Source organism: Pagrus pagrus, assembly GCF_965226575.1.
Source record: "Pagrus pagrus genome assembly, chromosome: 16".
Classification (NCBI taxonomy): domain Eukaryota; kingdom Metazoa; phylum Chordata; class Actinopteri; order Spariformes; family Sparidae; genus Pagrus; species Pagrus pagrus.
This window is the reverse complement of record NC_140200.1, coordinates 8078945-8139892: the sequence shown is the minus strand read 5'-3', so window position 1 is coordinate 8139892 and position 60948 is coordinate 8078945. Positions and strand designations below refer to the sequence as shown.

At 42.5% G+C, this 60948-nt stretch overlaps 1 protein-coding gene and 1 long non-coding RNA gene across 2 annotated transcripts; one reads left to right on the top strand and one right to left on the bottom strand.

The window, feature by feature from the left end:
- Positions 1 to 625: 625 nt before the first annotated feature.
- On the bottom strand, positions 626 to 20483 carry LOC311272157. The gene is made up of 3 exons (XR_014624532.1): positions 20379 to 20483; positions 17907 to 17953; positions 626 to 802 (listed from the first exon to the last, which is right to left on the bottom strand). It is a non-coding gene; the product is annotated as an uncharacterized lncRNA (long non-coding RNA).
- Positions 20484 to 31239: 10756 nt separating this feature from the next.
- lratd1 (LRAT domain containing 1) lies at positions 31240 to 33748 on the top strand. The gene is made up of 2 exons (XM_084377172.1): positions 31240 to 31382; positions 31875 to 33748. The coding sequence occupies exon 2, from the start codon at positions 31912 to 31914 to the stop codon at positions 32698 to 32700; it is 789 nt and encodes a 262-aa protein (XP_084233298.1). The 5' UTR covers positions 31240 to 31382; positions 31875 to 31911; the 3' UTR covers positions 32701 to 33748.
- Positions 33749 to 60948: the final 27200 nt, after the last annotated feature.

The window sequence follows — 60948 nt, the reverse complement described above, 5'->3', positions numbered from 1 at the left end:
CGACAGTGAAAACTAGCTGCGTATAATGGCTGATAGGTATTGGATTTCCCATAGATCATTGTTTGATACGGCACATTTCAAAGATCCTGTCTGTGTACCTCTGCCTTCTGTCTGCCCCACAGCACCGGGCCCAGTCAGTCAGTCAGCAATTTGTTGAGAGAGTTTCATTTGTTTTCATCACCAACTACCTCGAGTGGGCAATGTGTTAATGACTGCACTTGTCCAGTGGAGGATAAAAACAGGTCATTACAAAATTTCACGCCCAAAAAGTCCATATGGAGCACTCCGATGAGTAGGTTAACAGCTCTTTGTGTGCGTTTGCTCTTCACTGCAAACCCTGTGTCTGATGTTTAAAGATATACATCTTGCATGAGAGATCGGTGTTTTCATGTTGTCTCATTCCTCAAAACTAAATCAGCCCAAGTGCTTTGGACAGAGATTGCACTTTTGATGGATAGGTGAGATCAAGTTGAGGTTTTGGATATATAGAGGTGGAAGGGCGGGATAGCCAGGAGGGTATATATTGATCTGCATTTAATTATTCAACCCTGGGCCTATAAGCACAACCAGTAGAATTATAACCAGAAAACACACTCACCTTCTGAAAGTCTTCTACGCTCCAGTCGATGGGGCTGATGTGACTATACGAAACCAATACTGTCTGGATGGCTGATGGGCTTGCATGAGTGCCTTTGTGTAAGAAAAAGCGAGGCAGAATGTTCTGTTCACCAGGGTAGTCTGTAATTTGCCTGTTTTAAATGACAGACTCTTAAAAAAGTCCTCCTCCTCACGCATGGGCGACCTGAGAATTAAAAGAAAAGGCGAAACAGATACTTGTAATTGGGCGTAATTACTGCCAACCCATCTCATGAAGCAGGGCTTCGCTGCTGGGGAGGTCAAACATATTTAAATGCAAATGGACGCCGTTGCCAACAAGTATAACTTTCAAGTTTAATTTCGCCTTTAGCCTCGGCTGTCTGTCGAGTGACGACCTGCCTGTGTATGCAGAGATTAGGACCGTCCCTCAGTGAGTGCCACTTTGTTCAATGTGCCTGATCTCTTTCAGCCTCTCCGTCATGGTCTGCTCAAATGGACACACAAAATTCATGAGCCGTGATATCCCGAGCACACATGATTTCAAAAACTGAATGTGTAGTCTCTTTTCTACAAAGTACCCCAACCCATTTGTTTCCATCGATCATTAGGGCGAAAAAAGACTCAAGAGTCTGTAGCCAGGCCGTACTCGTACAGCTGATCTACTGAATGCTAATGTTAGCATGGCAACATGCCATACAATGGCAATGCTGGTGTCCAGCAGGTATAATGTTTACCATGTTCACCATCTGACATTTGGGTATTAACATGTTAATATTTGCAAAAAGGCACTGACCACAAAGTACAACTGAGGAAAACTTTATAATTTTACTGAACCACTAGGAATAATCAGGCCAGAAAAACCTCAACTTTAAAAAGGAAATTGAAAATGCAGATTTAAAATGATCATTTGAAGATGTCAGAAAAAGTGAGTGAATGGTGTGAAAATAACATTTAAAATGCAAAAGCCTAAATGGAAATGCTCAAACTGAAAGCTAAATTTGCAAGTATGACATTTTTTTAAATCATTTTTTGGTCTTGACTCCAAAAGGTTGAGAACCACTAGATTAATGGTCCAGAGTGTAGGATTAATTTATGATTATTCATAAATATGTTTTCATTATTATTATCTTTAATTATTTCACTGAAAATGAGAATCATTGTGTTTTTGTTGCCTTAGAAGGAGCTTTTATATCTACAGAGGGAGCAGGTCAACCTCCATGGAGTCTGCCATGTTGCACGAGCATGTATGTACAGTAGCCCAGAATGGACAAACCAAACACTGGCTGTAGAGAAGCTGTTTTGCATTTTTATTTTTTTTGGCTTTATCCACGTTTGTTTTTTTGCTTTTTATTTATTTTTTTATTTCTTTCGCAACTGCCCGTGAAAGAGGAGGGTGAGGTGAGGGGTATTCAGTTGGTTACAGTTTGCGTTTGTTTGTTTGTTTTTACATTTTTCACATTCTTTTGCTATTTTTTGGGGGTGCGTTTTTAGCAGCCACCATTCCTCCTACAGGTTTTGCAGTAGGAGGTTGAAGGGAGGGGTATTTAGTTGGTTGCATTTCGCAACCTCACTGACAGATCCCACTAAATCCCACACACTGTGCTCTATATACCATCTATAGGTCTGACATGTACTGTATGTAGTTTTGACAAGGCCATGATGACAACCATGACAATAAACTGTATACATTCAAACACAGATATATGCACAGCAAAACCAACCTGTCCTGAGAACACAATCTGTACTGCTGCACACACACACACGCGCACGCACACACACACACACACACACACACACACACATTCAAGCATTCTGCACCACACAAGACAATATCTCCTGGGATATTAGAAGGAGGCAGAGATCCGTACCGAGCTGAACCTGCTGTCAGTGGGGAGCATCAGTAATTAAATTGCATATGCATACAGTAGCATAGGCCACAGACCGGCTGAACTGACAGTGCAGCGGCGAAATGCATGACAGCCACCACACGGCAAGGTAATATCACAGAGAGAAGAAAACAGGAGGCTGACAGAGAGGGGAAGGAGGGATGGAGGGCAGGAAAAAGACATATGTGGGGACGTCTAACATGTCCCTGCACAGCAATTCAAACAATTCAAACTAATCTCACGCAGGTAAAGCAAAAAAACTAAGCAAACAGCCACAAAGCGAGGTAATACACATGCCAGATGCAGCCAAGCTCATACAATCCCTTACCATACACACATACTCACCTGTAAACATATTCATAATGTAAGAAGAGCAAAACACTGTCAAGAATCCATCTTGGAGTTAGATAAAAAAAAATGTCTACAAGCCAGCCACTCTGGACTGTGAATAAAAAACAGTGCCACCGAATTCATCACGAGCTTTCATTGCACATGGCAGCCGGCGTGTGAAGTGGAGCCTACTGGCAAGGACCACAGTATGACTGAGTGTTATTGGGGTCTACAGACAAAAGAACACAAGTGGGAATTTTTAAGTAGGCCCTTTTGTGACTGTGTTTGTTCTTTACCTTTGAGCCAAGTCTTCAGAGATAGGACGGCATAAGAGGGTGAAAAAACAAATGGTAGAAGGAAAAAAGGGGAAAGAGGCTGCCTAAAAAACTGTTTAAAAAGTAAGCTGAGGCAGTTAGAGAAAATATATTGATTCTTGACTCAACAAAAGTAAACAACAGAGTGGTTGACGGCTATTTTAGAAGGAATGTGAACAAAAAATCTGTCATAAAGTGTTTGTAACTGCTGACAGTGGTTTGGTACAGCGGCGTTTACGTGGGTGTGCTCACTCAAACATGACATGGCGAAGTTGACATTTAGTCGTTTCACTGGCCGGTTTCTTACACCTCTCATGTGATGTTGAGCACTTTGTACAAATACAAATATCTTTCATATACATTACAAACAGTTCATACTAATGCAAGTCTTAAATAGTGATGGCAAATTGTTCCTTTCAGACCGCTTATTAGCCTTAATTGCAAGCTATTAGTCATTTTGAACCTTGTTGTGTGTGGGTCCGTCCCTAATGACCAGGAGAACGCGCACTTAACTCTTATTTTTAATAAATAAGTGTATTCTGTGTATTTGTTATAAGTCTGTGTCATTCCCTCTCTCTTAGTCTTTTTTTCTCCTCGCGTCAGTCCTGCTTTCTCCTCACATTTTTCCTGTGTTATCCTACTTAAGTTTTGTTTTTTGGTGCTCTGGGATTCCTGCTTTCGTTGCCTGACTTTGATTTTTTGAAACTTCAGCTTTTATGTTAATAAAATTCACTCTTTGTTACGTCTTCTTGCCTTAGCGTCTCGCGTTTGGGTCCCTTTGTCCTAACAGTAACAAATGTACGTGAGACGGGAGGTAGAGCTGAAGACTCCTACCTGACTTTATTGTCTCTGTTTTGCCTTGAACATATATAGACAGTTTCTTTTGAGATGGACTTATGAAATGACTCCGCTCTCTCTCCTGTTAAGTCATTCTAGCTCACCCTGTAGTCAATTATTCACTCCCTGCAGTCAACTTAAACAAATGTCTATCCAGTTATATCATTCAAACAAGATGGTAGTTAAAATGTATGTGTTCTCACCGAATAGAGGTATTGATCCATACAGGCCAAAAAATAGCCTTGATGACATGACAAGACGGATAAATTACTCAGTTTTCATACAATTTGAGCAACACACCCACGTGTTTCTTGTTGTTATAAACTGCCGTCTGTAGACGATAAGCAATGCAATTTCAGCAATGAAAATATTTTAGCCAAAGAAGCTGCCACTATCGGCCAGATGAGCCCTCCACAGCATGATGACAGTCATTTCTGTTTGAGACTGGAAACCATCAAACGAAGGCAAATAGAATTAACTTCTGTAATGAAAAAGGACCGACCAGAATTATTTTGGCTCATCCAGAATTGAAATCCTGGCACCATGCCTGGGTCAAACGAATGCATTTACTTTACAGCTCAAGCTTAGTTTTTCTGTCTCAATCTTCAGTGTTGGTTGTTTTTCAGTCACAGGAACCGTTGAGGCTACCAATGTCCAACATTTGAATTTATTTTGATTAGTTAGAACTTTTTTTTCCATTTAAAAACCCTGTAAACAAGTATTTAGGTAACCAAACTACATGTGCCAACCATATCTCTGCATAGACGGCAGCGTGCATACTTGTGGACGAGAGGCCAGATACGTCACCTAACTTTAGCTTCAACTAATGTGACAGCTCAGCCGAGGAGGACGTCATTAATTTCTACATCCCTCCCTATTACAAGCACGAGCCTCTTGTCCAGGATCGATGCTCACTTCCTCCTGCACGGGGATTTAGTTGAAAGAACATAATTCCGACGTTAAACTGCTCACAACACCACCTGTGGATTGTCTTGAGTAACTGGTACGTGATTTCTGAAAAGAAACGTCCCTGTTCAGTTTTGTTTTGTTTGTCTTGGCTCTTTGAGCATCACGAGCCAAGTGTCATCCAGTTCCATTATATCCAAGAGAAGGCAGACATCTCTGCGACAACATCTCTCAAACTGGGAGAAAAACAACCTGGATGGATTAATAGCACCACAGGTAAGAGGAAAAATAACAATTTTTGAATTTGGGGTGAACTATCCCTTTAGGGAAACTGACCTCCCATCCCCATTTCTCTTCCTTCCTTTTCTGTCTAATAACGGCAGACATTCCCCAAATACCTGAACTATTTCTATTACCCCTTTAAACTCTTCTTTTCTTTGCAAACAAACATCCCAGCCGATGACAAAAATAAAAAAAGCTGCAGAAGCGAATGAGGAACGACAACAATAAATCGCGTGTTAATATTTTGTTTGCCGCAGCAAAATAAAAAAAAAATCCACCCACAGATATTGGGTTAACCTTTGGCTCAGCACATCGTGTTGGATAATTCAGAAATCACATGAAAAGGGTAATTGCTAAATGCCTGCTGTTTGTGTACAAGGATAGCTAATGTTTTCACAATGACTGTCCACAACACCGTCACGGCAAAGTATAAGAGATATTTTGGAGGAAAAAAAAGAAAAAGAGCTGCTTCCGTCTTTCAGAACGCTCACGGCTTTATTGTCTGACTAAGCCAGCATTCACCTTTTGTGCTTATGTTTTGGTGGCATTCACTGATTGAATTCTTATTCTGCCAAGTTCTCCCTCTCCTCCTTTCACACGTTTAACAAAGGCTCCTTCACACAGTGAGAGGAAGAAGGGGGATGAGGAGGAGGAGGGATGGGGTGCGTTAGAGAGAGAAGTAACGTAGGAAACAGAAAAGTACATAGAAATTGAAGGGTACCGCATGACATTGCTGGCGATGATTTTTTTTTTTTTTTTTTTAAAAAGCATATTCAGAGAAAGCAGAAATGGAAGGGGGATGTGGTGGGGAGCTGACATCGCTGGTAGAAAGAAAGAAAAGGCACTGCAAGAGCAAGCTGGAGCACTCAAAGCTGCAGAAAATGGCAGGCCCGTTTTAAGATTCAAAGCACATGGTATATCCTGAGATTATTGACTAGAAATGTCAGGAAGGGGAGAGAAAGCATTCACGAGCAAGAGGCAGGCGGAAAGAGGAAAGAAATGCGAGGGCAAAGGGAAGGAGAGGCATAACAAAGTGCACGAGGATCCAAAGAAGGGATGGGAAGAGGGATAAACAAAGAGAGTTAAGGATGTTTGGGGAAAAAGAGGTCGAAGGAGAAGTGAGCTGCACTCAGAGGTGGGATGAGGGGAGCAACAAGAGGCGAAGGAGGAAAACATTTGTTTTTCAAGATCAGAGGTAGAGAGCGGTCAAGGGCACGAGGTGGAGGTGGAGGAGGGGGGGGAATCGCACAGGGCTTCATATGGAGGAAAATATTAAAGTCACACATGGCAGTCGGAGCGGAGGGCGGTTTGGGGAAATCAGAGGAGGCTCAGAGCTGCTCCGTGTTTGTCAGTGTGTCCCTGCTCGTGTTCACGTGTCTCCATTTTGCTTTCAGCGTTTTAACAGGCAACACGAAGCCCAGGGGAGAGCAGGGGAAGCGGGACTCTCCTGCACTACCAGCGTCTGGAATGGAAATCTATTCAGGTAGTCAACGTCTGACCTCCAGCTGACTGAGCAGCCATTTTTACCCCCGGCTCTCTGGGAGTAGGTCGGCGCTCTGCCCTACATTTCACATTTCACAACGGACAGTCGCTCCGAATCCTTTCTGGTTTGTCATAAATTGAAGGTTAGGAGATGCACAGGTTACATTTTACTCTGAAAAGGAGGACGATTTCACTACAGGTCGTTATCAAAAAGAAATCGCATGCTATTATCTGTGCTTTTTAGTCTGATATTTTTGTACTTGTACTTTGGTACAAAAAAAAAGTGTTTGCACATTTTTGCTTGAGATATAAAAAAAAACTATAAGTTTTTGAAAGGTGTAAAGGCCAGTAGCAACTCCCCTGAGAATTATAGTGTCTTTAAGGTCATTGTTTTGGTTTTTATGAAGCGCATCTTTACTGTTTTGGTCCATTCTCACGCTCTCATCAGTGTCCTTTTCCAGTGGAGGACAGACAGACAGCTGCAAAACAGCCATAGACAAAGACCTGCCTAGCACCGAACAGCAGCTGGACAAAGTTCAGTTTCTTGCTTGCAGGGTTGTAGCCAGGCTTTTATACATACTGACACATAGGTAGGCCTATTAGAAGGAGCAGCATTAAAAATGAATTATAACAATGACCCTGATATGATCCTTCCTATGGACGCCTGTAAGACAAAAACAATTATGAAAACTTTAAGACTAAAGAAAAATTTATCTCATAATTTCTGCCTTTTATCTCATGATTATGGCTTTCGTCGAAAAATCAGGACTGACCATTGGAATATTTTTTCATCAAGCATCATCATTGTTTATCCAAAGCTGCTGCTGTGCACTGCAACTTTTGCCATAATGCAGAAACTCCGAACTGACTGACTGAACTGAAGCCTGGATGTGTCACGTTTCCATATAGGTTAAAGGTCTTTCAAGGTATTTAACAAAGAACGGTGATGTTAGATGGGCTGTAAAGATAATGAAGTTATTTCAAATTCAAGTCTTCAAATAAAGTTGTTTTCCTACTCTGCTGGATGTGTGAATACCATTTGCTAGAGAGCTAGCCAGATCAACTTTAAAAGGCATGTCAGTTGTGTGTTTACAGCTCGTTTCCAAGGCCAACAATAAGTTTTCGTTTTGTTTTTTTAAATATGAAAGTTCGACAGAAATCTATGTGCAACGTCATTTTAATTGGTTTACATTGTACAAGGCAAAGACCCAGACAGCCGCTGATGGCTAAAAGAAGGCCTTGTTCCGAAATGTTTAATAACTTTTTAGTACATTTGCTTTAAAAACTCATGTAAAGTGGAGCTGCATTGGGACTTTAAATGAGCCCGACTGAAACTCAAGGTTCTCCTGAATCGGATGATGTATGGCATTTGCTGCTGACTGCTAGAGTAGTGAGGTGTATAGGTGTTGAGGGTGAAAATGGCAACATTTCATAAGATATATTCACTTGAAGCTGCAGTGCAGGACTTCTGTAACTGATGTTGTGATTCTTTCAATACATTTCAATAAGGTAGATGATGGAGGCTCCGTTTGAAAACACATTGTAGGCTGTGATTTTTGTGTGTGCTGTCATTTCAACTGCAGAGAGGGTTTTTTATAAGAAATGTAATCTCCTGTCTGTCTGTGCCTGTACAGAGTGGCTCCTTTTTTACGAGACTCTCTGTCCAGCTCCTTCTTTGACTTTCTAATTAGCAAAAACAGTCAAACTCAACACAGCAGTTGCACTAATTGCATTTGCGGCTCCTTGTAGCCCATTATGTAACACAAACTGAATATCTCCTCTCAGGGTTTGACTTTTTTTTTTTATTATTTAATTATTTTTGCCACCAACCTGCATGGAGGAGATTTAATTTGTGTTACAGTAATTGTGTTATCTTCCTCTCTGTGAGGAGAATATAAACTAAAGACAAAAGGTGGAGACGACTGACAAACACTAAATATAACCAAAACAAAACATAATACAACAATGTCACTGCCACCTACACAGATTAAAGTATGCAAATCCAACCAAAGTGTGTTTTTTGTGAATGTCACATTACTTGTGCATAAACATGGGAGTTGGTGCTGCTGTGAGGGTTTACAGGCAGAAATAAAGGACCAAAGTCAAAGCAAAGAGGATGCAAACAGGTGAATAATCTGAGGATGAGCTAAAGTGTTTTGAGTTTGTGTCTGAGTCAAGCCAGACCCAACGAAACCAGTGGCAATCCAAACCCCCCAAATAAGAGGAAATGGGCTTGAAAGCACTGCTACGGGTGCAGCTCCTGTAGTGTCCCCTCCATCACCGGGGCATCCTCCTCGTTGTGCACATCTTGATATTTTTGAGGCATATTTCTATGAATGGTTAACAACCAGATCAGTTGAGTACAAGGTCGTCAACATCACTTTACTATTAAAATTAAACTGGAATTCAGTCAGGGACACTTGCACCAAGAAAATGACAATTTAAGGCAAGTTTTGAGGGCTCGGTTGTTTGAGAGAGCTCTCAAAGAACCTTAGCAGCAACAAAGGGAAAGAAATATCACCTTTACCAAACAACTGTGTGAGGAATCAGTCTCAGTGAAGTTAAAAATATAAGAAAAAGTTTGACACATAAGGACAAGGTTGGGGTGGCGGAGGACGCTGCAGCAGAAAGCAGCACATCAGCAGAGTAAAGTTATGTAACACCAGCATTCAAACTTGAACTGAATCTTCTGCATTAATATTAGTTTCAGTGATCTTAAAACGCTAAATTTCAAAGTCAGCCATCGTGACTGCGCTGACCTTTGAGCAACCAGAGAGTCCAAAATGGACTGTGCTGTAAAGGCTTAAAAAAGCTGCACCAGTTAAAATAGAAACTGATAAATGTAGTAATTCTCAATAATTTATCAGTTATAGTTCCAAAAAGGATGGCATCTGGATCCAGATCTAGACAGCAGTCCACCTATTAGTGATCTCGGGGGGGACGGAGAGTGTTGGCACGTAAACAAGGGGGTTGGTGTGGCGTCGCCCCTCAAATTGCCCACAGTCTGGACTGCAGTTATTTATTATTTAGTTATTTTAAAAAAGGAGACATCTGTGCAAATATGTTTTTTGAATAATCAACATAAACCTGTCCTGTTAGTGACTGAGATAATGAGCTTGCTAACTGAGCTTCTCTCCGTTATCAGTAGCTCTTCATTGAATGAAATGATGCACAACCGTGACGATAACATGCCTGAAAGTAATGACTGAACTTCACTGTGACACTCTGTGGTGGTGTGGGCAGTAATGGTGAGAAGTGTTAGGGGAAGGCTTTTAATGGCCGTGCTGTTCCCCAGTATGAAAATGACTGAACATGGTCACCTGCTAGCCTGGCAGCTAATGAATGGACCACTGAAGGTGACGCATAAATGAAGCAGTCGGTGACTATAAGCTAATGCAAAGACAACTTCCTACACATAACTCCTTTTTATTTCCTTTTTTTTTTTTTTTCTTTAGCTTGGATCCAAGTTTTAAAGCTGCATTCCAGCTCATCCCAAGAACAACTAATGCTGGTGGTCCACTGTGCCAAAGTTTAGTATGGAGTGCATGCTGCGGGGAGAAAATGAAATCCCATGTGAAACAGTGCTTGGATGCAAGAAATTGCATATATGAGCATGAGTGGAACAACTGCGCATGAAAGCCATGATGAAGACTGGAGCCACTATGTGCCAACACAAGTCGAGCTCCTGAATTTACAGCCTCTGTAGCTGTGACAGAGGACTTTTATTAGAGCGTGCCTCCTGACACATTACTGAGCCACTAGGGGGCTCTGGGGAAGAGATTGCATCGTAACTATTCCAACTTTGCCACAGTGAAATATTGGTTATTCCCCAACACAACTCTGCCGTTAATGTATCTTCATGTGCTCGGTGTGCAAGCAAGCGTGAGTACGAACATGTGTGCACTGCTTGTGTGTGTGTGTGTGTGTGTGTGAGTGTGTGTGTGTGTGTGTGTGTGTGTGCGCAGTCTCTAGGCCTGCAGTCCATAACAAGAATGTTCTACCTTGCCCCTGATTTGAACCCCCTACATCATGCCTTATTGTCTTCCACTTCTCCTTTCACACATGCAAGCACGCACACACTCGCGCACTCGCACGCACACACACACACACACACACACACACACGCACACACACACACAGACACACACACTCGCACACTAATCAGGGCTAGGCAGCCATTGTAAGAGGCAAAGGTCTGCCTGGCTGTTTGATAGCAGATTAGGCTGGCGTGTCAGACAAGGGACCAGGCCACACAGCAGGCAGTCACATGCTGAATCTACACACACTGACAAACACACACCGGTACAGTCGCAGTCGAAAGGGAGGAAAACGCATGCGAATAAATGGGCTCGCTCTGAAAGAAACTCAACACAAATCTTTAGAAGACAGAGCTCCAAGGTCAGTCCTGTTGTTGTAAGCTGGTAACAATTCAGATGGTTGAATATGGAGGTGGCAATTAAAGGAAAGCAAACAAGAGCGATCGACAAATAGAGGTATGTTTTGAAGAATCGGGCTGCGGAGACCGACTTGCTAGTTTCACTCCAGATGCATTGAACTGCAGCACAGCTTGCGAGGGGGTTGGAATTTGGGGAAACATGTTATCAGTAAGTTTGGTAGCGGCTGGCATCAGTCATGACCAATCTTATCATCGCCGCCTTTACTTCCCTGCAAAAGCTGTGCACTCTGCATTTCCTGATGAGAACAGGCTTCAGCACAGCTGCCACAATAGCTGTGAGAAATTAAATAGTTTTCCATTCAGTAAGAAATATACTGTAAACACCATATCAGGATGTGAGAACAAAAGGGGAGAAACCCCTTTTGCTGTAAGTGTCATAGAGTCAGACGAGAGACAATTGCCTCTCGTCTGAGGTGTTACAGGAAGATAGATGGTAGATGACATTTACATTCTAATGAAGCAAAAGGGTCACTGTCCTGGGAAAGAGACGATCCACCAAACATCAAGGGGTCATTGTTCTGTGAAGAAATGTTGTAACCCCCCACTCTGTTTTGTATTTAAGTCAGAAACATTTGGAAGACGGGAGAGAACACTTCAGGTCTTCTCTCCATGCTGCATGTATTAAAGAGATCTGATTCATGATACTGATTCTGAAGTTCTTCAGAGAATTAGCAACTCTCTACTTCAACAAGGAGAATTTCCCTTACAATTTGGCGACGAGGATGGGATGGACGCTCTGCTGATTGACTCCTGAGCCTGGACTGAAGGTTTAACTGTCGGCAGGAGTTTCAAGGAGACTCAGGGAAAGTTCCGCTCCGACAAACGGAGGACTGGATCCCACCTGAAGTCAGGCACGGGAGGCAGACAGCGGACGCTCCATCTAATAAGTGAGTACGGTGTTGTGAATCATTTGCTCTATTGTGAAACCTAGGTTGCTCACATAATTCCTGTGTGGTAGTGAGTTCACGTGTGTAAAGGGTCCATGAGGGACGCCTGTTTGTCCATATAATTCCTGTGTGGTATTGGACTTTTGTGTGTAAAGGGCCCTGGGGGCGCCTGTTTTCCATGTAATTCCTGTGTGGTATTGGACTTCCATGTAATTCCTGTGTGGTATTGGACTAAAAAAAAAAAAAAAAAAAAAAAAAAAAGAAACTAAAGTAACAACACAGCAAGAGGCTGTTGTAATCTACTAAGTAAAGCTTGCAAAAGAACTGATTATATATATACTGTGATTTCAAGAGGCTGAAGGAGTTCTAGATAATCCTTATAGACGACTTAGAAATTGAATAGGAGTGTTTGATGCAAACCTGATAACAGGTAATATAATAATATAATATAATAATAATAATATGATCCTATATTAAATACTGTAATATAATGATATTATACAGTATAATATGATATGATAGGCCCCACTACAATAAAATGGGCGTATGAGTGGAAATATATATATATATATATATATATATATGAAATAAGAATGTAAAGAATAAACTTTGTGGTGACATTCAGTGACTAGTATACAGCTTGTATGCTACAAGGGTGTGTTGCTCGGAACGAATGTGTCATACAAACCACCTGGCTGAATAAGTTACCCAAAGTTAGTGTCTACTTGATGAGATCCAACCATACAATTGTATGGGAAGATCAGTGTGATTGTGAAGTTTGTGTGAAAGATAAGCCCATTGAAAGTTTAAGCACATCTGTCCCAGTGAGTCAATTGAAAACAGGAGGAACAAAACTGGGAAATTAAAAGCTCTAGCTGAACGTTTTACAGGCCCTGCTGAAATAAGGGCAGACAAATGGGGAAATAATGTGGTTGAGGATGTTCAACTTTGGCACTATGTCACCCATGGGGTGTTTTCGGTGAAAGGCAAATTACAGAATGTTAAGATGGTGTAGAGTATGTTAGAAGAAAAGGTAAAAGGAATGTAGGAAAAGATAGACTGATGATTTTGCAAAATCAGTAGCAGGATTGAAATAATGGGAAAAGAAAGTTTGAGTAAGAGGAAGAAGGAGAAACAAGAATGTAGGGCCAGAATTAGGAATGGGCCTCCTCCATATACCGTACTGTCTCCACACCTACAGCACTTCCTTCAACGACACCTTCTCCACATGAGGTCAAGAACACCAGGAAGACTCTGCAAGGGAGGGGGGAAGGGCACCAATACACCCTGACCTGTCAGCCCTGTCCCTATCTCCTAAAGAGACACAAATTAACTCTTCTTCTCCAAAAAAGACCTTTTCTCCAATAGCAGCTTCTGTTGACTACTGGTTGCGGAGTCAAGATCATAGAGGGGATGATGTTCCCTATGTCAGCCGAACAAATTCAAGGAGGTTGCAGGAACTACCTGGCACCCAAAAGACTGGAGATGTGTGGACCACAGAGTCCTGGACAAAGATGGCAGTCTCACAGAAACAGCAAGAGGAGAAGGAGACTGGGTTCACATCCAACGCGTCAAGGAGAGTGCAACAGAACTGACAAAAAGGCAGATGCTGCAGATTGGAAGGCTATGGGCATACATCACATGATCGTGCTACCCCTGAGCTTAAACAACAAGAGGGACGAGATCCAGAAGAATCCTGGCCACATGCACCACCAAAAGGTGTCTGTTCATTCTCCAGGATTCCCCGTGACAAAGGCAAAGGAGACAGTGGAGGAAGGTCAGAGCATTGAGCAACACATAGAGAAGAACATTTAGACACAAATAATGATGACACACACACACACACATAGACAGAGAGACAGAGAGAAACACTGATTGACTGCTAAAGACTAAGCATTGCTTCTAACAGTTTCTGGTAGCTTGAGGGCTCTAGTTTTGATTTTTGGGAATATAAAAGATGCAAATTATTATTATGATGATAATTATTGTCCAGTCGAAATCAACTTTTAGACTAGATAAAAAACAATATCCGCTCAGCCCTAAAGCTTTTTAAAGTCATTGCTCTTTGTCATTTAGTCTATCATAATTCAAGGTGCCATTGTTGAATCCCTAATTTCACCATGTAACTCCCCCATCTTGCCTGTTAAGAAACCAAATGGGGGGTGGAGACCAGTAAAACACTTAAGGTGTGAAGTTGTTGAGCATCCAGCAGATGTTGTAACACTAATGTCAAAATTTCTATCAGACGGTGGGGGTTCAGTAATTGATTTAACAAATGCAGATTTAGCATTCCTGTTCATCCTGACTCACAGTTCTGGTTTGTTTTCTCTTTCAATGGTAAGCTTTATTCTTGGATGAAGATGCTATAGGGTTTCTTCACCAGTCCAACTCTGCATGCTATGGAGCTGAGAACGTGTTGCATTAGCAGCCATTGTGTGGTAGTGCTCTTGTTTTCAGTATATTGATAATTTGTATGTGTTTTACGATACAGGGATATTGTCAAGAACTGAAAGAGTGTCTCCACTTTGTTTTCTGGCAGAAAACGGTCCTGAAGTTTAGAAGGACGAAGTTGCAACTTATTTTTAAAAAAATTTAATGCGCTATTATACTCCGGAGGGTCGAAAATTGGGTCCTGACCACATCCAGACAATCTTGGGTGTTTCAAAACTGCGAACGAGAAAAACAAACGATTGCCTTATTGGATTTAGCAGGCTATTGTTGTCCATGGATTCTTAATTTTGTGGAGATCTCCCAACCCTTGTATGACATCACACATGGGTGAAAACATTTGATCAAGACTGACTTTGACTGACTTTTGAGGCAGAAACAGCCTCTACTGACTTAAATCAACCTTGAATTTTTTTTTTTTTTTTTTGTTTAGGCCTACCAAACCCTAGAATTTGCGCAAAGATCACAAAATTGAAAAAAAAAAAAAAAAAAAGAAGGATATGGCCACAGCTGATCACTATCTGTCCTCTAACTCTTAATGTTCTGCATGCTGTCTGCTCTTTTAACACTGAGTAAAACTACTCACATAATCAAAGCATGACTTTTGCACTAACAAATGTGCTACTAACAATGTCTCATGTCACTCTAAAACAATGTAGTGTCTTTAACCCATCAACTTTGCTCCATACAGCTCAAGATGGAGGACCACATCCATGTCTGTGTCAAAAACCACAGGATGCATTATTTGACACACCCCTTAATAACCCTAACTTTGTCTTTTTTGAAGATGGTTCTGCTATGAGAAATCCGACCGATGGATCCCCTTGTGTCTCATATGCAATATTTACTGAGAATGCCATAGTTGAAAATGCTAAACTTCCTGTCTGCTCGGGCAGCTGAATATTTTGCAATAACTCGTTTTTGTTTTTAGGAACAGGACAGAACGTCAGAGTTTTACAATGACTTGAAATATGCAGTTAATGTGTGTCATAACTTACGTTTCCTTACTTCTACAGTGAACTTAAAGCACATAGAAGTCCCATCAGTAACCTCTTGTCTGCATTAATTCTACCTGTCTCTGTAGTGGTATGCAAATGTCAAGCTCATACAGGTTCTGTTGTCCCAGTGTCAAAGGCAGCTGCTCTGTCACCTGCCTCCCCCACTCTACAGATGCTTTTGTCTGTCCAACACCCTTAATGATGTCTTTTTGTTTCAAACAGGAGCTGAGTTTTAAAAAAAAAACAACAACAAAAAACTCATCTAGCCTCATGAAGGCTGCATGAAGGCACAGTACTGAAAAAAGCTATATTCCCTTTTTGGCAAATTTGACTCATGGTCTTGACCATGAGTCAAAAGGGGGGATGTTGGATATTGTAAATACATTGTGGTATGCGCCAGGATTTTCAACTTTTGCCGTAATTTTTGTAAAAATTGTGTAATTTGTGCAATTAATAATGTTGGCAGAGGTGTAGCAATGCCCCTGTCAGCCATCCTAAACCTGAAGGTCCCTTTGAGCGTTTAATGATGGATTGCTGACATGTTTCCGAAATGGATTGAATGCTTCCAATGTAAAAATGCTACAGTCGCTCCAGTTTGCTCTCAGTAACAAAAGCATTGTTGAGAGACGTAATTCCATGTTGAGGGCCTTCGATCTAAATTAACTAGCGATAATGGGTCTTATTTTATAAATAGTGTAATTCAAAGCTTCTCTGAAAGCCTGTAGATAAACCTAAAAAAAAAAAATAATAATAATAAAAAAAAAACATGTCTACCATCCAGCTAGTGGAGGTGCAGTGGAATAGGCTAACCAGACCCTGAAAACAAAACTAACAAAATTAGTGACAGAAACAATTTATTAATAGTTGAGGTTTTACCTCTTTAATGTTGCATTAATTAACCTACATTAATGTTTATGAGAGACTGCCCACATAAGACAACTCGATTGTCTCCTTATGAGGTACTGACTGGCCGTCCTATGAGAATGATGAACAGCCTATTTCCTCAAAACAGTTTAACTCTGACAGGAATGGATGATGACATGTTAAAATATTGTTGTGAGCTTAACTATGTCTTGAAGCTTTTCTTCCCTCAGGTAAAAGCTGCCCCATCTGAGCCTGATTCTACATCTAGCCGGGAGACCTGTGAATGACTCTAACTGTGTCTGGATAGCTGAGGGAGAAACGTGAATCCAGATCCAGGAATTCGAGTGTAAACCTTCTCCAGCGATTATTCTTCTGAGAAGAAGACAACTTAATCTGTGGGGAAAGTGATGAGGACTTCTGGTGGACGATCGTGGCTACAGTTTCATCATCGGGTTGGTCACCACAAGCGTTGTAGACCAATCCTGGTCTTCAGCCTAACAGCAAGATGAGAGCTGTTCCTGCAAATTCAGAAGCTTGCAACAACTGGACTCCAAACGTCCTCATATATTCATACCTATCACACCACCACTGATTCACTTGCAACCACCAGTCAAACTGATGTCATTATACTGATACTTAGACACCCATCCATCACAGAAGGATGGCAATGGACTGTTAACAACGAGGGTCCAAAGAAGACACAGAGGACAAAAGTGACATTGGCATGCCGACTACACAGAATCAAGTGAGCCCAGAGGAAGATGACATCAGAACAACCACAATAGCGCAGCTGATCACCGAATAATAACAAAAAAAAAACAAAAAATAGTTTAGTAGTTTGAACAAAATGGTTTTTGGATTTCAATGCTGGTGAACTAATTGATTTGCTTTAATGCTGTTGTTGTATGTACCGTAACGAAGAGTCATAATTTTTGAGGTCAAATTAAGTGATTTTTTTTTTGTCGTTGTTTTGTTATTGCTGTTTGCTGTTAATGGTTTTGTTTTATTTAAATTTTAAATTTAATTCCCAGAAATGTGTGTTGACACTTTGTGTCAAAAGGGAGGAATGTGAGAAATTAAATAGTTTTCCATTCAGTAAGAAATATACTGTAAACACCATATCAGGATGTGAGAACAAAAGGGGAGAAACCCCTTTTGCTGTAAGTGTCATAGAGTCAGACGAGAGACAATTGCCTCTCGTCTGAGGTGTTACAGGAAGATAGATGGTAGATGACATTTACATTCTAATGAAGCAAAAGGGTCACTGTCCTGGGAAAGAGACGATCCACCAAACATCAAGGGGTCATTGTTCTGTGAAGAAATGTTGTAACCCCCCACTCTGTTTTGTATTTAAGTCAGAAACATTTGGAAGACGGGAGAGAACACTTCAGGTCTTCTCTCCATGCTGCATGTATTAAAGAGATCTGATTCATGATACTGATTCTGAAGTTCTTCAGAGAATTAGCAACTCTCTACTTCAACAAGGAGAATTTCCCTTACATAGCTTCTCCCAAGGGGGATTCAATGTCCTTGTGCAGGAGGTGCCGAATCGACACAAGTAAATACAGGCCGCCTTAAATGAAATTAACTTGGGGGACGATAAGGAAAGTTGTGCTTACCCTGGTTCAGGGGTCCAAGGACAACTGTGGCATTGTGGGAAACATTTCTGTGAAAGGCAACACAGAACCAGCGTTATTGACAGCTGACTTTGACATTGGGATAGCCAGAATTCATTCATAATGCTCACAGAAGATGGAGTCAATTGTTACAGCAATATCTTCGGTGGCCCTGAGCGTCGCAACACAACATCTCAGTAAACACAGTAACATTTCAGACAGTACAACAATATTACACAAAACACGACAACATTTCACAAAACACAAAAACAGCTGTAAAAAGGTTTTGTATGCTTGTGCACGTTTCTCGATAAATCCATTATAACAGCATAAAACCACAGATTTATTCTATAAACCATCGGCCATGTGCTGTGCACCTTGGGCACGGTCTAAGCAGGTGGGAAGCGCGAAGCACACAAATGTTTGACATCAAAATTGCCCTGCGGTGCCTGATAATAACCGACACACCCCCACTGCGCCTGTCCTAACCGTCACATTCAGGGCAAGTCAATAAAAAAAACAGCCGTGTGGAGGTGAGAACACAGCTTGCTTGTGCATCCAGTAAAAACACCACTTGGCTAAATACCTGGCTGTGTGCCACCACAAAATGAGAGCCCCTAGGATCATCCATCTTTTGACAATAAAAGCCCAATTTGTAATTTAAATTCATGAATGCTAATTCCTCTGACACTCTCAGAAAGACTTGCTGACTCAGACCTTTGACCCTTTGGAGCCATTAAAACTCATTTGAATCCATGATTGTGGTTTGTTGTAGAGTATAGTTGATCATGATAATCAGTGTTTTCATGTGAAACAGTGTCCTGAGTAATGCATGGGGATGGGAACTGATAGGGTTTTATTCATACCAATAGCCTCATTGATATCAATCTGAATCAGTTCTCTTATTGATTCCTGATTAATGGCCTGCATAGGTTTTCAGCATCAGTTCCACCAATTTAACGTTTAAGCCTTTTGTGGCTCCAGAGGAAGCTGCATGCAATCTGATAAATTGCCTCTAGTGATGTCACTCAGCCTATTGTTGCATTGTGGGTAATGTAGGCACCCGGTTTTGTAAAGGAACAAGAATATGTGGATTAAAAAAAGGCAATATCTCTGGTTCTGCTGCATCGATTCTGATCATGTTGTTTTGACACTGTCCATAATGAGTCCAACAGTGTTATAGGAGTGCAATGCTAGACCAGTGGACTGATTTTCAAAACCTGCAATTCCTACAATACCCACAGTACAGCCACCATTGAGGATAGTTACCCTTTGTAACACACATGCTGCTCATTTGGGAAGCAGCTGCACCCGTCTGGGTGTCTAATACAGGGCATTCCTGGAATTGAAGTCCATGCTAGAGAGATGTTTCAGCACATTGCTGGTGTGTCCGCCCCTTACTTGAATTGTACATTACAACGTTTTGCCCATTTCTTTTTGAAATGAAGTCACGCTTGGGACCATTTCTTCTTCTCTACCACGACTCCTTCTTTTTGCAAGTTTCCAGAAACTTGAGTTTGACTTTATTGTTCTGCAGCTGTCAGAGAAACATGCCAAGGAATTGATCAGCTCGGGGGGCACATGACAATAGACCTCATTCACATGGCGGCTGTAAAATGTTGATTGGTTGAAGTAATCTTGTTTAAAGGACTGTATTAAATAACTTGTTGAATGGCTGGCCGTGTGGACAACAAACGCCACAGGTAGTCCGGTTAGAACTTGAAATGAATGAAGAGATGAATTTCCCGATAGAGGCTTTAATGTTCACACACACATGCCACTCATTTCTGGACAACTGACAATTTTCGGCCGTGAAAGGCTGTGTAGGCCGCGAAGGCTATGAAAGCCGTGAAACCGTGGTTTCTATACAGAATAGAAATAAACAGAAAACACAAATATTAAGTATAGGCATAATATAACAATTTAGTTTCCACCTGTCACATATGCATCAAATAAACAGCCACAATGCAACAGAAGAATTGCTCTGACATATGATTGGTTACGTAATAATACTGACGAATAACTGTGCATATATAACACAGATACTGAATGCCCTTTACAAATGAAGTACACATACAAAAGACACAACTCCAGAAATAAAGTGCATGAACATGACCACTGGCCCTTTAAGGGGGCTGGGCTGTGAGTGCAGCGCTGGATCTGACACTTACAAGCCCTGCTCAATGTGTAAACGGCATGGCAACGGCCTGCTGCTAATAATATCCTTACTTAACAAATAATGACCCGACTAACAGGGTGAACGTGCCTAATGACATGCTGCAATAATACTAACTAATATAATATACACAATAATGGAGTTGCATTTTACCGCGAGTTACACGCGAGCTACACGTTACTGAAGCAACAGAAAAATGCACCAGAATCATGCATGACAATCTGAGATGCCTTACATTAAACAATTAAGTTGGCAAGAAGAACTGGTCATTTATACATACAGGTAGTGTCCAAACTTACTTTCAAAGGGACGCACGGCAAATAAAGAAATGAATGTCCATGAATCTCCGTGAGGAAAGTATCTGTCTACAGCTGCCGAACTGCGGTTCTGATCCAACGTGACTCTCGTTGACTGGAAGGCGGGACAGGTCAAGAGTTCAGGGTGATGGACAGGTGCATAAAGTTCACTGATTGGCTGCCCAGACTGCTGATCTGGGGGTACCTTGAAACTGTCCATGAAAAGCTAGAAACAGTGTCTAATGAACATCTAACTAAACTCAATGTTTAAAGGAACACACCTCACTCACTGTCCAATTCTGAACAGCGGCCATTTTTTCACCAACATCACGCTCGGGGCGGGAAGCTCGGATGCTGGGATAATGTAATGCCGCTGTGTTCCAGGTTGCAGGTCGCATTAATGTAGGTAATCTAACTAATTTTCATCATTTTACAGCTTCCCAATTGATAACTCGCTAGCAGATGTTAGCGTTCAACAACCTCCTAGCTACTATTAACGTTTAATTACATCCTGTGTTTCACTTCCAGGTTTAGTCAAATGTCTCCAAACTGTGTGTTGATATTTTTCAATTAATTTGCATTCGCATCAAAACAGTAACATATCAAACACTAATGCTAATGTTAGCAGTTGTCTAATGGAAGCTAACTGGATATCAAACCTGTGGTTTTACCCCGAAATATGGCATATACGTTTGTATGATTTGCACCCCAGAACACAGCAGTGTGAATATGGTCTATTTGGATCCAGTCCTCAACATGAACCAGCTCTCGACGCTCATCCCTTGTGATGCTTCTGAGCCCGACCACAAAAAGAAGTTGCTCTAAATTCTGTCGAAATTGGTCCCATTTATGTAGAAACACTTTCAGTTCAAAACGTATTCTTCTTTTGTGTCTTACTATAAATTTAGCCCTACTCTGTGTTTATATTTGCTGCTGTGCAATTTTCGTGTTTCTAGCAGTGGGTGATTTTTTTCCATTTACTGAGAGGGGAAATGAAGCTGTCAAGCTCCAGAGAAATATCACATAAATGCACACTGAATGTCTCAGTATCATGTAGAAGTGGTCGCGCATGAGAGCCCATTTGACCCTTCCTGTGTGTAATATTACAGACTTCAGCTCGTGCTTTCATGTTGTCACCATGGCTCTAAACTAAGAACATGGAAAATTGAATTCTTCATAGTACCACTGCAAACTTAATCATATTTTATTGAATCATACTGCAGACTAGATCAATAAAATCACCAACCAGACCAAAAATATGTCCCAGTAGTTGTTTATGATATCATATTTTAAGTCCTTTCAGTCTGTCATTTGTTTAAGTGTGACTTCTGTCACTCAACAGACCTTCACACCATCCCTCAGCTATAATTAACGAAGTGAACAAAAATAGAAAAACAATATGTTGGCGTCACACCATGAATGTGTCGATCACCCACCATCTGGAGCAGCCTCTCAGTCAACACTTTTTACTCAGCCGGATATTCGGTCCACAGTTGAAATCAAACAACTTTATTGACAGAGGTAACGGAAATTAGAGGAAAAAACATAGTTAATGTGTGCTAATGTGCTGAGAAAACAAAATGATGAATGTGCTTTGGTAAAAACAGCGGAGGAGGATAATCACAGCGAAGGCCGCTGATCTCTGAGCGTTAATTATTTTAACCTTTATCTGTCTCTGTGAGGTTTGCTTACACACACACTGACATGCGGGTGCAACCAGCTGCAATCGCACACATCCACCAAGCAGTCAGCTGGTCCACTGAGGCGTTTGATAGTTTAGTGCTGTGCTCAGCGGCACTTTGGCAGAAGATGTTCAGTGTTCAACTTAGGATTTCTGTCAAAGAAAAACAAATTATATGACTAAGGATAGTCACTGTTGATGGAAATGAGATCTTTCTTTATTAAAGGGGCACTATGGCCCTATGCCAAACTCAATTTTTTTATATTTACAATATTAATGAGGTAATAATACAAACTCAGAGATATTTATTTGTTCCATAACTGAATAAACAAGCTTTAGTTTGTTTATTCAGTTTGTTAAGGCATCGAAAATCAGTCAGTCAAGATCTTTCTCTCCTGTTGATTATGGATTTTACTCCATGTTAATCCAAGTTTTACTCCATCAAGTTTATCCCAGAATACATTTCACAAAAGTTGCATCAGGACCACTGAATGAGGCCAAGGCTGTACAAGTATACAATGTGTGCCTGGCGAGTATAACATGCGTCTCAGGAAAGAACAATCCTTCCTCACAATTGATTCAGTTGACCCTAAAAAAACATAAAAAGGAAAGCTACCCGCTGTGTTTTGAAAGCTGTGATCATATTGCAAAGCCAGCTCTGCGCACGAGAGAAAAAGCAGTCGTATCACATTCGTGTCCAAGACAATGACCTCTGTCTGACCTCTTTGATGTAACCCCCTCCTCTCTCTCAAACACACACACACTCACACACACATGGTCTGGTGGTGTTGCTGATGCTGGCACATTTGTGCTCTGGGACAAGAGTTGCTTCATTGGCACTGATTACCGCTTTATCCTTCCCCTGCAAACACCAGCCAACATCACCCTGCATACCAATGGACTACCAACCACAGAGAGATAAAGGGGAAGAGGGGGAAGAGGGAAAAGGGATGAAGAACGAAGGAAAGATGAGAGGAAATAGGGGAAGAAAGGAAACTGGGAAGTAATCAGGCCCACTGTGGTCAATACGGCAAAACATTTTACAGGGCTGTTTGTCAGACTAGCCCATATGATCTGTCACTTCAAGCTTAAATTTCTGAGTAGTCGATTCAGAGCAGAATAAACTACATAAAAATAAACCTTGACAGTATAAACCCTTTACTAGACAGAGGAGTGAGAGACGTGTTGGTTGTCAAGGAGCTCATATTGAATTGATTTCATCTGTTTGAATCCCATATTATACTCATTTTCATCTTCATGTTTAGGTTTACATGCTCGATTGTTCAAAAAACACACGTTTTCTCGTACTGTCAGAAGCTGCCGGACCTCTATTCACACTACACTTTAGCCCAGTCCCCCTGAAAGGCCCAGTCTGCTCTGATTGGCCGGCCACACAGGCCTGAGCAGGAAATAATATGGGAAGCAGGAAGCATACTGAAAACTGGATCAAGCATCAGAGGTGGTGCCCGTTCATTCAAGTTAAAGTTGCTCAATGGTGCATGAATCTATAAAAGTATAAAACAGTCATGATGTGTAACACGACAGCATCAACCTTATTCCTAGCCCCATGATACCTTTCACGAATTCAGGCGTGACTCTCGGCGTGTCCGGTCGCCTAACCAGAACTGGCATCTCCATGGTAACAGCACGCTGGTGGTACAGCATATCATTACATTCATGAAGATCTAGGTTGGCGGCTTTATTGAGTAACATTAAGCCCAATTAGCCTACACTTCCAAAGCCTTGAAAGTGGTGTTATGATACTTTTGTTACTAATGCTAGTTCTGCCGAGCACCGGAAGTATCGCCCATAATTGTTTCCCCAGTGACCTTCCCAGGAAACTTGTGCATAGTGTTGGGCAGAATTTACTAAACAATAATAATGGCATAACATGGCAATAAAAATCCTTTATCTTCTCTGTCCCCCAGACTTAGTTGTCTCCCCAATTTGCAGACTTTCGGCTGCTGTTCCTCTTTGAGTAAGCGTTTTGAATCCCTTTGTGGTGGTTTGCATGGTTTTTGCCCCCTCCCAGTGAGCAAAAAGTGGTCTAGATCACGTCTTTTAGACTTCATTTATGGACATCCAAGACGTTTGAAAGACCTCCTCTGGGAAGCCAGAATGAAAGTTTTTTATACGTCTATTCTGGACATTGTATAGACGTTTATATTTCGTAATTCTGGCTCTCCGTGGACGTCCAGATCATGGCCTGGCCCGACAGATATGATATGATATCAACCTGTTTTGGACGTCCACAGACGTTACCTGCTCAGTGGGCTGTTTGTTTGGAGTATGAATTCCACAGGTGGCCAATACAAATGGTCACAAATTGCACCTTTAAATCAGTTAATAAACGATGTTTGGTGAGCTGAAGCCAACCCGACTGAGGGCCACTGCACAGTTCATTGAGCTCCAACCTCCTGTCAACTCAGCATACTGTATGTTCCCACTATGATTTTGTTAACTATGTAGGATCACACTGGGCAATAATTCTGCTCTGTCAGTGCACTGCAGAGAGATAGAGTTCAGCCTGTCGGCCCTTTGCTGCACACGCACACACAGGTCTGTGAAAGGTGAAAGTCTTTTCAGAGCTGCGCGACTGAAGCAGCAATAAGCTGAAAATGAAGGAGAGTTGAATCCGCCGAAAGTTAACATTCACTGCCACATCGATGGGCTTCAGATGTGTCAGATGAGGGCCTCCTGAATGAGTCACAGTCCACAGTCTGAGGAGAGCTGATAAGACCTGACGGAAGACCTGCCTTTCAACGGGGAGACAGATTGAGTTGGAGCAAAACACATGGCGCGCACACACACAAAACCTGTCCACACGCTCCAGATAGAAATATAGAGCATTTGTGTTATGATAATATTGTATAAACATGGGAACTGATCATCACAAGTGGTGAACAGATTTTAAAAAACATTGCTCATACTTTATTCACTGAATCAAGAAAAGCGAAACAAAATTTCGAACAGACGAGTCGATTTTAAATCTAACTTCAGATTTATTTTCTCTTTTCAGATGGAGCATTGTTGTGCAAAGACAAACACGGTACAACAGATGAAGTTGTTATGTATTACAATGGGAGGACCGGCTGTATTTGGAGACGCACGGAGGGAGACTTTTTGGAACTGGTGTTAGACAGAAAACACATTTGCCAATTCAATCCCTCACATTGGCAAAAGGCGAGTTTCGTGACCAAACTATTCCAATTGCTTCCCCTGTCGCATAGCAAGATGTCTTGGGACAGCTTGATGCCATATGTGACTGCCTGGATATGAACCAGGGTCTTTAAGCCAGTAAAAAGACTCTTTACTGAGCACGTCTATTAAAGCTATACTGTTCCAAAACAGCAACTTCAGGCAAGCAGTGCTCAGTTTGTTTACGCACCTTCCAAACCCTCGCCTTTATAACTGGTAGCGACATCCACCATCTCTAAATGTCTCTCTCCTCTTGCTTGGAGAAACAGACGACGCTCTGACATGATGGCAAACATCTTCCATTTATGGCACAATTAATACGCTAGGACAGCCTAATTGATTTCCAGTAGGATTTTTGCCATTTATCCGGTTATTTATGCTGTAATTGGGCCCGTGTTCAATATCTAATGAAAATCCAAATGAAGGGTGCCGTCAGGGCGAGTAGGAGAAATTAGATTGAAATAGACTTTAGCATATTGCTGTGACAGCGAGAGTGCAGTTAAAAAACAAAACAAGTCTATCTGAGAGACACTGTACTATATCACAGGGAGCGGGGTGGTGAAGTGAGCTGACAAATTGACTATTTGCTAAATCCTGGCCCCCTTTAGTCACTGTTGCTGCCTGTCAAGCTTTCCATTCTCACACTGCACATGCTCAGTTTACAGTGATAATGCTGGCAGACTTACCTAATGAAAGTCACTTTTAAAACAATGGCTATTTGATTTCACACAGAAATAAACAAAAGAAAGCTTCTCATTTCTCGCAAACGGCTATGGATCTTTTTCAGCTAAAATGGCGGCTATTGCTAGCTTAGCCGTAGCTTGCTAGTGGCACTCACGGTACTGCAAAGTTTCCTGCAGCCAGAAAGCAGACCAGCAAACAAGGTAATTTTCCTCTTTCTCTTTGTATAGGAATTTTTAATCCAGTAATGTTTTTTATTTATAAAACTTTCCCAGAGCCAAGCTCTTTTTTTTTTATCAACTTGATGTCATTGCTTTAATCCTGGGCCAAACACGCTACATCCATGGCTAATGCTAATGCTATAACTCCATGAGTAGACTGAAAACATCTCCTAAAGGAGACTTTTTAACCTCTCCAGCTGATTCAGCTGACTATCTTTCGAGTCATTCGCTCCAATTACATTTGGAAAGTCTGGAAGAGCTGCACCGTTACACTGTTTTATTCACAGTCAAGTTAGCAAAGGGCTTAACTGGAGGTTAGCCGTTAGCCGTTTGGACAGCAAAAGTCTTAATGTGGAAGCTTTGCGGAAGGTCTGGGTAACTTCACACCCAGGGAGTCGGACTTTTTTAGCTTTGCGTGCCAACATTCATGGAAATGAACGGGGCTCCACCTCTGACGCTGTATCCAGATTTCCCTTACCATCCATGAGTCTTCTTCGATCGTGGGCCCAACGCCCCCACACTGATGAAGTATCCACCCTGCACAGAAGCCCTTAAGCAAGACGCTAAACATACAGTACATGCTCTTGAGGAAGACCAGATGTGAATGTTGTGTTTCGGCATTGCTTCAAGCAAAACTGCAACACTTTGGTTAAATAAAGGCTTTTTAAAAACTGAATTTTCGCTCAGTGGACTCGTGCCAGTGCAGATTTCTACTCTATGATTGCTTATTAACCAAGCAGGCGCCGAGCTACATTGCTCCCCTTTCCCACTAAGATAAAGACTGTGCTCACCTCGATAAAATAACACCCTCAAGGAAAGTCCTCACTGTGATTATAGATGTGATGATGATGATGTTGATGGCTACCATCTGCAGCACCTAAGCACCTACGATCACAGTCACATGCTGGAGGGGATAATTGCTTTTATATATTGTTTTCCGACGTTAAGTGGCATCCGATGCTTTTCATGTAGTACACATGCCCCAAAACAACAACTATAGTATATTTTGTTTTGCTGCATGTCCAAGTAATGACCGATAACCGATTTTTAAACTGAAAACCTTTGGGGTGCTGTCATTGCTATACACTGGCAAATGTAATTCTGATATATATTCATTGGGGAATAATAAATTGCAACAACATTCATTCCTGCTTATGCACACACATATGGCACCGGTGTGACTAATTGTCAGTGCGGCAACTGTCTTTATGTGGCATGACACACAGACAGAAGAGGTAATTGTACAGTAATTGTTGATGCAGCTGCAGCCTCTTTCCTGCTGCCTGTTCTGTTTGGCTCCTCAGCTTTTATACATCACAGAACCGTTTCTCACACTGGGCAGCAGCCGTCCGTGCGAGCGGAGAAACATGCTACTCAAGCACACTAATTTAATTTAAGGTGCCACATATTCATTCCAACAAAATGATATTCAGAGGCCTCCTGGGAGACGCTTTGGCAGTCGATCTTCCCCAGACTTTTCACTCCGTCACGAAATTGTCAGAGCGAGGACACAGAGCGCACCGCTTCTGAAGGGAAGAAACACACTGCGGGGGATTTGATTGGTTACGACTGAGGCAGCACCACCTGAACACGAGCCACACCTTTGGACTGAACCTTCCAAATATCAGCCACCCCCACGGTTCATTGACTCAGATTTGTTCTGTACACCACTGATAATAATGCCCTTTTTTTTTTTTCAACTGGCTCTGCTCTGTAGCCAACCCTGCTCTCTGACCTCTCTGGAAATGCACAAGCAAAAAGATTATTTTCCCCGCAGGGATCAATAGAATACCACGAAAAGGAAAAAGCTTACATTGTATTTTCTGCTTCCTCGATTTTTTTTATACTTACAAGAAACCCAGAGAAAAGGAGAGTCTTTTAATGATTTGGAGAGAAGAAAATGCTGAAATACCACCAACATACGAGGAGGTGTACAGTGATACGTCGACATGTCGTTCCCTTCTGAGTGCTGACCTCAGCTCTCACACGAAAACAGGTACATGGACAGAGCAGACAAAATGTCCTCGCTCTTTTTTTCTATACCTCACTCCGTGCACACTAATGCGTCATGTGCCTCGAGGGTTTGTGGCAGCTCTCTCTAAAGACACGCGGTGATGATGCAAGCATATAACGAAGCTTTCTCCGATTTATAGTCCATGAAAGAGTGGTCGGCAGCTGAGTGTGTGAGAGAATGAATGAATGAATACTCTTTCATTTTCACGTCTAGCCTTTCATCAGTCTACCTATGATTTCTTGTTCAGTCATGTGGACACGCTGACCTAACCGTATGCTAAATCACTGAGCGGCACCTGTCCATTACTGCAAAAGAGTCTGCTAAGTATTACTGGAAACATATTGGCTAGTTATCTCTAATATTATCATTATGACCCTGGTCATCTGTGTACATATGTGGTGTTGCTAATCTCCCTCTCTTCACCTCAGTGCTGTGTATGAGTGGAAACAGGTTGGGTCTCCTGATTGGACCTCTCGACGTGTTTGCAACCTCCAGATTGGACCAGACAGGATGACGGCAGCTTTGTTAAACCCCGGCCGATGACCTTTCTCCTTCCACTTCCAAGAAACAGGCAGCGTGGTGCTCTGTGTTTGTGTGTGTTCAGTGAATCTGAGTAATATGGAACAAGCCTGTTGTTAGATCTGTGACGGTGAAGTGTAAAGCTTGTTAAGCATATTCTGTGTATTGTAAATGTTTTTTCTGTCTTTTCTTGGGAGTGGGAAGAGAAGGGGAGTCACTTCACGCTATGTTCTGGTTGCCCTAGACCAGGGACGCAACATCATACCAAGTGCACTGTTTCCTCTGAGCCACAGTGGATCGTTTTCGTAACTTATAGAGCAACTGACATACCCTCCACCTCCGACACCACTGGAGGAGTTGCAGAGCCATTAGCCATGCTTCAACTGCTGCCGACTTGTTTATACATCTATAAAGCGCGTTATCGGAGTGGTTAGTTTAATATGAAACATAATTTTATACAACATATGCCGTAGGGGATCTTAGCTCTGTCTTTTTTACTTAGCAAAGTGATCCTTGACCTTTGGACCCCTGCTTTGGAGAAATATTCGGATCACGCAGGGACGTTATATCAAAAGGGTTTTCAATTAAAGCTCCAACCTCGGTGTCAGTCAAATCTCAGTCAGGAGCGGACTGTTTTCAGCAAAAATGGATCAAAACCGTCAAAGACAGTATATGATAAATGGACGGCGTGTTATTTTGCATGTTTGCACATTAGTGTGTCTGTTCGTAATTGAGACTGACGGACGTGTTTGAATACATTCATGCATAAATTTGCAGACAGCCGACCGTGTGTGTGTGTCACTGTTTTATCTGCATGGTATGGAGCCGCAGCGTATATGATTTAGTTAGTAATTAGGGAATAGAGACGTATCCAATTATTGGGGTTGTGAAATATCACCCTGTCTCAGTAGTTATTCCAGTACTGTCTGCCGCCTGCCTTATTATTACACCAGCCGCATATATGATTAGGTGTGTGTGTGTGTGTGTGTGTTTTTAAAGAGAGAGAGCAAAATACAGCATATATATATGTGTGTGTCCGGGGGAAGGCGGCGCCTACAAAGGAAACTCATTTCTGCTCATTGTAGATTATAGGTGGCAGGACCACATGCCCGTAGGAGCTGTAGCCAAAGCCATTGCTGACAGTCTCATGACACATTGTGAGTGTGTGAGTGAGTGTGTGTGTGTGTGGGCCAGAGTTGTGCCCATGCAGCGAAAAGGAATCCATCACATATACATTTCTTTCTCTTCCCGCCTTACTTTTAAGCACACAAAGGAAAGCGTTGCATCACGAACAAAGCATGCACTCCTGCCTTCACAAGGCGAAGCGTAAACACACAGAGAGTCACACTCCTAGCTGCATGGATGCCGCTTCCTGTGTGGGTGAGAGTGTGTAAAAAAAAAAAAAATCTTCACAATCGCATCTCACCTACTGGAAACACCAAGCGTCGCGGTCCTCTGCCTGTCACCAGTGGAAACAAAGAACAGGGGACCGTTCTATGTGCTGCAATCACCGACCATCTGGGAGAGACGCTGAGGAAGAGAGGAAAAGAAAATAAAATGAACAGATTTCCGACGTGGAGGTAGACAGAGGGAAAACACTCAGTGGTCTGTTATGAGCAGCGAGATGGCTATCTGCTGCTCTGGGCAGTGGTGATGAAAAGGAGCAGGAGAGGCGCAGGCTGCAGAGCGTGCATGACATATGTGTACTGTTTTGCAAGTATACAATATATTATGCATGCAAAGGTGAGTCACAGGCTTGCGCTTTTGATTTGCATTCCATTCCACTCATATTTTGTTTCCCGAGACATCAACACAAAGCAAAATATTACACAGTGTGTATTAATGTCCTTTGTTAATTATCCTCCTTTGTTTGGCTGCTACCTTGCACACCTGCCTCCAGCCCCTCCCTTCACAGCCACTGCCTCACACACACACACACACACACACATGCACACACTCTGAGACAAGACAGAACATGTAGATGTGGAGCTGGTGAAGCATGTGCGCGTCATTTACGAGCTACACGTGGGAACAGGAGGACTCAGGAGGGAAGGGGAGGAGAGGGGAGGAGGGGGACACATTTGGCATGTCCTGCAGTGACAGTGCGCATGCGATAAGAGCGCGGTTTGGGAGTTATATTTTTTTTATTCTAAGATAGTGCGGATGTTTACGGCACATCAGAGCGCAGTGGAAACTCTCGTCTCATATGCTCGTCTTGAGATATGCGCGCTCTTATCGCTGCTGACTGTTTGCCTTGAACTTTTACACACGGGCTCCGCCGGTCATGTCGAGAATTCCTCAGCTCTCCCACAACAAAACACCATGCCACGGTAACAGCCGCCTATCGCCGCCAGCCGCCCTGCGCGCCTCTCATTGGCTCCTCCCGCTGACTGGCGTACTCCTCCGTCGTTCCCGTTGGCTCGCCGGCGACGGACCCCGTGACTGCGCACCAGTCAGACCCGGAGAGGGCGGGGCGCGGCGGGCGAGGCGGAGCTCTCCGTGGTACTTAAATGGAGCTGGTGCTGAAAGAAGTAGAAGTACTAGAACGCACTGGGTGCGCGGTGCGAAGCGTGACAGACAAGTGTGAGAAGAGAGAGGAAGGAAGAAGAGAAAGAAGGGGAGCAGGGGACGGTGCAGCCCTCTGTACTCATGGACCAGCAGGATATTTAACCATTTGCCAGGGGAGCGCACAGGTATCCTCTCCTTCCTCCAGTTTTCCTCTCATTTTTCGTGCGCCGTGCGTAAAAGACACAGGACTTGGCTTTGTGCACAGCGCTCTCTCTTCCCTCTCACACTATTTTTCTCGCTTTTTTTTCCTCCTTCCCTTGTTTCCTCTGCATGGGAACCTCGAGCTCTTTTACATTCCGCTGGAATTAATGATTGACTAATGGGTGTGAGAGGGAGCAAGGGGCAGCGGATCATTGATTGTGTTAGTGTACTCTTTGCGGCTCAATAACACGAGAGAGCTCTGTACCTCTGTACAGGTGACTGCTCGCAAGTGTTGAACGCTTTGTTTTTTTTTTGTTTTTTTTTTTATCTGCTGAAGCAAAGGGGATTTAAAGGCAGCCAAGCGTTTGTGCATAATGTGCCTCGTTCTGTGAAAAGGTGTGTGTTTTACGCTACTGACACCTCTCTCTCTCTCTCTCTCTCTCTCTCTATCTGTATATCTTGTCTATCTCTCTCAGACACCGCAGTCCATGCCTCTGCCTTGCCAGGTCATTGATGGGAAATCAACTGGATCGGATCACCCACCTCAACTACAGCGAGCTGCCCACGGGGGATCCGTCCGGGCTGGAGAAGGACGAGCTTCGGGTCGGCGTCGCCTACTTCTTCTCTGACGAAGAGGAGGAGGTGGACGACCGCACTCCGTCCGACTGCGGCTTCACCAAGGACCACAGCCCGGCCGAGGAGGGACCCTTCTCGGTCAGCGAGGTGGAGTACTCGGCCTTCTGCTCCCAGGAATGCATCTTCTCCAAGCTGCGGGAGAACGAGGACCTGAACGTGTACTCGGCCAAAACTTTGCTGACTATGTGCAAACCGGGCGACCTGCTGGAGCTGGTGGCCACCGCGCAAGCCCCCCACTGGGCCATCTACGAGCAGGACGACCAGGTGATTCATCTGCACAAGGGCGAGATCCGCAAGGACAGCCTGCTTGAGGTCAGCAACGGGCGCCACGGGAGGATAGTCAACAATCGGTACCGGTACCGGCCGCTTCCCCCTGACCTAGTGATGCAGAACGCGGTGGGACACCTGGGCCTGAGCAGCGAGGAGATATGCTGGACCAACTCGGAAAGTTTCGCAGCCTGGTGCCGCTTTGGGAAACGGGAGTTCAAAGCCGGGGGAGAGGCGCACTCAGCGGAGCAGCAGTATTTCCTCAAAGTGCATCTGTCCGGCAGCGGGGTGCACACTCTGGTCTTTCGCAGCCTGGAGGACATGATCCGGGAGAGGAGGCGAGTGGACGCCAGTGGAATTCTCAAAGAGCTGTCTTTGGTTAACGGGGGCAAGGAGTGATCAGGGATTCCGTTTGATATCCGCTCCTCCACTCCCTCCCTACTCTTCTCTCCCCCCCCCTCCTCTTCCTCTTCCTCCTCCTCCTCCTCCTACCCTCCTACCGCTGCCTCTCCTCGCCAAACGCGCACGGACGCACAGAGTCTTGCGCGCACACACGAACGTACTCCTCTCGGCGCACTCAAGCACACGGACGCGCACACATGCAAAAAGGAAAAAGGACCTGTTGGCTCTGGACTGGTCTTGTTTTGTTGCGTCTGGACCACAGAGGCGCTCTGTGGGATTTTTTCCCCCCTTGAAATTGCAAGTGTTTGGAGAAAAAACTGAACGAGAGCGGCCATACAAACAGACAACGCCCCTTCCGATTTAAACCTGAGTGGAGGAGGGGGGGGGGACGCACGACCTCTTACTCAAACCCATTGCCCCGACAAAAACGCGAAATCACCTTTACAGACCAGCACATAGCGCACACGGCTCGGTTTGGTTTTCTGTTTAATTTCTCGGGATAATGGAACTGGCCCCTTCCTGCTGCGGCAGACCAGACGGTGAGACCGGGAGAGGGAGAGATGTGTGTGTTGTTGGGGGGTGGTGGTTAAAGATGAAAGATAGGATCCGGGATGGCAAAAAAAAAAAAAGTCTCCCTTATATTTTTTTACTGTTAGCTTTAAAGACCGAGACTGACCATAACACAGATCCAAGCCACTAATCCATAGACAGTCCCAGATGGCTACGCAGTTGCCTAAACAAAGCATTTTTGGCTTGTACGAGCTCTCCTTTCTTTGCCATAAACAAGAGTATTGTCATTTTTCCACAATGCTGTCATCCTGCTCCACAGCACCGGATGTATGTGTAAAAGTGTATTCATATATTGATTTCAATTATGAGTCCCTTATTTTTGTATTTAAGTTTAGTGGAATTGAACCCTGATCTCTCTTTTTTTTGGTTTCAAAATAAACGGAGGTTGGAATATGAAAAAAAAAAACAACAACAACAAACCACTTGGTCCAGCAGGTGTGATTACTGCACGCACATAAAAACACACACGAGCCCCTCGCGCGCACGTGCACACAGAGGGATGTATGAATTATTGATGCCCCAGTGCCTCCTGACCTGCCTCGAGCCAAAAGCAGGCTTCATATATCCGGCACAGAGTGTGGAAGGCTGTAAAAACGGTCATCTGCATCAAAATCCATAAAAGGCTTCCTGAAAAAAAAAAAAAATCCATATGGGATGTGGCAGCTACAGTGCGCAGAGTCAATGGGAACATACAGTGTTTGGCCCCCGGCTGTGCTTTTTGTTTTGTTTTCTTTCTTTCCATGTGTGGGTTTTACACATTTCACAGGCGTGTTGATCTCCTGATTATTTCAAACTTAAGCTGGCTGCTTAGAATCACATTACACATCTGCATCGTGAACAAGATGTCCCCCCCCCCTCCCGTTTAAATCTTATCACGAGGAGGCACACTGTGCTGTTATGGTGCTTATCTCTGGATTGATGTTTTCACTCCTCGGCTATGAGACTCTTCCCTTTCTCTCCTGATGTGTAGTATCGGTGGAGGTGGGATCAATGACCTCGCTAGCCCACCTTCCCTTGTCTGCTTATGTTTGCTTAATTGAGTCTGAAAGGACCGGAGAGTAGATTTATGGGAAGGTTCTGCTGTAATGTGTCTTTATGCTGCATCTGTGATGCATTTGTGATTGTATTCATAAGCTGAGGAGGATCTGAAATATATCACTTCTCCACAATGGAGCCGCTTGAATCCTCACCTCTAGGTTTGTGTGGTTTAAGTCTCAATGTGGTCGTAAACAGCAGAGCTGCAGCTGCTAAATGCAGCTGGAGAGGCATGGCAGACAAAGAGTTTCTATGTGTGTGACAGAGAGAGAGTGAAAGGAAAACCAGCAGCGTGTGTTTGTCTCTGGTGGGACTGATTTAGTTTGGTGTGGGTGATGTTTGTAGCACTGACAGGCTCAATCAGACACAGATCTTCAGTCTGTTCTGTGTGTGTGTGTGTGTGTGTGTGTGTGTGTGTGTGTGTGTGTGTGTGTGCACACTAATAAGCTTGTGAATCTTGTAAATGTGCCTTGAGAAGATTTTCTCCAGCTATTGACCCAAATGCTTTATTCAATTGGCTTTGCTGTGAATATATTGACACATTTCTCTCGTTAACTCCATTTCCTCTAATTCCCTTTTTCGCCTCCGCTGGCTGCTGTTTCTCACGTCTCTGCTCCGCTCTGCGTTGCTTTGACTCTCTTCACCTTTGTTTTCTTTTCACCAGAGACAAAAAATAAATGTTGTCTCTGCATAGCAAAACCACACTGGCATAAAAATCCGTTTTGGTTTTTGAAATTGGCAGAAACAGAAATCGTGCTTCAAAGTGAAGATGTGAAATTTGATCAGAATTTAAAGGGGCACTATGTCGTTTGGAGAAGAAATTGAAAGTCTATTCATAGCTGAATAAACGAGCTGTTCTCAGAGGATCATAAGCTAGAAAGGTGGCAGGGCCCGCCACGTATAAACAAAGTAAAACAGCATGAAATTGTGTTGTCCTTTAGCGTCAGTTTGTCTGTTGAGTCGTGAAAATGCAGAGAGCTTGTTTATTTAGGCATCAGAATTCAGTCAATGAAGATCTTTCTCTTCTTTCCTCCCCAAAAAACTACATAATGCACCTTTAAAGTCATTTCAATCACACAAACATCATCTCGTTCTTGCTAACAAACATCATTTTCTGTTTTCTATTGTTCTATCCCTCTGCTTTCTCCTGATGACTGTTCTGCCTGTTCAGGATATTTTTAAATTGAGGTTGCCCCAGGTGTGTGTGTGTGTGCGTGTGTGTGTGTGAGTGAGTGAGTGCATCAGACATCCCATGTGAGTTTGAAGAATCAGGGTACTGGGGCAGCTGGTGTTAAGAGTTTGTATGTGTGTTTGTGGTCTGTGACTAATAGGCCTCGGAGACAGATTCACCAATGTGTGTGCGCGCGCTCGCTCTTGAGGCAGACAATTTACACCACATTGTTAGCTTGAGGAGATGCTTCCACCATCTGACATGACATTAAACGTATGTTTACCCTGTATCTAGTGTGTGTGTGTGTGTGTGAAGGTGAAAGTGTGAGACCTAACTACCGAAGCTGTGGGTGTCAGTTTGTGGATATACTTTTACATATCAGCCATATGCTGTGTGCATATATATTTATGAGAGTCTGCATCTTTGTATCCATCAGTGTGAAAATAAGCGCTGTTACTAGGGAAACTCCAGCCACTGTCGTACTGTGTACCCACTTAGGTCTTGTGTCTGCATGCATGTGTGTGTGGCTGTGCAAACCCTCCACAGCTTAAAGCTGGTTGTTAGCCTTAATAGCTTCTCATGTAAGACAAACATACGACAACCAGATCTCTTCCTCCCTCTCTCACATACACACTGAGGACCTGATATTGCTCCTTTGTGCAGTGGCATGGATGTATTCAATTCACATGGGGGTTTGTCCTCAGTGTGTGTGTGTGTGAGCATCTGGACAAAGCGGATCCCTGCTCTGTCTGCTGCCAGCTAAATCAGTGGTCCCAGAGGAGATGTTCTAGGGAGGAGGGAACAAGGCAGAATATCCTGTCTGCGTGCAGCTTTAAGAGGATCTCCCTCTAATCTAGACACTGGCCTGGACTCCCAGTAGACTTGAGTGTCTTGTTTTCCTCTTCTGCCATTCTTTAGGTTGGGTGCTTTACTCAGGGACGCAGACAACACAGCTGCTGTTGTAAATGAGGCAGTGGTAAATGGGTTACATGCTGTGAAACCATTGGAAACACATTTTCTCGTAACATCTGTTGTAAAATTACGTTTACATCACACGCAGTATTTCTGTGTTCGAATGGGCCCCTACATACTAACATTAATGCCTTTGTTATTTGAATTACATGGTCAGCTGGACCTGCTTATCAATCCCCTCAAAGCATTGTCTTTGTGAAAAACTGATGAAGTGTAACATGGACAGGTGCTTCAGCGGTGATCCTTTAGGCTGAGGTCTGAAGGTGTATCTGATACGGCCGGGTTGGTGTTGTTCCTAGAACATGATGATGATGTTGTTCCAGGACTATTGTTGCATTGCTGTTGCAATTTCATAGCTTTGTGACTCGTGTTAGTGTTGATCCTGGAACATTATGAATAATGTTGCTGTGGGGCTATGATTTCAACAAAATGCTGCACTGAGTACACTGAAATAGCTTCTTATTTTCTGTTTCTGTTTGGTTAGGTTTGGTTAGGCAACACTTGGTGAGGTTTAGGCAAAAAATACTTGGTTAGGTTTAGGAAAACATGGTTATGGTCAAAATTATCACCTTTCATAATGTTAAACATGTACTTGAAAGGATAGCTTCCCTCATGTGCATATTTTTCTATTCTTTTACCTGGAGTAGAAAACATTATTGGTGAGGTGAAATGATGGTCCTGGGGAAACATTAATTATGTTCTTGAGGAACAACACCAGCACCATGATAATCAGAGTGTGATAACTGGATGCAGCATCCTAATCTGTCATCAGTATTTTATCAGTTCAATAACTTTAAGCTCTTGCACACTATGAAGTCTTAAAGGATACGTCTGGTGATTTTCTATTTCCCATGAAAAGACCAAAAACAACGATGAACTCGTCCTAGTAATAAGTACATTGTCTGTGGATCCAAAAAACTCCATTGTTGAACAGAAACTATTAAGAACACACCGCTGAGCCGCATCACTGCCCTGGGTGACATCTTACTTTATTATGATGAACGTGGGTGCTACTTTATCTTGACTTAGTCCCACATACACCATCCTGCTGCTGTAAATACTCACAAGAGCTCAAATGAATCCCCAAGAAAAACAGTATCCACTGCTGTTTGAGTAATGTTTGCAAAAACTACAGTGCCCAGCTGTTTTGGGAAATGACTTAGCCCTTTTTTAATGAAATATTGTATTTGTGACCTGCTTTTATCAAGATTTACAACTTCAGTAAGAACTAATGGTCTTGCAGCTGAAAGCCACATGCAGGGTAGGGGACTTTGTCTTTTCAGGGTATTTGTTGCGGTAACATATATATAGAAAATCACCAACCCTTTCCTTTAATGACAGGCAAAGAAGGCTCGAACTCAATAGACACTTTCACTTAAGCTTTAAATAATGAAAGTAGCAGTGCGGTCAGTGTGGTTTTGTATGATCTCAAGTGTAAGGATCACTTACACTTAGCAAGGGAAGACCTGTGGAAAAACGGGGAATCCCTGCTCTATAGCGACTTGTGGTAATAGTTTCATGTTTGTGTTGAGGTGGAGCACACAAAACTCCCCACACACATATAATAGCTTGTCAACATGCTTCCAGCACTAAACAATGCCAGTCTTACAACTTGAAACTCCAACCTGCATGCAAAGACAAGTCTCGCCCCGCCCAGCTTTAGGCTCAACAGGTGGACTAACTGACATGCAAATAAACAACCCTGTTCAAACAGGATCCTTTGTCTGCAACTGCCGCTGTGGATTAAGTGCTGCACCCTCTCAACACCTATTGGCTCAATTCAAATTAGTACTGTGTGATAGTTGGGAAGAAATGTGCGAACAAGGACATGTTTTGTGTGTCAGTGGTAACTTGGAGTGTTACTGCTTTTTTGTACTTTTTTGTGAAGGAAGGTTGTATTTTTGTCACCAGGTGTGGGTTTAGTTTGTGTATTTCTATTTTAGGGGGGCAGTAGTGGGGGAAAAAAAACATCTATTCAGGAGTTTGCTTGAGTCAATGGCATAGGAAGCATTGGAAATGTTAGTGGGACAGTAATTAACAGTTAGCAAACGGATGAGCGAGGCTGCTCTCAGTGTGCTTGTGTGTGTGTGAAATGAAATTTCATACTTAATAATCTTGGGTAGTTTAATCTGAATCATATCTAAAGGTGCTATATGCAACTGCTAACTGTGGCAACTTTGGGTAGTTAGCTCAGATAGCCATGCGGCTAGCAGTTTGGACTTGGAGCTCAGGGACCAGGGCTAGCTGCTTAGCATGCTAACTTCAGCAGATATCTCTCTGCAACACAACACAGAGACATCACAATGTCGAACCTGCTTTGTTTTCAACTAGAATTCTTCCATGCTGCCACTTAAATCAGTTGATCACGTGTTTCTGAAAAGTGACAGTTAACTTCCTTTCTTTCTCTTCTTTGTGCCTTTAACTTTTAAAAAGCCTCCCGTGGACGCGCGTTGTACACTAGCATCTTGCTATAAAAACACTGCAGTGCATCTGGGGCTTGTGCATGGTTATACTGTACGCTGCAGCACCAATGTTACTGTTATGCCCCATGCGAAAAATAAATATACCAAACTAAAGTACAGCTGTGGAGTAAATGTAGAGGAGTGAAAAAGAAAATATATGCAATTGCCCTCTAAAATGTACAATGTAGCATACAATGGAGTTAATCGGGTAAAGTAGTACCTCAAACCTGTACTTAAATGCAGCTGTTAAAAGCTCCTAAAACTACAGCTTTATGGAGTTGACGATATTACCATAAAAAGTGTGAAGGTCTTGGGTCTTTTTTTTTTTTGGCACTGTGTTTGTATAACACTTTCAGGTGATGAAACCCAACTATACCATTTCAGCTCATGAATTTCCTACTCTGAGGGCAGGTGTTCCAGCATTTGACTCTGCTTCACTGAGTTAAGGGACCGCATGGCCTCAGGATACGCGCTCTGCCGCAGCTGCACCGCTCGGCCCTCTCCACCTCTGTCAGGAGACACCGACTGCTAAATGTCAGCAGCATATCCTCAGCAACCTCCCAAAATGTTGTCGGAGTACCTTTCATTCACTCGGCTGCATGGCTTTACAAACATCACACTTTATGTTTACTCCGAGCGCCGAGGATGAAGATATTTGATTGCTTTCTCGGAAGAGAAAAGAGAAAAATCGGCCGTCATGGGATTCGGCCATGTTGAGGATGACATTTGTGAGGTGAAATCCAATTTGGGGCGAGGATGAAATGAAGGATTTTGACCGCCGAAGTCGTTTCCCATTCCTTTTGACGGCAGTGGGTCTCATTCACAAACATTTGGTAAATGTCTCATCCCATTTGCTCTTAGGTCTTTCATAATGAGTGTTTTACAAAGCAGCCACCGCTCCCTTAAATCAGCTCCATTTAACAGCTTTTCCCCCCCCCCATAATTAATGTGCAAGGCTGTAGTTTCCTCAACGCATTTGTACATAATAATGAGCAATTGGGCGCTGATAAAACATTGATGCAAAGTGATTTTCTATGAAAACATCTTTAACAAGAGGAATGTAGTTTGAATTTATTTTATTATTAAGGGTAATGACTTGCTTTCCCACCTCCTGTGGAGGTCAGAATCAGCAGTTTCTAGCTCAATGACACTCCAGCAGCTCCAACAGAGGGTTTGACTGGTTAAAGGAAAAATGTCTTATCCTTCAGTCCACCCTGCAGCCCTGACGGTTTTATGTGTGTGGCCTCCTCCTCTTCCTCCTCCTCCTCACTTCTTAATGAGTGAGAAGAGAAACTACCCTCGGGCTGTGGCCCCGGCGCAATCACGGTGTGATTAATGGGAAAGACCTAACATGGCCCCATCTTTCCGTCCCTGTGGTTTTAACCCTTTTTAAAAAGTCACAGGAAAAGGTTATTGTAAATGTCATTATGAGCATTTCACAAACCATCCTGGCTGCCTTGCTCTGAATAACCCGCCTCGCTAAATGTCATTCTCTTAACATTTTGTCATGTTATACTCCAGAGTGTTTCCGCAGCAAAAGGTTTATATTTTCTTACCGTTTCATAATGTTTCTCTGTACGCCCGGAAATTTCTCTCGCATCTCTTACAATTGCACACTGTTGAATAATGCCCTCAGTGAATTCATTTTCACAGGAGGGAGTTTGAACAGAGAACCTTGAGTTTTTTTTTTTTCCCTCTCTCTCTCTTTCAGTCGCACACTGCAGAGGTTTATGTGAGGATGTTGGTTAGTCTCTCTTTCTTTCTCTCTATGTGTGGATATGAACTTTAAAACAAACGTGTGGTCATTGGACATTCACTGTGCGGCCTGCTCAGGCTGTTTAAGCGGTGAAATGTTGGTGAGAAAAGAACGAAGCTCATCCAGACCCGCAGTGCATATTTATGTATATTTATGACCATGGCTCATGCCCAGCTCAATACAACAACATTTATGCGATAGGGCTGGGCAATAAAGAAGAAATATCTCAATACTTTCAAGACCTTCGACTATATACTGTAGAGCTCAGTATTTATTGACTTTCTCTAAATAAAAGGGTTTGTATAAAAGAAGACTAATTGAGGCTAACCAGCCTCTGATACTGTGAATAGTACAAAGTACACAGTGGTACGGTTTGTAAAATTAGAGTCAACTGCAAAGTAATGAAAGAAAACACGGATGAAAGCAGGCTGGCAATGATGAGAACATCAAGGACAGCTCGGTGTTGTTTTTCCGCGTCCCCTCAGTGTCGTAGACTTGTTGATTCCTGTTACTTCAGTCCCAAAACAAAATGAAACACACTGAGATTAATTACTGCAAAAGACAAGACAGTGAAGTGTAAAGTCAAGTTGGGAAAACTCTGCCAAAACCTTAAATAATGGCTGAAATTGGTGAATTACTCTAACACTTACCTGGTTGCTAGTTGCACAGGATGTGTAAACCGAGTTTCTTACAACTTATTTTGCAGGGACGCCGTCGCTGCGTGCTGGGTTTGCAGCGATTGTGATTGGTTTTAAAGACATGCAACCAAGCCAGGGTGTTTTATTCCCCTATACCAGAATGAGAATTGGACCAGCGCTGACACTGTGCCATCTGGCTATGCTGGACTACTGAGGAGTGTGATTAAATAACACTGCTCTAGCTATTATGGTTTGTGTTGCACAACAATCGGCCATGGCCAGTTAAATGCTGCCCGCAGGAGGTCTGCTTTCATAGAAGAGCTTTGACAAAATCTAGTTTTCAGGCCTTAATTCTTTCGATTTTGTGCTTACATTTTGCATAATCCTTAAAGAACATGTCTCATTCGATTGTTATCACAGCACACCTGTGGCCAGGTAGTATACAAACAGAAAAATGTCCAGTTCACATCGGGAACGATGAGTCAGGAGCTCACAGAGGATTGCAAGGTTATTTTTGTCCCATGGTTCCCAAACAGGTAAATCCAGCCATGAGTGTAAGGGTGAAAAAATGTAGTTCCTCAACTTGTGGTTACGTTGTCTAATGAAATTAACCACTTGATGCAATATATCTTTGCCTCAACAATGACACAGCTCACTAAGTCACCATAGAGATTAAATAGTGTTCATCCTTTCACCAAATGTGTTGGCAGTAAACAGATTTTACCTGTTAAGTAGTCACATAAAAGCGGTGACAAGCGTGTCGATAATGATGATACTTTTTTTATAACTTCAATATCACCCTGTTTTATGCAGAGATATGGTGGTTACACTTTAAGAGACAGCAGGTCAAGTGGAACAGGAAAACATCCAACATCTCGACTATAATAAACACATCTGAAAGCCTGCGTTGACAGGGGAGCCAGATCTCCTCCTAGAGAAAGAACTTGTTTAGCACAATGACTCAGGCGACAGAGTTAGTGAGTCAGCTGGTGACCTCAACTGGAAAGCGTCTGGCTCTTCAGCAAAAAGGGAAATGTGTGAAATTGTAGCTAATTATCAGCGTCATTTCCTTTTCTAGTGATCGCAGTAACAATCTGTGTAACAGTTGTCTTCAGCATTAATTTAGGTCATGGTTGTGGTCAAACAAACAAGAGGAGACCACCCTCCAACCTCCACCAAGCGGTAGGATACTGTGCCTTAAAGGGGAATTCCAGTATTTTTAAACGTGGACTCTATATTTACATGTTTTGTAAATTATTCATACTCATTTAAAGTTTTGGAAGTGGTTCAGTAGATCGCCTCAGCTGGCAGCAGCGACACAGCTGCAGTGTAATCCTTCGGGGCAACTGCGTCCGTCAAAGTTAAAAGTGTTTGTTTTTGCCGCCGACAGGCTGAGGTTGTTATTCAAAGTGTCTGACAAAGTTACAGTCACGAATCCTTTGGAGATGGAGCTTTTTGTTGAACAATAAAATCCTTTTTGGAACCAGAAACAACAAGTCCTCCCTCAAGTAGAAGTCTCGCTCTGAAATCTCATGAGGTGAGTTGTTACAGTCGTCAAAATCAGTGAAATAGTCAGCCGCGACTTAGGAAATAAATGCTTGCCATCTTCCTCGAGGCAAACTCCAAACTCCACTCTGACACACATTTCCACTGTCGACTTCCCGCAGTAACTCACCTCACGCGAGATTTCGGAGTGAGACTTGTGTTTCTGGTTACAAAAAGCATCTTATTATTTAACAAACAGGTCGATCTCCGATACAGAACTTTTAGTAAGTACGAGTCATTTACAATCCAAACATGTAAATACAGGTTTTGGGTTTAAAAGTGCCGAAATTCCCCTTTAAGCTTAAAGTTCAAATCTGTTTCCTCCGCTGTAAATAATAAACAAATAAATAAATCAAACCTCAGGGATGGAATAAGTACCTTTAATAAACGCTATCAAAGCCAGTCATGCTCATCAGTGATTAGCAACAGGTTTACGGATGAGGAGGTCGAGAATGAATCGTAGATTGCTTGTCAATAACACCGCTGACGCTCATCTATTAGTGTTGATGTTGATTTAACGAGCCAAATGAAGTCCTCACTGTAGAGCAACCTCCAACACACACACACACCAATTTCCTGAGGAGTTAATGAGTACTACTTTAACATAAAATTAATGATGACATGCACACACCTGCCAAAGCACGGCCACAAGAAAGGAATCACACACAGACAGAAGCACTTATACACACATCCAGCCTTTTAGTGGGTACTATTTCTGACAACAATGGCCAGCAAAGAGAAAACACAACGATGCTTTCAGTGACGTGTCATAAAAACACTAAAATACTCACAAATTGGTGCACTTTCTGATATTTCTGCCGTCCTTTTTATTCGTCCACACTCATTTCCACACCATCTATCACTTCTCGTTTCCTTCGGCGCTCTGCAGCCTCTCACGCTCACCTCTCAGTGACCCATGCAGGGTTTCTATTCTCACCCACCTTCACACCAGACTGAAAGGGCAGGCTCTTCTTTCTCTTTGGCTCAGTATCCTCTCGTGTCTGTCTGCACGCCTTCGAATACTATCCTCTGTTTGTAAAATATGCATTTCTTTAATATATCTGGAGCATCAACACTTTGGAGAAAAAAAACCCCCACAGTTTTTGGCAGGCCTGGCAGGAAAAAGACGGGTACACCCACACTGTTAGAAGTGAAAATATTCAGCAGAGGCAGAAAAAAACTCTTTTTATTTGGGTGATTTTTATATCAGCTGGCGCATTCCAGGGGTTGTTTACTGTAAACTAAGAAAATAATGCGAAAAGGGCAGGCTTAAACAACACGGGGAACACAGAGAAAGTGGAAATGGCGGATGATACACCTGTGGAGATTCAGCATCTGTCCGGGTTTAATCCAAGGTCAAGAGCTACTTTGCATTTTAAGGTCGAAACGACAAAACAGAAGCGTGATGAAAGAAGCTGTTTGCAAACACTGTCATGGAAAAGTGTTTTATGATTATACCAAACTGCAGCGGAGGCACACAGAGTTAAACACTGAGTGAGACAAAAGAAGACAACCTGGTGTTTTACCTGCCAAAGCAGTACAAAAACAAGCCTTCATGAAAATCACTCATGGAAACAACTGTTCTGCGTAGTCCGGCAAAGTTCCCATGAATATTGCCACGCGATACTTGAAAGAGTACTCCCGCGATTTAGATGCTCTCCTCTCATAAAGTCGAGGGACTCGGGTTGGACAGCTTGAAAAGAGACACATCCTGCATAGCAAAAGCAGCAAATTAGCAGAGCAGCAGCAGCTTTAGTCCTTTGTGTCCACACAGGGGGCGTTCAGGCGCAGCTGAGTGTAGGTCACCGATGTTTTTGTAGCACTCGGAGCCTGACACACAATCGCTGTAGTCATGAGTGTCAAACAAAATAAAATATTGAAAAATATACTGTGAGTGTTTTATTGTCTAAAGGAGACACATTATTCTTTTTTCTCAGGTTCAGAATTATTTTGGGTTACTACGAGAATAGGTTCTCCTCTGATTGGTCGGCTCACACACGCCTGACCCAGCACTGCTAATGATGACAGAGCAGCCTCACTAAATCAATTTCTTACATGCAAAACTAACCAGGCATAAACTGTGACTCTGTGACATAATGTGATGTCACAAAGTCACAGAATTAAAGGCAGGACTACTGACGAGGCTTTCGATGAGCAGTGTTTTCTGTGGGAGAGAGGAGCGTCTGTTTGTTTTGAATTTTGACCTTTTCAACTTTCAAGATCTTCTGCATGCATTTAAACACTGAAGGAAAGGAAAAAAGCATAAAGCTAAATGTTAACATGCTGATGTTTAGCTGGTATATTGTTTACCATGTTCACCGTGTTAGTTTAACATGTTCGTGTGTGTTTGCGGTGTAAATACTTACAATCCCCTGGTCCCTGAGCTCCCAGTCTAAACCGCTACCTGCACGGCTTACTGAACTAATTAGCTAGCAGCAGCTGCAGTAAGCAGCATATCACTCTGGTGATATGCTGCTCTCTATTTGTTTCAAGTATGAATTGGACAGGAGGACGAATCTTACATATTGCAAGAATTGGCCAACTTCTTGTTATCCTGACTAGAAACATCACACGCTGGCATGGTTTGTGCACAGCGCAGGACAGGAAGGCCCTACAGCGGGTGATTAAAACTGCCCAGAACATCATCGGTACATCTACAGAGCATCAGTGATATCAGTGAAGTGAGATGTCTGCACGGAGCCCAAAGGATACTAAAAGGCAACATCCACCCCAGCCACAGTCGGTTCACCCTGCTGGCAAAAGATACAGAAGTATCTGCTGGCGTACCACGAGACTATGGAGCGTTTCCAATTTCTTGTTTAGCATGAAGGGACAACAACTTGCATTTTGTTGTTCAAGGCTGCTCCGAGGACCATGAGTGTCTATGGCAGACCGTTTTTGAGACATTTCAGTCTTGGATGGACTAACCGGCTCACCATCTGACTGTCTCAACCTTAGATCCTTTTGGCTGGCGCGGCTAAAAATAGTAAAAATTGATGCAGCCTGGATCAGAGGTATCCTGACTCCTTAAGTGTCTTTCATTAGACCCCCTTCTCCTTGAGAAACGCCCCATCGTCTCCAACTCCATGCGTTTAAGAGGTTAAAACATCTATAATCCCTGACGACACATCTATGTCATTATCAACGTCAGACTTTCTCAGACGTTATATAACTGTTAGCACACTCACAGCAGTACTCCTCATTACTAAATGACTTTCAAAAATCAAAACTGTGGAGTGCCTCCCTTAAAGAATCATTATACGGTGAGTCAGCACCTTAAGAGTCAATATAATATCATGCACAGGTTCCTGCCAATTTCCCTCATGCACACACCTTACAGAAAGACACACACACATAAGTAAACAGAGTGAAATTAGGATGAAATGGGGAGAAAAAACTCACCTTTCCGATCCGAGAGTGCCTTTAAACCATCCATACAGGTAATGGGTTTTGGAATTGATTTTACTTTCATACTAAAGAAAGCAATTCTGTAGTGGTTTAACTACTATCCTCTCCTCTAGGTAGGCTCTCCCATTCACCACTCAGCAACCAGTGGTCCAATAACAATGGTGCACGGGACCATGAGCATTCGCAATATGTGTGTGCAGCTGTGTGTACGTGCGCGAGTGTGCAAGTGCTGCAAATGTGTTTGTGTGTGAGCTCATCCATAAATGAGTGTATGTGCAAGACAGAGAAAAAGCATAATCTGCCGGTAATGGAACATGAAACCGAGCAGAAAATTGCAAAAAGAAATGACTCCTGGGGAGGGTGTCAGCTCCGATGAAATAAAGCCCTTCATGTGTGGCCTAATAAAGGCAGGCAGAGGGGCTAATGCCCTCTATAATCACACCTTTATTCTGATACACAGAGGGAGAAAAAAAACATGCGGTTAGAGCTGAGCCAAATATTCAAAAAGTGGCCTGATAGTTAATTATCAAGCATGGTTTTGCTCCCTTGGGTGTCAGCTGGCTACTGTAGATAAGTGCTCTTGCTGCAGTTTTTTTCCTAATGGACTGCAAATATGACATGTGTGTTTTTCACATTTAAACCAAAAGCAATTAATATAGAAAATCTGCCAGAAAATGATTTCTGACTTTCAGGAAAAAAAATCAATTAAAACAAGAAAAACATCAGCAACAGGTGCTCCCTTTTAAGTGTATGCTTCTGATGGCTAAGATGTTGCATTTATTACATCAACCACAATATATAATTAGGATGTAGTCAGTCTATAAGTGCTCCACTTGTCCTCATAAATAATGGATATAATTAATTCTGGAGGTTTCAGCTGCAAATAATATTAAAAGCAGGGGCTTTGCCAAACCTTTGGGTTTAGTGAGTTGATTAATTGGATTAAATCAATGCACTCAAGTGAAACACCGGTTTTTGAATCTGGGATCATGATTCAGTTATCTTATCATTTCAACAAATAACACTGTGACGTGAGTCGCGGTTCTGGAGCTGAAATGATAAAGTTCGGACTTAGAAGAGTGGTTCTCAAACATTTTCAAGTTCGCACCTAATCACAATTTTAATCAAACATTAAAAGCAACTGATGAAAAATGATCCAAGTCGAATTTTTGGTGAAATAAGTCAGCAGTCAGTGCGATGGCATCAGCAAACTCTTTGTTGTTTATTTACCCTACAGAAACCATTATCATTTATCAGTTCTGCATTTTACCCCTGGTCATCCATCCCTCCCATGTAGTGGCTCTGCACCACTGACTGAGAATGTTAAAAATGATCTTCAAACAATATCCCCAGGCGATGAAATACATGCATGTTATATTAAGTTTTATATACCGCACTGTGCTCATTCTCTGAGGAGAAAGTAGCAGGTAAGAAGCATCTGAGGATCTTTGCAGCAGGCCTCCTGCTCCACTGGAGATCCAGCGCTGTGGTGCTCCAACAGCCCTCCCAGTACTTCTGAATTCTGATGCAGTCTACCCACCACAGCAGACATCAACCGAAGGGGGCTGCATGGAAGATTCACAATTCATGAAGTCCGCAAGGGGCTGGGTAATGTGGACTTTGAGAGAGTGAGCTTTGGGTGCGGACTTCACCAGACTTCACTGGTTGAGCTACACTCCAGTCACTGCAAAATGGATGTTGTGTTTATTATTCACTGGCAGAGGAGGAACATGCATCTTTTAAACGCATTAAAACAAGAGAGGTATGATGAGATGTTACACACAGCATTATGAACCAATATTCAACCATATAATACTGTAGAAATGTGTAAAAAAGATGGAACAATATACGTATTAAAAGAAGTGAGAATACAAAGGCTACATTAAGTATAAATGCCAAGCTCTTCATATCATGAGTTCATGTAACACGGAGACTCATCTGCTCCCCGGTCTGTCTTTACAGGCGGACTTCAGTTGCAAACTGTCCTAACTCTTAACTTTACAACTTATAGATCCATCAATTTATAGAAAACATGTAGAGTAATTGTGTAGTAAGACGCTGAGTGGCGTGACGTTTTAGTCACGCAACCACAATGTAGTCTGTTTATAGCCGAACATTAGCTCTTTACTTCTAGCATTTTAATTTAGGCTTTGAAAATCACAGAAGTGGTGTTCATCTGTGATTATCTTGCTGAACAAAACATGTAAGTATCATGAACTTAAGCCACGGAGCTTATTTTTGGCGGTATTCCAAAATCCAGTTAAAAAATCCCATACGCCGAGGGCGATGCTACGTTCTCCCTACAGCACTGCATCTGGATCCAGCCTTCATACCAGAGTCTTGACATGGCTTCAACTAAAGTCAGACTCTATAGCCATGAATCTGGCAAATAAACCACTGTCAAGCAAGTATGCAGCCAGTTACTGGATTTTTTCCTTTTATTTGGATGGATCAGGATGTTAAGAGATTTTCCACAAATATAACAAAAAGGTGCTTCTACCAACCCTAGATTTGAGCCCAAGTGCATATTTATTCATCAGATTATGTTGTATCGTTTGCTTGCCTGTGGACAGATTGCAAATGTTTGCATGTTTGCTGACCTGCTGTGCACCGACTAACAGACTTAAGCTTACACTAGCATTGGCCGGTTGATAGTTGGTGCAAATTTACCCATTTTGTAGGAACCTTCCAAGGAGATTATTAGTATCTACAGATCTGTAAAATAAAGCCCACAAACAGAGCTCGCCTCTCCCTCACAGCTTGGACTTGCCCTTGAAGGAAGTGCCAAAATGGACGCAAACAGTGAGATAAACTGAAAGACTGCCACCTGCAGATCTGTCCGATCAAAGGTTAAACGTTTGCGGCTTCAGCCACATTTGTAGCGCCTGCCCCGGCTCATCAGTGTGGGGGGGGTACACGGCTATTATGTTGCGCTACATGGGGTCCCTGCTCTTTTAACCCTCCTTCTGTCTCCTTCAGTCTGTGTGGTGTCATTAGTGATGATGGGGCAGCTGGAATTGGCTCAGCAGGAGGGATATGATTGGACAAAACTATATTCAACAGCTATCATCAACTGACCTGCCCTTGACCGGCGCTGCTCCAGTGGATTTGCTCAATGACCCCGTGTCAAAGAGATTTGTTGCACTGGACAACTCCTCCGCGGATAGCCGGAAAACTGAGCGAGCGTGTGTCGGACCCTGTCAACCAACTGTGGCTGAAATAAAGGTTAAAAACAAATAGCAAATGGATTGTTCGCAACCATCTGGCGGTGGTAGTTCCTTTACAGCACTCACACCGTCCCAACGGGATTCCAGCCAGCCAGCAAGCCAGCCAGTCTTCAATAGTGTGTGGTGGAGCATAGATAAAACCTCATTCTGATGCCCAAGAAAAAGAGAGGGAGCGAGAGAAAGAGAGGAGAGGAGAGGAGGAGAGGGAGTGAAATATTGATGAGAAATGTGAGGCACAAAAATAGAGCGGCTCTGAATTCCCAATGAAGGGCAAAGGACACACACATCCAAACACACACACACACACAAAGCAGGGTGTAACAATAAAGTAGATGAGCAAATCACACACACACACACACTCACATGCGCATGCACTATGGCATTTTTGTGCAAAACCATGATTCAGCACAAAAAGATCCCATCCGCTTCCCAGAAGTGCTTTGCAACAGTCTGAAACAGTAGCTGGCTATCGTCCCAATCTTCTTTCTCTGTAATATATTCCACGTGACGAAGACGTATCCTCTGTCTTTATCTACAACCTGGGGTCAACTCCACGCAAAGGCTTGATGACAACATACAAAAGCGGGCGACAAAAGGGAAGTGAGACAGAGCTCCTCAAAACCTTCAGAGGCTCGATGGAACCGAAGAGTAGAGCGGTGGAACCAAAGGAGGACGTGAATCGGCCCGCTCGCCAGAATAAAACGCCGTACATATCCACACTCCTACACTGCAATACCACATCTATAAGAAAGAAACCACTGGATATTTAAGAGACGCCTAAACAATTTCCAGCTGTGTTTGTGGCAGCAGAACCAGATAGGTACCAAAACACGATCTTTTCGTAACCCTAACCAAATGGCTTTGTGCCTGAACCTAACCAGAGAGAAGCACAGCGTTGCCACATTTTAAAAATGTAACCTTAAGAAACGTAAAGTTGCCGAGTTTCAGTCGTACTCCTAACCCCAAACATAACAGAAGATTTCACAAAATTCAAAGGTGAAACTATAAAATGCTAAGTTACAACACAATGAAATGTTTTGCTGTGACAGAAAACTATACGAAGCCAACCTCTACGCTGAAGATTGGGTTGCATGAGCACAACAGGCTGCAACAAGTCGCTGCTACCAGCCCACATTAACATTTAACACTCCCACACGTCCGTTAACACTTGCTTATCGAGGATCAGCAGTTGGTGTGTGTGTGTGGTTCACTTAATGAGACCCAGCTACCCTTTAGATACACTTTAAGAAAAACATTTAATTTAAAATTAAATCAGATGCCAACAAAAGGGAAGGAAAAACTAATCTAATTTTGTTTTTCTAATATATATATATATATATTGTTAAGCCCAATAAGGCCCGCAGCAGCTCTCAACCTTCAATACCTTTAGATGAATTAATTTGTTTTGCAAAGGAATAACACCAACTGCTGAGTAGTCCACAACCGATAAGGTTTTCCTCCGGAGTTGTGGTCCAGAGGTCATGCCAGAAGGCAATTAGCAGAAAATGTAAACCCTCAGAGACATACTAGACAGACATGTTTGTATTACTGCTAAATATGTGGGTTTGACCTTTAAATGTAATACCTGACACTATTTATGTTCCTGTTTTTCTGTTTTTGCGCCAGAGAAAACAAATGTTTTCTGAGATTTACAATATTTTTCACCTTAGCCAAAGTTGGCAAAACAACTTTCAGCTGAAGCTACATTTTCAGCCTGAATAATGAATTAACTGTTTATAATAAGCTCAAGGATACTGCTGAGGTTACTTACTGTAATAATTGTCCACATTAGACAGCTTTGCGACCTGAGAAGGCAGCCCGTATCTTTAGCAACCAAAACCCAACTCCCTGAATGAAGGTTGTAGAAAACAAGGATTCACAGAAGGTCACTGGAGTTCACGCACAGATACGCACACACTGTGATGGAGCACAATTCCCATCCAGCCCCGGCCAATTGCAGTTAATTGCTTCTTGCGAATGAGTGATTGGGTCCGATTTTTACCACAGCAGGATCTTACAGGAAGAGAGGACGACGGAGGGAGGGAGAGGGAGATAAAAACAAAAACATCAACCTGTCACGGTGGGGCAATTAATAGGTTGATTAACTCCGAACCATTGCCAGACTTTCCCCTTGTGTGTCTCTGATCGTGAGTGTGTCTGTCTGTGTGTGTGTGCGCGTGTGTGGCTAGACTCTGCAAACCCTTAAAATCCTTTTACGACACTTGAAATGCTGATAAAACCTGGTTAATACCCCAAATTTGACTGGACCGTTTCATTAGCAGGTCAGGGTGTCACTGAGCAACTTGTTGATGTTATTTCTTTTTGTCCTCTCTAATTCCTCTGTGATAATGGGCCGACCCCATCTGTCATCACAAAAGCAATTAATGGAAATAAATGGATATAATAATGGGATTAATTTCACCTCCTCGTGCGTATCCTCTGATCCAGATTCCATTCGAATTAATTGATTTTGCTGTGAAATTTGGCCGTCTTAAATCGTGGTGTGTCAAGGCCTTTAAAGTGGCAGCGCTGGTTGTGGGGCACGTCTTTAAATAGATCTACCAGGCAAAGGCAGACTCAGAAGGTTAACCTGCAACTTATTTTAGAGGTGGATCATTACATTTAAGGTCATTAAAGAGTTTGTTCACCCAAATAAAAAATGTTTTGGCAACAACAGCCGTGACGTTGTCAGGCCACCAGCAGAGACTCTGTAAAGAATTGCTTCCAATCTACCATTGCTACCAATCTTTATGCTAAGCTAGGCTAACCACCTCCTGGCTATAGCTTTAAACTTTTGAGAGTGATATACATATTTGCGTTTAAACTGGCAATTGACAACTTGTTTGCTTTAACTTTGCTTTAAGTGGGTAAAACAAGAGAGAACGGACGGGCATTCACTCAATGGAGAGCACCTGTGTTATGTCAAAGGCAGTTTCCTGGTTGATATGTGTTTCCCGTTACCACTTGGACTTGAGGCGGTTATTACGGTTATACATCCGGGTTATTATATTTCTGTTGTATTGGTATCAAGGCAAAAATCTCAGAGGGGAAATTGCTGGACAAATGCAGCAACACCATAACAATCTGCATTGCTAAATGCCCCTAAAAGTGAGAAAATGTGTTTTTAGCTATAATTTGGTTATATACTTGATATACTACTATCTTGATTAAAGTGTGCCGCTACAGAGCAGCACTTTTATGTAACACTTGATCACATATGCCCGTTGAAAACAGGCAGCGAGAAAAAAGAGAATATTTCCCATCACTCTCAGGTTTAGCTGCAGACATCCACATTTTTTAAATTACATCATTTACCTTGAGCGTGACTCATTTTTCCCCAATTCAAATGGATTTCAACCTCAAACTGCCTTGTTGAACACACTTGTGATGGATCCTGGAATGATAGTAAGACTGGTTACCTTAGCAACCTAGCACCTTTTGGTTCTTTTATATCACCACAAGAAAATGTTGGAAACAGAGAGAGAAGGCAGATCGCCCGACAGGCAAGCAGGCAGACAGTGAAGACAACGAGACGGGTCGGCAGATATTCATCAAGTGTGCGTCGCATCCCAATTAATGTACAGAGGAGCTCAAGCTGCCGAAAACCTAATCCAATACATATTTAGTTTAATGCATAAGGAAAGATACAGTGAAACTATGAAAATTAAATGGTGGAAGAGAGGATTAAGTAAAGGCTTAAAATCTCTAATTAGTCTTACAGGATGCTCATACACACATTCACGTACATTTCAGATGCAAGCAGACTACACACAAGACCAATGCAAACACTAAGACATAAATAGAAGTAACTTGCAGACAAACAGGTACGTAGAGGATAAATGGAGAGCCCTTCGTGTGGACTGGAGGAAGAGTATCAGTCTTATTGACTGAGACATACATCAGCTTCCATTCATCATTCATCGTCTGTCTGTCATTTCTCTCTTCTCTGTAAAGATTAATCTGAAGAAAGTGACTCAGAAGAAAGTGTTTTGAGCTGTGGTGAGTGATACAATAGGCCATTTAAAAATTAAATATTTAATCTGTAATGATCTGTTCGAATGCAAAATTCACTGCATAGCTGCAAAAAGTCGTGCCTTCCCCCTCCAGTGGGGATTTATCCTTAAAAGCACTGTCTGTCTGACTCCTCTGAACCATCGCACGCCCTGCTGACACTGGGTGCTCGTTCCTCCCTTTGCTAACGCGAAAACCATATACCTGTGCTGGTAGTAGTAGAGGGAGGACAGGTTGTGAATTTGACATAATAGATAGCCTCACTGTGACGTTAGCTCGTTGTGTTAGCTCATCATGTATGCTTGTTGGGGTAGCTCGTCACGTACGTTTGTCACATTCGTTTATCATGTTTGTCACATTAGTGTTTCACATTGGTTTGTCACCTTAGTTCATCAAGTTTGCAAGTTACATTACTTGCAAACTTGACGTTTACAGTATGTGTACAGCTCCTATTAATACCTGCAAAGGCAAAATGTGAAATAAGGCAGCTTAGGAGCGAAATTGTGACCATTTTAAAAGCATGTAGTCATTTCCCTCTTCACTTGCTTATACCAGCACACACTGACTTTATGTCTCTCTTTCACGGATGCACACCGACACACACGTTTACTGAATACCCTGTGGAAGACTCCTGTCCAGCATGGCTCTCTCAACACTGCTATAAATCAGACAGCTTTCAGAGACTCACCACCTGGCAAACAACTGATAGGGAAAGAAAAAGGAGCCGGCCCAAAAGAGCAAATGCAACAATAGATCGGGTCCAATGAAACAATACAGACAAGAAAAGAGGAGGGAGGAGGGAAAAGGGCAACAACGGGAAACAGATAAAAGCCAAAGTACACCAGGTGCATCGCCGCTGTTAAGAGGGGAGGGCAACTCAATTTCAGAATTTACATCTTATTCCCTCACAACCATCTCGGTTCATATTATCGTGCAGTTTCAGACATGAATATCACAGTTTATCTGTGTTATCCATGGAAAATCATAGTCTTGACTGATTGAACCCCTCAGAGAAATCCTTATGACCAGCAGAACTCAGGTCCTCGGTTTGAAGGACAGTCTTCCTGCTCATTTCTCGATACCCTCATCGTGACACCTACTTTCTATAGTCACATTTTACAAGGGTCTCTCCTCTTTTGCCTCCGGCTCTGACTGCTGTTTTACAGACTGCGCTATCCTAATGGAAATGCCGCATTCAGGCTCTGTAGCGGCGCTTCCCTGCAACCGACACAGACAGAGCTGCTTTTTTTAATGCGGTGGATTCATGTCTAATCAAAGTCTAATTACGATGGGGCACCTTTAATTTGGCACTGTGCTGGAAATACACGCGCTTATTAATTTAAAGATCAAAACCACGAGGCTGCCGTACGTGAAAATCCTTCCCTAAATCTCCCCAAAGCTCCAACACGGTACACTTGCAGGTAATGCCGATCACATTTAGTCTCTGCTCTCCTAACATAGTGGCTTCAAAGCCTTTCCTGGGAGGAGAGCTAACAGTATAATTAAATCTAGACAGACGATAGGAGAGCAAACGCCTGCTAAATGGCCATCTTATCTTCTCTGGCCTGACAAACTGTCAAACCCTCTCCTCCATTTGTACATAATAGGACGGTGGAGGCAATGACAACACAATGATAGGTAATTGTGAGGAGGTGGGAGCTTAGATGTGGAAAATGTCAGGAGCGACAAGTGAGGTGAGATCGATGGATGAAGTCCCGGTTTGTTTAAAGCAGTGAGAAGCAGGGAATATGAGGAAACTTTCTACATTGCCCGTCTTCACCAGAAAACTAACCGGACTGATCGTGCGTTAAAAACAATGTTTTCTCTTACAAAGGCAGAATAACGCTTCATGTTGTGCCTTTTTACCATCAAAGTTTTGTTTTGTTTCACCATAAAACTCATCTTTTGCTAGTAATGCAATCTGCAAAGCGATATCTATCGAAAGTTTGCTCACATTAGCTCACTGTAAGCTTGTTGCAGCAAACACCAGAGTGCATTAAATCGAGCAGTGATGTGTTTTATTGCTTCTGAACTCCCTTTTCATTAATAGCAGGAAATAGTTCCATAGATTTGCTTTACCGCCTCTGAACACCTATGGAACACCCACATGGGGGATTTCAATAAAGAGTTTCTTCTTTGTGGGTGTATACTGTATAGGCTGTGCTTGATTGATAGCTCCTTCACTCTCCTTTGTATCTCGGCCACATCCTTTGTGTTATTTATCCCCCATTTTTCTTGGCAATACGCCTTCCTGGCAGGTGCTTACAGCTCATATAACCCTGTTCATTCAAGTCAGGCGCCAGCCATCACCTGGCATTTTGTAAGAAACCGACTAAAGAAATCTCTCCACAGCTGCATGTTTCTCATGTCCAAGCTGTCATGTGCACCTTGTACTAAAGTCCTAATAAGTAATTTTTTCAACTTTATGGTTGTCATGTAATTCTCTGCAAAGCTCCTATGTCTTTAAAACTTTAACCAGCAATTTTCAGTTTTCCTATATTATCCATATTTATCTTAAAACAATAATAGTTTATCAGAAAATGTATATAAAAGCTGTATAATGTATGTATATAAAAGCTGTTTCTCTGTGTTAATGATAACTAAATGTATAAACTAGGGATGAATTTGGGCCAGGGGCGTAAAGGGGGTTGGGGGCACGACCCTACTTGCGGCCCCCTTGCCCGGTGCACACCCATCTTGAATGTGGATATGATGATGCTGTCGCAGCTGGCGATTAATCCCTCACGCCCATAATGTTTATGCTGCATGAGTAAATGAAACCTTAAACCAAACAGCAGTCATGTGCATACTGTACATACACAATTCACACCAAAAATACAACTCAGTCACAGTTAAAATCAGATTACAAATGATGCAGTTTCACCAGATTTCAGCCTGTCTGAGATTCCTAAGTGTGTTATCTGTCAGACCCTAAGAGCAAATATGTCCTAATGACGGTCTCACATTTATTTGGTGTATATTTCAGAAATGACAAACAAAAAGTATCATGTCTCCAAAATGCACCAGCAAAGTGTTGTTGTCAATAATGCACACTGTTGCGAAATCAAATTGCCTCTAGTTTGACCAATAGTGTGATTATTTGTATCCACAGCAGGAGCGAAGTGTCAAAATTCATCCCTCCATGTTAAATGCTAAATGAGAACACAGAGGTCTAAGAGAAACAGTATCATGTGTAGGGTATCCGAGCATCATCTGTGTCAATATCCCTGCTTGTGATGAGGGAAATTCCTCGCTGGGTAGCTGACTGAAGTTTAATTTTCTCTTACTCTTGTGATCAATAACATTCAAGTTCAATTCTGAGGCTGTTCTTTAAATAGTTATGTTATAAATAATAAACGCAGCATCTTCCGATAAATCCATCACAAACCCACATCTCGTTCAATTCCCGCCCATTCCGAGCACTGATATGGATAATTTAGTTTGCTGAATAGATGCAGATAGATAATGGTGCACTCACTCATCTCTGATCATGCCTAATGTCTTAATGGACACAACAATTCATCCACCGTATATTATCTTTCAAATCACATCTCAGAAATCAAAAACTATAAAACCTTCAGTGAATTCTGACAGTCCTGATGAGCACAGTGTGGTATTAATACTTGACATTAACACTTTGATAAAACTCAACTCTTGAGACAACTCCAGCTTGAAGAGACGAAATACGGAGCACCTGATGGACTGTCAGTGAGAAATCAACACTAATCAACAGTAAAAAATTGAAGACACACCAGCAGGATTCTTTTGACATTAAAGATTTACAGCAGCCTGTGGGGCCACTGCTTTGCTATAAAGCAGCATATGGTCTCAACAATATCTGAAAAATGCGTCAAAGTCCCGAACACACACACACACACACACACACACACACACACACTCGAGCGACCACGGAAAACACACACTCGCGGGCACGGCCGTGAGACCTTGGTTAATTATTCACATTGGTCAATAATGAGCCGCGAATCAATTTTTAATTGTGTTTGTCCCCTGTATTAATCAGACGATCGATTCCAGGCACGTCTCCGGTGCTCGGATGAGCCTCTGCAAGCAAAAGAGATCCTGGATGAGAAGAGAAGGAAGAGGGACGGAGGATAACGGACACAGCAGAGGGGAAAAGAAAGGCGGAGAGGAAGAGCAATATGGCAGCAACGTGTGACAAGATCTGACAGTTCATATACTGTTACCCCTGATCTTATTAGGTCAATGTGTGTGTGTGTGTGCGCACTTGCCAGCCTATCTAACAGTGGACCTTGGCATCGTAACATATTCACCAACAGGGGACTTGTGTGTGTGTGTGTAGGGTATTTTGAGGGGCTGTCCTGCTCCATTTCAGTCAACAAGCTGATAGAGTAATGGAGAGATGCTGACCTACCTACTGCACACTCTCTCTCTCTCTCTCTCTCTCTCTCTCTCACACACACACACACACACACACACACACACACAGACACGTCTTTCTCTTTTCATGTTCAATCGTCTTTTCCGATTTCTAATTTTAACCTACCCTCTCGCACACCTCTTTCGTCATCCCATTAGCCAATCAAAGAATCTTTTATCCTTCTGACTCATTATAATAATGTTGCTCACAACAGAAAACAACAGTGCACCTGTCTCACTCAGCGAGAGCTCATTTTACCATGACCGCCTGACAAATCGAAAAGAAAGAAATAACACGGGGAGAGCATGTAAAAAAAAAAAAAACAAAGCGGCAGAGTAAACTTTAGTGAAACTTCAAAAAGCCAAACCAAACAGCCGGGGACCTTGATAGGAAATGTCAAGCGGCTTTTAAGGCACAAAGACAAGCCATTAAAAGAGTTGGCGTGACACAGCGTTTTAATATTCCATCGAGCATGCACCTTTGGAAATGTCATTGCTGCATTTGAGCTTTGTGTGATAGAAAGGCAGCCGCTTGATTACAGTCATCATCCTTTCAGCCAGCCAAGACTTGAGAACGCATTTGCTAAAAATCTGCGTGGAAATGCACACACAGACACACACACAGACTTTTAGATACATGCTTCATAATCACATATTCACACATATCAGTGCATTACGGGCCATTGACATTATTCCACACTCTGAAAATATCACAGGCCTGTTGTTTTTGCTTTGATACTTCTGACTTGTGTCCACACACACACACACACACACACACACACACATGCTTTTAGGCTCTTGATCAGAAGACAAACAGCCAATGACAAACTAATAACACTTAAGTGTCTCCAAGGCAAAAGCACACTTTGACTCTCGTGATGGACAGTCCAAACATCGGTCTCAAAGATTAAAGGGATTGGCTTTCAAACGTGCAGAAGGACTCGAGTGGAGCAGAAAAACAATGCACTATAACAACGCTGTGAGTCTGCCTTCTGTGCTCGTAAAACCGTCTTTGCTCCATAAATTGACAATAAAAATGGCTGTTTACTTGGATTCTGTCTTCATATTTCCCCCAATCAGTGAAATCAGTGCACAAAATATGAGATACGAGACCTGTATTTGAATTTAGTTACTATGGCAATGAAGTGGGATGAGTAAATTGATGGCAACTTTTGCATTATTGTGTCCACTGCAGCGCTGATTGTGTAGGCGCGGGCTCAATCAGGTCGTAATCAGAAAAATAATCTTCATGTAGAAGCCCTAAGTGCTTGCAAACAGAGAGAGAAAGGAGGAAAAAAAGGAGGGCTTTCACTCTAATGCAAGGCTCTGCAGGTAAGTATGTCATTCATTAGCGAGCTTTTTATTGATTATTGGAGTATTGGAAAGAGCTTCACCACGTGAAAAAATGTGTTTTGTTAAGGGGGAATGAATTAACAAGCAGACAAACAGCCACAGATGTCAACTTAATTAGTCACGGGAGAGCTGCATTAATCTGGCTGAACTCAATTAGAGCTTTCAAACTTAATCGACGCCTTATTTGCCCAAGAAACCAAAACAAGCCACAGTCGATCTTTATTCAACAGTCTTTTCCTGAGACGGCACATTCTCATTTTCTACCAGTGTTGGCTTGGATTTGCGGGAACAGGCGGGAAAATTTGGTTTTGATCCCCTCATGTTTTAATCATTCGAGGTTAACACGCTTTGATTGGCTGCAGCTCCCTGAGGGACCGAGGCCGCGGCCCCGACCGATCGGGTGGGATGATTCTGTTTGAGCACATTTATTGACAGATGCTCAAGATTAAGTTTGAAATGTGAACATGCATTGATTTGTAGGGGGGTGTGTGTTACTTAATGTCTTAGCATGGAAGTCTGTAAGAGATGTAAGGAGTTAACACAAACAGATGCTTCGTCAGCAGCAGCACTAGACAGTAGGTGTACGCTTAATTCACATTATGAATTTTCTGGTGAGACAAATGTGCAGACAAAGGGATTCACAGTCCAAAAAAATAAAGCACTTGAACCATATTCTGTTTAAAAGCCAAACAGGACATGATGATTGTGCGAATTATTGCTTTTTAAACTTTTACCAAAAACGCTGCACTTAGCAATGTCGCAGTTCAAGCGCACAAAAACATTTATTCTGTTTACTCCTGGTCTTTGGAGTCAAACATTGACAAGCGGCTCAATAAAGCCATTAGTAATGTTTTCTAATGTGACTTGGGTTGTGGCTACTGTAGTGACTTGGGTTCATCAAAACTGTAGCGTTGTTTATTATGCATTCTCGTCTGAAAGGGAAAAACAACATGTCAAAAAAATCCTTCAAAATTGACCTCACACTCACTAAAAATCCTGTTTACGCTGACCTCTCATTAAAGATTCCCTCACGTCTCCAGCCCAACATGAAGTTATCACAACACTCATATTTAACAGCTGTGCAGCAGTGATGGCTGAAGGTCTGTCAGTCCTTCATCAGCAGTGATAACACACACCTTTCACAGTCCCCCTCGCCCCTCTTGCTTTATCACACAACCAGAGGGAATGAAGGATATCTGCTGCACTTAATTCTGCCTTACTGCAACACGATGTAACCTTCTGTAGAAAGATAGTTGATCGTTGAGTCTCTTTCCATCTCTTAAAGGTGCATTATGTAGTTTGGGGGTCAAACTTTTAATCAGAAGAAAAGCCTGATTTTTATGCCTGAACAAACTCTCTTCGATTTCATGACTGAATAAACAAACTGATCTTAAAGGACAACGCAATTTCATGCTGTTTTAACTTTGTTTATATGTGGCGGACCCTGCCACCTTTCTAGCTTCAAACAGTGTTCTGGGGACCTTACTTTATTCACTTAAGGAACAGATCAATATGTCTTAGTTTGTATATTACCTCATTAAGATTGTAAATATTAAAATTCTGAGTTTGAATTTCTTCTCCAAAACTACATAGTGTCCCTTTAAAGTATGACTTCCAATTTATTCAACAGTGATGATCATCACATAAAACAATATTTAGCATTACAACATATCTTATAAGGGTATCAGCGTAAACTAAA

Excerpts from the sequence above, each read along its gene's own strand:
- lratd1 (XM_084377172.1), top strand. The coding sequence starts at position 31,912 with ATGGGAAATCAACTGGATCGGATCACCCACCTCAACTACAGCGAGCTG.